This window comes from Manis pentadactyla, chromosome 13 (assembly GCF_030020395.1).
Source record: "Manis pentadactyla isolate mManPen7 chromosome 13, mManPen7.hap1, whole genome shotgun sequence".
NCBI lineage: Eukaryota > Metazoa > Chordata > Mammalia > Pholidota > Manidae > Manis > Manis pentadactyla.
Window position 1 is genome coordinate 92,294,132 of NC_080031.1, and position 71,917 is coordinate 92,366,048.

General features: G+C 45.3%; 1 protein-coding gene across 10 annotated transcripts; it reads left to right on the forward strand.

Annotated features, from left to right (window-relative positions):
• Positions 1 to 1,283: 1,283 nt before the first annotated feature.
• LOC130680390 (heterogeneous nuclear ribonucleoprotein A/B-like) lies at positions 1,284 to 37,958 on the forward strand. 10 transcript variants are annotated; one of them, XR_008993384.1, is made up of 5 exons: positions 1,428 to 1,787; positions 29,534 to 29,617; positions 35,825 to 36,082; positions 36,786 to 37,409; positions 37,505 to 37,958. XR_008993384.1 is itself a non-coding variant. In XM_057490783.1 (4 exons), the coding sequence occupies exons 1-4, from the start codon at positions 1,537 to 1,539 to the stop codon at positions 36,790 to 36,792; spliced, it is 600 nt and encodes a 199-aa protein (XP_057346766.1). In that variant the 5' UTR covers positions 1,428 to 1,536; the 3' UTR covers positions 36,793 to 37,958. The 10 variants fall into 10 exon arrangements, 8 of the variants coding, with proteins under 8 accessions (XP_057346764.1, XP_057346766.1, XP_057346765.1 ...); XR_008993385.1 differs by having other exon boundaries at positions 37,508 to 37,958; XM_057490783.1 differs by having other exon boundaries at positions 36,786 to 37,958.
• The last annotated feature ends 33,959 nt before the right edge of the window (positions 37,959 to 71,917 follow it).

Genomic DNA, 71,917 nt, shown 5'->3' on the forward strand with positions numbered 1-71,917 from the left:
GGTTGCTGCAGAGATATTCTAAAGCAACTAGTTTTAACAATCAAATGATCAAGAAAGAAAGTAACTGTGAAAATGTGGTACTATTCAATGCTATTATGACTTGAGGAAATGTCCTATTCCTGGTTTAGACATAGAGAAAGAGGAAGAATTGAACAATTCTGAAGTCATTTGCTCACATGCATAGTTTACTCCAATTCTGTTTGATTATTATTTCCCTGAAGTTAATGTTAGATCTTTGTGACATTAGTTCTCTGAAATCTAAATACTCTGTAACTTCCGGGGAAAATCCCAGGGCAAAATACCTGTAAAAGCGAAATCAGTCAAAGGGAGAAATAAAGTTAAGAAACCCATTTATTTCTTACAAGCAGTCGTCCAGTCAGCCTCTGGACCAGGCTGCAGCGGAAGAGAGCTCCACCCAACCTCTCTGGTCCAGATAAACCCTCCCACCCCTTGTAATTACCTATTGATATGCAGATGGACCAAAGCCAGGTGAGAGATTCTGGAAGTATTTCAATTTTACCCACAACTCTTTTACATTAAATCAGAAAAAGAATTGGAGAAGTAAATTTGGAGCTTTTCTATGGCTTAGGTAACTTCTGCTTTCTATATCCTGAAAGGATCAAGAGTTAACTGGAGGTGAAGATGACGTTGAAAATCTTTGTCATTTGGTGATTTCTTTTTCTATTTCCAGAATTTTGAATGTATGCAGGTTACCAGTTATTCCTTACCATCATTTTCTATAGCAGTTCTAAAGTCCAAAGACAAGGCATTAATTTATGGCTCTGCTCTTTCTTTATCTGCATGACTTGGGTCAAGTTTCTAATTGCTTTCAGGCTCTGTCATTGTGTTCAGATAATATGTACATATGGTTGTTGTGAGGATTAAACAAGATATCATGGAAAACACCTGGTTTGGGGACAGAAACACCTGAGTCTGGGATAGAGAGGGCATTCCAACAATACACTATTGTTCCTTATTCAATAATAAGAGCTCATAAGTAATGGACCAGACTCGGACCTAGCCGCCTTGGACCGAGGAAGTCTGACCGGCCCAAGATCACTGCAAGACTGGGGCTCGCGCGCGTTCTAAAACGAGGACAAAACCCGCCCGGGTCTGGCGTGCTCGCACCGCCATGGCCAATGGGACGCCGGCACGGGGTTGAGTGACGGGCAAGCGGAGCCAATGAGCATGAACGTTGTTGCGCGTTGGACCCCCCCCAGATCCGGCATTATAAAGAGCGCCACGAGTAGGCATTCTCAGGCGGCGGCACTGCGCGGGTGGTGCGTTCCTGTATGTTGGTGGGCTCCGTGCGGCTGCGGCCGAGAACGAGGTCGCGAGATCGGAGAGGCTCCGTAGGCTGCCGGAGACGAGGCCCGGCAGTGCGAGGGTGAGCGCCGCCGAGCATGTGACACCTTCCCGGTGGGCAGGGACGAGTGGGCCTCGCGGCGGCGGCGGCAGCAAGGCGAGCGGCCGGGCCTGCGGGCGGCGGGCGGGAGCCCCGGCGGGAGCCGCACCGTTCTGACGCGCTGGGGCTGCATGTGGGTTCTCTTTGCAGGAGCCGCCACGCCTTGGCCTAGCACGTCGGAAGCGAGTGAGGAGCAGCCCATGGAGACGACGGGCGCCACGGAGAACGGACATGAGGCCGCCCCCGAAGGGGAGTCGCCAGCCTCCACCGTCACAGGAGCCGCAGCGGGCGCCGGAGGCGGGAACGCGGCGCCTCCAGCCGGAAACCAGAATGGCACCGAGGGCGACCAGATAAACACCAGCAAGAACGAGGAGGATGCGGGGTAGCTTCAGCCGCGGGCCGACTGGGGCGCCGCCTTTGTTCCGGGGCCGCCTTTTGTTAGCGCCAAGCGGCGGGGGAAGGGGCAGCGGCGGCGGCCGGGGCCTGCTTGTGGCCCGGGGAGCAGCTCCTCCGCACCGATCCACGCCGCCGTTTGCAGGAGTTTGTTGGGTTGACTTTAGCGCTGCCCCAGTGTTGCTCGCGTGGGACGCGGAGCCGGGGTCGGGCGGCCCTTTAACGGAGTGCGCTTGGACCCTGGCTGGGCGGTGTGGGAGGAGTTGGTGCGCGGCGGGGCCTGCAGCCTTGGCCTCCTGCCCGGAACGAAGCCACGGTTGGAAGGCGGGCTCGGCCGCGGAAGCCCCGAGTTCCTTGAGAGCGAGGCCTCGGATGTGGTGAAGTTGTGCCCGCGCGGTTGCCTTTGGAAACATGGTGGTTAGACAGATCCCTTCAGTTGTGCGTGCTCAGGGCCCGTACCTCTGGCCAGGTTGTCCCTTAGCTTCGCCCAGCCTGGGGGTGCACTCTTTCTCCTGAAAGTATTAGTTAAGGCTAAGGTGGAGTTTGGGACGGTAGTGGAGTTAACATGTTTCCAAAAAGTAGGACCCGTATGGACTCCGAGGGTGGACCTTGTTCTGTCCTGGGTAGTGGTTTATGTGTAATCCTTTCAGTGAAAGCTGTGTCAGGGCCAGGTTAACAGTTTTCTTACAAGACTTGTCGTGTGTCTCTCAACCTACGATTTCAGAAAAATGTTCGTTGGTGGCCTGAGCTGGGATACCAGCAAAAAGGACCTAAAGGATTATTTTACCAAATTTGGAGAGGTCGTTGACTGTACAATAAAAATGGATCCCGGGGGAGGGGCGGAAGATGGCGGCATGAGTAGAGCAGCGGAAATCTCCTCCCAAAACAACATGTATCTATGAAAATATAACAAAGACAACCCTTCCTAGAATAAAGACCAGAGGACACAGGACAATATCCAGACCACATCCGCACCTGAGGGAACCCAGCGCCTCGCGAAGGGGGTAAGATACAAGCCCCGGCCCCGCGGGAGCCGAGCGCCCCTCCCCCCAGCTCCCGGCGGGAGAAGAGCAGGCAGAGCGGGAGGGAGACGGAGCCCAGGACTGCCGAGCACCCAGCCCAGCCATCCGGGCCAGAGTGCAGGGCGCTTGATACTAGGAAAACAGGGCAGCAAGAACAGTGAGCAGGCACTGGAGGCTGGGCGACAGAGGACATAAGAAAAGCGCATGACCATTTTTTTTTTTTTGCTTTTTTGCTGTTTTGTTTTGGAGAGCGCTTTTTAGAAGTCTTAAAGGGATAGGGACCCCAATACTAGGGAAACAGGGAAGAAAGACCGGTGAGCAGAGGCCTGAGGCTGGCACCGGAGAATAAAGAAAAACGAACGACCACCTTTTTTTTTTTTTTTTTTATTAAAAACTTTTTTTTTTTTTTTAATTAAAAAAAATTTTTTTTTTCTTTTTTTTTTTGGTGGTCGTTGTTTTGTTTTGGCGGGTGCTTTTTGGAAGTCTTAAAGGGGCAGGGCGGGTCACTTAATCCAGAGGTAGGGAATCTGGGATCTCTGGGCACCCTAACCCCTGGGCTGCAGGGAGCAGGGAGGCCCCTTACGGAGATAAATAGCCTCCCAGCAGCTCCTGCTCCAACGCGACTCCACCATTTTGGAGGAGCGGCCCGAGCCAGGCCACGCCCACAGCAACAGCGGAGATTAACTCCATAGGAGCCGGGCAGGAAGCACAAACCCTGCCTGCGCGCAGCTGCCCAGCACAAGCCACTAGAGGTCGCTGTTCTCCCAGGAGAGGAGGGCCACAAACCAACAAGAAAGGAAGTCCTTCCAGCCGTCACTCGTCCCAGTTCTGCAGACTATTCCTATCACCATGAAAAGGCAAAGCTACAGGCAGACAAAGATCACAGAGACAACACCAGAGGAGGAGACAGACCTAACCAGTCTTCCTGAAAAAGAATTCAAAATAAGAATCATAAACATGCTGACAGAGATGCAGAGAAATACGCAAGAGAGATGGGATGAAGTCCGGAAGGAGATCACAGATGCCAGAAAGGAGATCGCAGAAATGAAACAAACTCTGGAAGGGTTTGTAAGCAGAATGGATAGAATGCAAGAGGCCATTGATGGAATTGAAATCAGAGAACAGGAACGCATAGAAGCTGACATAGAGAGAGACAAAAGGATCTCCAGGAATGAAACAATATTAAGAGAACTGTGTGACCAATCCAAAAGGAACAATATCCGTATTATAGGGGTCACAGAAGAAGAAGAGAGAGGAAAAGAGATGGAAAGTATCTTAGAAGAAATAATTGCTGAAAACTTCCCCACAATGGGGGAGGAAGTAATCGAACAGACCACGGAAATACACAGAACCCCCAACAGAAAGGATCCAAGAAGGGCAACACCAAGACACATAATAATTAAAATGGCAAAGATCAAGGACAAGGAAAGAGTGTTAAAGGCAGCTAGAGAGAAAAAGGTCACCTATAAAGGGAAACCCATCAGGCTAACGTCAGATTTCTCAACAGAAACCCTACAGGCCAGAAGAGAATGGCATGATATATTTAATACAATGAAACAGAAGGGCCTTGAACCAAGGATACTGTATCCAGCACGACTATCATTCAAATATGACGGTGGGATTAAACAATTCCCAGACAAACAAAAGCTGAGGGAATTTGCTTTCCACAAACCACCTCTACAGAACATCTTACAGGGACTGCTCTAGATGGGAGCACTCCTAGAAAGAGCACAGCACAAAACACCCAACATATGAAGAATCGAGGAGGAGGAACAAGAAGGGAGAGAAGAAAAGAATCTCCAGACCGTGTATATAACAGCTCAATAAGTGAGCTAAGTTAGGCAGTAAGATACTAAAGAGGCTAACCTTGAACCTTTGGTAACCACGAATTTAAAGCCTGCAATGGCAATAAGTACATATCTTTCAATAGTCACCCTAAATGTTAATGGGTTGAATGCACCAATCAAAAGACACAGAGTAACAGAATGGATAAAAAAGCAAGACCCATCTATATGCTGCTTACAAGAAACTCACCTCAAACCCAAAGACATGTACAGACTAAAAGTCAAGGGATGGAAAAACATACTTCAAGCAAACAACAGTGAGAAGAAAGCAGGGGTTGCAGTACTAATATCAGACAAAATAGACTTCAAAACAAAGAAAGTAACAAGAGATAAAGAAGGACACTACATAATGATAAAGGGCTCAGTCAAACAAGAGGATATAACCATTCTAAATATATATGCACCCAACACAGGAGCACCAGCATATGTGAAACAAATACTAACAGAACTAAAGGGGGATATAGACTGCAATGCATTCATTCTAGGAGACTTCAACACACCACTCACCCCAAAGGATAGATCCACTGGGCAGAAAATAAGTAAGGACACGGAAGCACTGAACAACACAGTAGAGCAGATGGACCTAACAGATATCTATAGAACTCTACATCCAAAAGCAGCGGGATATACATTCTTCTCAAGTGCACATGGAACATTCTCCAGAATAGACCACATACTAGGCCACAAAAAGAGCCTCAGAAAATTCCAAAAGATTGAAATCCTACCAACCAACTTTTCAGACCACAAAGGCATAAAACTAGAAATAAACTGTACAAAGAAAGCAAAGAGGATCACAAACACATGGAGGCTTAACAACACGCTCCTAAATAATCAATGGATCAATGACCAAATCAAAATGGAGATCCAGCAATATATGGAAACAAATGACAACAACAACACTAAGCCCCAACTTCTGTGGGACACAGCAAAAGCAGTCTTAAGAGGAAAGTATATAGCAATCCAAGCATATTTAAAAAAGGAAGAGCAATCCCAAATGAATGGTCTAATGTCACAATTATCGAAATTGGAAAAAGAAGAACAGATGAGGCCTAAGGTCAGCAGAAGGAGGGACATAATAAAGATCAGAGAAGAAATAAATAAAATTGAGAAGAATAAAACAATAGCAAAAATCAATGAAACCAAGAGCTGGTTCTTCGAGAAAATAAACAAAATAGATAAGCCTCTAGCCAGACTTATTAAGAAGAAAAGAGAATCAACACAAATCAACAGTATCAGAAACGAGAAAGGAAAAATCACGACGGACCCCACGGAAATGCAAAGAATTATTGGAGAATACTATGAAAACCTATATGCTAACAAGCTGGGAAACCTAGGAGAAATGGACAACTTCCTAGAAAAATACAACCTTCCAAGATTGACCCAGGAAGAAACAGAAAATCTAAACAGACCAATTACCAGCAATGAAATTGAAGCGGTAATCAAAAAACTACCAAAGAACAAAACCCCCGGGCCAGATGGATTTACCTCGGAATTTTATCAGCCATACAGGGAAGACATAATACCCATTCTCCTTAGAGTTTTCCAAAAAATAGAGGAGGGGATACTCCCAAACTCATTCTATGAAGCTAACATCACCCTAATACCAAAACCAGGCAAAGACCCCACCAAAAAAGAAAACTACAGACCAATATCCCTGATGAATGTAGATGCAAAAATACTCAACAAAATATTAGCAAACCGAATTCAAAAATACATCAAAAGGATCATACACCATGACCAAGTGGGATTCATCCCAGGGATGCAAGGATGGTACAACATTCGAAAGTCCATCAACATCATCCACCACATCAACAAAAAGAAAGACAAAAACCACATGATCATCTCCATAGATGCTGAAAAAGCATTTGACAAAGTTCAACATCCATTCATGTTAAAAACTCTCAGCAAAATGGGAATAGAGGGCAAGTACCTCAACATAATAATGGCCATCTATGATAAACCCACAGCCAACATTATATTGAACAGCGAGAAGCTGAAAGCATTTCCTCTGAGATCGGGAACTAGACAGGGATGCCCACTCTCTCCACTGTTATTTAACATAGTACTGGAGGTCCTAGCCACGGCAATCAGACAAAACAAAGAAATACAAGGAATCTAGATTGGTAAAGAAGAAGTTAAACTGTCACTATTTGCAGATGACATGATACTGTACATAAAAAACCCTAAAGACTCCACCCCAAAACTACTAGAACTGATATCGGAATACAGCAAAGTTGCAGGATACAAAATCAACACACAGAAATCTGTGGCTTTCCTATATACTAACAATGAACCAACAGAAAGAGAAATCAGGAAAACAACTCCATTCACAATTGCATCAAAAAAAATAAAATACCTAGGAATAAACCTAACCAAAGAAGTGAAAGACTTATACTCTGAAAACTACAAGTCACTCTTAAGAGAAATTAAAGGGGACACTAACAGATGGAAACTCATCCCATGCTCGTGGCTAGGAAGAATTAACATCGTTAAAATGGCCATCCTGCCCAAAGCAATATACAGATTTGATGCAATCCCTATGAAACTACCAGCAACATTCTTCAATGAACTGGAACAAATAATTCAAAAATTCATATGGAAACACCAAAGACCCCGAATAGCCAAAGCAATCCTGAGAAAGAAGAATAAAGTAGGGGGGATCTCACTCCCCAACTTCAAGCTCTACTATAAAGCCATAGTAATCAAGACAATTTGGTACTGGCACAAGAGCAGAGCCACAGACCAATGGAACAGACTAGAGAATCCAGACATTAACCCAGACATATATGGTCAATTAATATTTGATAAAGGTGCCATGGACATACAATGGCGAAATGACAGTCTCTTCAACAGGTGGTGCTGGCAAAACTGGACAGCTACATGTAGGAGAATGAAACTGGACCATTGTCTAACCCCATATACAAAAGTAAACTCAAAATGGATCAAAGACCTGAATGTAAGCCATGAAACCATTAAACTCTTGGAAGAAAACATAGGCGAGAACCTCTTAGACATAGACATGAGTGACCTCTTCTTGAACATATCTCCCCAGGCAAGGAAAACAACAGCAAAAATGAGTCAGTGGGACTATATTAAGCTGAAAAGCTTCTGTACAGCAAAAGACACCATCAATAGAACAAGAAGGATCCCTACAGTATGGGAGAATATATTTGAAAATGACACATCCGATAAAGGCTTGACGTCCAGAATATATAAGGAGCTCATACGCCTCAACAAACAAAAAACAAATAACCCAATTAAAAATTGGGCAGAGGAACTGAACAGACAGTTCTCCAAAAAAGAAATACAGATGGCCAACAGACACATGAAAAGATGCTCCACATCGCTAATTATCAGAGAAATGGAAATTAAAACTACAATGAGGTATCACCTCACACCAGTAAGGATGGCTGCCATCCAAAAGACAAACAACAACAAATGTTGGCGAGGCTGTGGAGAAAGGGGAACCCTCCTACACTGCTGGTGGGAATGTAAACTAGTTCAACCATTGTGGAAAGCAGTATGGAGGTATATCAAAATGCTCAAAACAGACTTACCATTTGACCCAGGAATTGCACTCCTAGGAATTTACCCTAAGAACGCAGTAATCAAGTTTGAGAAAGACAGATGCACCCCTATGTTTATTGCAGCACTATTTACAATAGCCAAGAATTGGAAGCAACCTAAATGTCCATCAATAGATGAATGGATAAAGAAGATGTGGTACATATACACAATGGAATACTACTCAGCCATAAGAAAAGGGCAAATCCAATCATTTGCAGCAACATGGATGGAGCTGGAGGGTATTATGCTCAGTGAAACAAGCCAAGCAGAGAAAGAGAAATACCAAATGATTTCACTTATCTGTGGAATATAAGAACAAAGGAAAAACTGAAGGAAAAAAACAGCAGCAGAATCACAGAACTCAAGAATGGACTAACAGGTACCAAAGGGAAAGGGACTGGGGAGGATGGGTGGGTAGGGAGGGATAAGGGGGGGAGAAGTAGGGGGGTATTAAGATTAACATGCATGGGGGGGTAGGAGAAAAGGGAGGGCTGTACAACACAGAGAAGGCAAGTAGTGATTCTACAACATTTTGCTATGCTGATGGACAGTGACTCTAAAGGGGTTTATAGGGGAGACCTGGTAGAGGGGAGAGCCTAGTAAACATAATATTCGTCATGTAAGTGTTGATTAGTGATACCAAAAACAAAGCAAAAAAAAAAAAAAGGGCAGTTCCTGTGTGGTAACCTCCAACGAGTTCTACACAAGGGTATAAAGGGCATATAAAAGTGTAGGCAAAGGGTCTGTTTGTGTTTATACAGAGGATCAAAGCCTAATTGGGCTACCCCGAAAATGAACTAAGATACGATATGAAAAAGAACTTCCAACATCAGCACTCTCTGGAAGACTCATGCCAGAAGATGATCATCAAAAAACCCCAACAAAGATCCACGCACTGCTACAGCTGTAGATGCACTCATCCCACCAGTTCCTGGACTTGCCATGGGAATGAGGAAGGAGATATCTAAGCTGGCCTGTGCATACAGTAAAACAACAAATTTGACTGGATCTATACTGTTGGAACTCAACCAAGAATTTGGAGAAGTGCAAATTGTAGTGCTCCAAACTCTTACAACTACAGACTATTTACTGTTAAAAGAACATATGGCATGTGAACAGTCCCCAGTAATGGGTTGTTTTAATTTGTCTGATTTCTCTCAGACTGTTCAAGTTCAGTTGGACAATATCCACCATATCATAGATAAGTTTTCACAAATGCCTAAGGTGCCTTAATGGTTTTCTTGGTTTCACTGGAGATGGCTGGTAATTACAGATATGCTTTGGTTATGTAACTATACTCCTATTATGTTAATGTGTGTGCGCAATTTAAGTAGTAGCTTAAAACCTATATACGCTGAAGTTACTCTACAAGAAGATATGTCAAAGAAATAATCAATCTTCCCATGTTTTCTTCCGCCTGCTACTTCTATAGCTTTTCTTCTTCCTTCCTAATTACAACCCTTAAATAGAATTCGTGCCTCATATCAAATTTACCGAGTATCATAACTCCTCCAAGTGGTAAAGATACCTCAAGACCAATGCTGGGCATAGAAGCCACAGGGCATAAATATGCAAAGAAGTAAAAAGCTAACCTTTTCAAACAATAAGGCTTCCCTCTCACTTACCAACTTCACATTTCCCTGTATGGCCCCGGAAGATGACTGGTTAGCCAGAGACGGGTAAGATTCCTCAAGGGAGGAACAACCTAAGACAGGCACAGTCGCCCGGGGGCCATCAGGTGAGAAATTGGGGATCAACAGAAGCGAGGCTTAGAACCTCACCCCCCCTGTTCTGAGAGAAATCTTCTGCATACGTGGATGTTTTATTGCCCTGGTCTAGCTTGGATTAACACATAGTCTACAGGCACACACCTGATCATCTACATTTGCTCTCTTACAACACTAAACTATGTTTTCTACCTTTATCTTGTATCTACCTACCACTTCAGCATTTTATTAAAAATAATAATAATAAAGAGAGAAATGTGGTATCCACATATAAATCAAGTATAAAAACCAAATGAGTATTCATATTTGAACTGGCTGTTTAGAGTTCATAATGCATGAGCAAAACCGAAAGTCTCTGTGATGGCTGCCCTTGTACTGTTCACTATGTAACTTATTCATTATGTAAGAATTTGTTCTACATGTAAGAACTTGTTTGTTATGCCTCAGAAGATTGGAGACTGACGAAAATTAGGCTTGGGGTGGATTAATGATTGTGCATTGAGCATTGACTCCCCTATACAGAATTTTATTGTCGTTAACAACCATTTGATCAATAAATATGAGAGATGCTCTCACAAAAAAAAAAAAAAAAAAAAGGACAGACTTCCAATGGTAAAATAAATTAGTAACCGGGATGTAATGTATAGCATAAGGAATATAGTCAAGATATTGTAACAGCCTGGTAGGGTGATAGCTGGAACCTAGAATTATGTATATAAATGTTCTACCACTGTGTTGTACACTTGAAACTAATGTAATGTAATACTGTGCGTCAACTACCCTTCAATAAAAAATAATTATTAAAAAAAAAAAAATGGATCCCAACACTGGCCGGTCAAGAGGGTTTGGGTTTATTCTCTTGAAAGATGCAGCCAGTGTGGAAGGAAGGTAAGCTAGGTATTTGTATCAGCAAGTCTCTGTTTTCCAAGAGGACACCATTTTATAACATTGGTGTGTTTCCATCTGGTAAGTGCAGAGATACTGGAAAAAGTTGGGAAGACTTCGGAAAGTAGAGATTAGGAATTTATGTTCCTGTTTTTGAAGGGGTTGGACAGTTTAAGTTTGGGAGGGAGTAGTGGGCTGGTGGAGTGCTCCAGGAACATATAGTGGACATTTGTTTTTTGTGCCTATTCTGGATATTGTGCTAAAGCAAACATTTTTGGATGTTGGCAATCCTGACTGGTGTGAGGTGATACCTCATTGTGGTTTTAATTTGCATTTCTCTGATGATTAGGGATGTGGAGCATCTTTTCATGTGCCTGTTGGCCATCCTATTTGCTTCTTTGGAGGACTGTCTGTTCAGCAACTCTGCCCATTTTTAAATGGGATTATTTCCTTTTTGTTTGTTGAGGTGCTTGAGCTCTTCGTGTATTTTGGATGTCAACCCTTTATGGGGTCTGTCATTTATGAATATATTCTCCCGTACTGTAGGATGTCTTTTTGTTCTATTGGTGTTGTCCTTTGCTGTACAAAAGCTTTTCAGCTTGATATAGTCTCACCTGTTCATTTTTGCTTTTGTTTCCATTGCTCGGGGAGATATGTTCATGAAGAAGTCACTCATGTTTATGTCCATGAGACTTTTGCCTATGTTTTTTTTTAAATTTTTATTTTGGTATCGTTAATCTACTATTACATGAAGGACATTATGTTTACTAGGCTCCCCCTTCACCAAGTCCTCCCCACATCCCCGTTCACAGTCACTGTCCATCAACATAGTAAGATGCTGTAAAATCACTACTTGTCTTCTCTGTGTTGCACAGCCCTCCCCGTGCCCCCCACCACTGTACATGTTAATCGTAATGCCCCCTTTCTTTTTTTCCCGCCCTTGTCCCTCCCTTCCAACCCTTCCTCCCCAGTCCCTTTCCCTTTGGTAACTATTAGTCCATTCTTTGGTTCTGTGAGTCTGCTGCTGTTCTGTTCTTTCAGCTTTTTCGTTGTTCTTATACTCCACAGATGAGTGAAATCATTTGATACTTGTCTTTCTCCACCTGGATTATTTCACTGAGCATAATACCCTCCAGCTCCATCCATGTTGTTGCAAACAGTAGGATTTGTTTACTTCTTACAGCTGAATAATATAGCATTGTGTATATGTACCACATCTGTATCCATTCATCTACTGATGGACACTTAGGTTGTTTCCAATTCTTGGCTATTGTAGATAGTGCTGTGATAAACATAGGGGTGCATCCGTCTTTTTCAAAATGGACTGGTGCATTCTTAGGGTGAATTCCTAGGAGTGGGATTCCTGGGTCAAATGGTATTTCTATTTTGAGCTTTTTGAGGAACCTCCATACTGCCTTCCACAATGTTTGAACTAATTTACATTCCCACCAGCAGTGTAGGAGGGTTCCCCTTTCTCCACAACCTCACCAACATTTGTTATTTTTTGTCTTTTGGATGGTGGCGATCCTTACTGGTGTGAGGTGATATCTCATTGTGGTTTTTTAAATTTGCATTTCTCTGATGACTAGCGATGTGGAGCATCTTTTCATGTACCTGTTGGCCATCTGGATTTCTTCTTTAGAGAACTGTCTATTCAGCTCCTCTGCCCATTTTTCAATTAGACTATTTGCTTTTTGTTTGTTCAGATGTGTGAGCTCTTTATATATTTTGAATGTCAAGCCTTTATCGGATCTGTCATTTATGAATATATTCTCCCATACTGTTTGATGTCTTTTTGTTCTATTGCTGGTGTCCTTTGCTGTACAGAAGCTTTTGAGCTTGATATAGTTGCACTGTTCATTTTTGCTCTTGTTTCCCTTGCCTGGGAGATATGTTCATGAAAAAGTTGCTCATGTTTATGTCCAAGAGATTTTTGCCTGTTTTTTTGTAAGAGTTTTATGGTTTCATGACTTACATTCAGGTCTTTGATCCATTTCTTATTTACTTTTGTGTATGGGGTGAGACAATGATCCAGTTTCATTCTCTTAACATGTAGCTGTCCAGTTTTGCCAACACCACCTGTTGAAGAGGCTGTCATTTCCCCATTGTATATCCACAGCTCCATTATTGTATATTAATTGACCATATATGTTTGGGTTAATATCCAGACTCTCTATTCTGTTCCACTGGTCTGTGGCTCTGTTCTTGTGCCAGTACCAAATTGTCTTGATTACTGTGGCTTTGTAGTAGAGCTTGAAGTTGGGAGCAAGATCCCCCCTACTTTATTCTTCCTTCTCAGGATTGCTTTGGCTGTTCGGGGTCTTTGGTGGTTCCATATGAATTTTAGAACTATTTGTTCCAGTTCGTTGAAGAATGCTGTTGGTAATTTGATAGGGATTGCATGAAATCTGTATATTGCTTAGGGCAGGATGGCCATTTTGACAATATTCTTCCTAGCCAAGAGCATGGGATGAGTTTCCATTTGTTAGTGTCCTCTTTAATTTCTCTTGAGAGTGTCTTGTAGTTTTCAGGGTATAGGTCTTTCCCTTCTTTGGTTAGGTTTATTCCTAGGTATTTTATTCTTTTTGATGCAGTTGTGAATGGAATTGTTTTCCTGATTTCTCTTTCTATTGGTTCATTGTTACTGTATAGGAAAGCCACAAATTTCTGTGTGTTAATTTTCTATCCTGCAACTTTGCTGTGTTCTGTTATTAGTTCTAGTAGTTTTGGAGTAGAGTCTTTAGGGTTTTTTTATGTACAATATCATGTCATCTGCAAATAGTGAGAGTTTGACTTCTTTACCAATCTGGATGCCTTGTGTTTCTTTGTTTGTCTGACTGCCATGGCTAGGACCTCCAGTACTATGTTGAGTAACAGTGGGGGAGAGTGGGCATCTCTGTCTTGTTCCCAATCTTAGAGGAAAAGCTTTCAGCTTCTCACTGTTAAGTATGATGTTAGCTGTGGGCTTGTCATATATGGCCTTTATTATGTTGAGGTACTTGCCCTCTATACCCATTTTGTTGAGAGTTTTTATCATGAATGGATGTTGAATTTTGTCGAATGCCTCTTTTGGCATCTGTGGAGATGATCGTGTGGTTTTTGTCCTCCTTTTTGTTGATGTGGTGGATGATGTTGATGGATTTTCTAATACTGTACCATCCCTGCATCCCTGGAATAAATCCTACTTGATTATGATGGATGATCTTTTTGATGTATTTTTGAATTTGCTATGCTAATATTTTGTTGAGTATTTTTGCATCTATGTTTGTCAGTGATATTGGTCTGTAATTTCCATTTTTTTGTGGTGTCTTTGCCCGGTTTTGGTATTAAGGTGATGCTGGCCTCGTAGATTGAGTTTGGAAATATTCCTTCCTCTTCTGCTTTTTGGAGAAGTTTAAGGAGGATGAGTATTTGATCTTCACCAAGTGTTTGATTAAAGTCAGCAGTGAAGCCATCTGGCTCAGGTTTTTGGTTCTTAGGTAGTTTTTTGATTACCAGTTCAATTTTGTTGCTGGTAATTGGTCTGTTCAGATTTTGTTCCTTCTGGGTTAGCCTTGGAAGGTTGCATTTTTCTAGAAAGTTGTCCATTTCTTCTAGGTTATCCAGTTTGTTAGCATACAATTTTTCATCGTATTCTCTAATAATTCTTTGTATTTCTGTGATTTCTGTAGTGAATTTTCCTTTCTCATTTCTGATTCTGTTTATGTGTGTAGGCTCTCTTTTTTTCTTGGTTACTCTGGCTAGGGGTTTATCTATTTTGTTTATTTTCTCGAAGAACCAGCTCCTGCTCTCACTGATTCTTTGTATTGTTTTATTCTTCTCGATTTTATTTATTTCTGCTCTAATCTTTATTATGTTCCTCCTCCTGTTGACTTTGGGCCTCATTTGTTCTTCTTTTTCTAGTTGTGATAATTGTGAGTTTAGACTGTTCATACGGGATTGTCCTTCTTTCCTGAGGTAGGCCTGTATTGCAATATACTTCCCTCTTAGCACCGCATTGTCTGTGTCCCACAGATTTTGTGTCGCTGAATAATTGTTGTCACTTTTCTCCATATACTGTTTGACCTCTCTTTTTATTTGGTCATTGATCCATTGGTTATTTAAGAACATGTTGTTAAGCCTCCATGTGATGGTATGCTTTTTCGTTTTATTTGTGTCATTTATTTCTAGTTTCTACCATTGTGGTGTGAGAAGCTGCATCATTTTTGGGGGCCTGTCCAGGATAACTTCAGAGATGAGTATAGGCATCCGAGCCTGCCTTTTCTTTCACTGTCCTTATAGAAGGAAGCCGTCTGTGGCACACAGCATCGGGTGCTCGTCAGCCACTTAAATGGGACTAGCCTGGCTGCCGATCTTAAAGTCTCGAGTGACAGGTTCCCCTGCGTCTCCCTCAGAGGATCCCCCGTCTCCCTTGGGAGCCGGGAAAGTCACCTGAGTGGAGGCCAGGATTCCCTTTCAGAGGCATCTCCTTGGATGCGAGGAGCTGAGGGAGGCCTTGGGCACCTGCGAGAGCCTAGGCTGAGGCTGCGCTTCAGCGGCCTCTCAAAGGCCCCCGTGTTTGGAATCAGACCCCGACAGCCCGACTGGATATCCATGAGGAGTGTCCCTCTTTCTGTCTCTCTGACTTCCAGCCTGCTTCTTCAGGCCGCCCTGGCCTCTGAGTGAGGCAGGGGGTGTTCCTAACTCTCTTTTAACTTCATCAGCGTCACGGACCCCGATGCTCACCACCACAAGGTAGGAGACCTACACTTTTATTCCTGTCTAAATGGTGTTCTTTTTATCTAATAAAAATGTGTCTGTGCACCCGTTAGCCACCTAAAAGACCATTATCGTCGGCTACCAGTCTTAAGTCGTGTTGAAAGTTTCCCGGTGTGTGCCATCCATGATTCCCACCTCTGGATAGATGGGAATGTCAGGGAGTGTCTGCACGGAGCTCCTGCTTTCCTCTTGTAAGCTGCGGACTGGGAGGGCAGACCGGACTAGTAGACAGTGGTCCTTGGATCTCGGCTCTGGCCGATGGATCCGATGGCGCTGAGTGAACCTCCGGCTAGGTTGCTGCCTATGGGAGAGTCACAGATGACCCCTGACCTCTTGTCTCACAGGTCAGATTTCTTACAGTGGGTGACTAGCAGGGTGATTCCCAGGCAGTGGCAGAAACTGGTGTGTAAGTGTATAGACCCCCCGCTCCCCAATAAATGTCCGTGGCAGCCTCTGAATTTTATCTCTGGCTTTGGAAAAAGTTCCCCTGCTCCTCGTTCAAAGCCATCCTCTTAGGGCTGTGCCACTTTCTCCTGTATAATGTAAATGAAGTCTGTGCAGTAGTCAGGCTGAAACCTGAGTCCAACATGTAAATGGTTCTATGCTATTGACCTCCCTTCCTTAGAGGCAGCCATCCTGGGGCTATGGCATTTCCCTACCTGTAGCCCCAGGGAAGTGAAACAGGCTTGTGACTGACCAAGGCTCTGGCAGCGAGATGTCACACAGTCCCTGCACTTATCGGACAGGCAGGGGGCTCTCAAGGAATGATCCCGAGTGTACTATGCTAAACCTTGTGCAAAGAAAACTAGGGTCTAGATTACAACTCCCAAAAGGCATAAAGTAGGGGCACACTGGTAGGGTCACAGTAAAAATCCAGAGCTCTGAGGTGACTCTTGCTTAGTGGGAAGGCAAGAGGGAAATCAAGGCATGGTGCAGGCCACGGTGGTAAGCAGTGGTGAAACCCAGTAGGCCTGGCAGAGGAGGTGATTGACCACTGTCACCCAGGCTCCAAGGCGAGGAGACGCCCTCACGGAGAGAGAGGCTGACCAGGTGCTGGATGTGAGGCCCCACACAGGGAGCACCCTGGCTGGCCTGTGGGGGCCGAGGCAGGTGCAGGCCCCGTAGGTCTTTGTGCCTGTGTGTTGATGTCACCCCTGTGGTCCTGCCTGGTGGCCCATCTCCAGAGAGCATGGGAAGTCACAGGTAAGGGAGCCTCCTTTTGGGGATCCCCAGGGCTTGTGTTGGTTAGTGGCCCTTGGCTTGCTGAGGTGGCAGGCCAGCTAGCTTGCTGGGAAACTGCTCCCCTCTCTGCTATCATGGTGTGGACATGGTGTTTCACTGCATTTAGGCACTTAGATGTGAGTGAGGTCTATTTGAAATGGAATAGTAGCTTTTAGAGCTAGGTTTCTTTCTGTTGTATGAAAAAGGTGCTGAGCCTAGGGAGTTGAGTGAAAGTGGCAGGAATTCTAAGAATATTTATGTCCTTGCATTTCTGTTTAGGGAAGTGATTCTGAAGTAATTTTTTACTCATGTATGAAGGTGATGAGTAAAGTCACATTAATCATGTTGAGATGAAGTGATGATGTAGTAGAAATAAAGCCCCTACACCTTGGCCTGATACATAGGAGACACACCATTGGCGCTCTTTGCACTCCTGTCCTGGTTTATTACCTTAACTAACTTCATGGTTCAGAGTGGTCCCATCCACATTTCAAGCAAAGTCTTTCTAAAACTGCATAGAAACACTTGTCAGGATATCCCCAGAGGCTAGTGGAAAAATTACTCTTTGTGATCACCGTTTGTTTGCCAGTTGTTCTCTCTGTCCCACGTTCCTTTCCTATTTCTGCATTTCCTGTGATTGTAGACTGAGAGGGGTAGTGGTGCGCATCTCTGCTAGATGAGCCTTATGGGCTGTTCAGGGGCCGTGCTTCTGTGGTGATGGCAGTGCTCTTACCTTAAACATAGCTTGTCCTCTGAAGTATTCACGCGGGGTTACTTATCTTCATGCAATCAAAATTGTAGAAAAACCATTAGCTTTTTCTGTTCTCAGTTGTATTTCAGATCTAACCCGATTTCTTAGGCACATTATATGTTCCTTTTGAATTGTAAGCATAAAGCAACAGATTACTTTTTATGTTCACCTACATCATTAGCTATAAAGAATTAGATCAATGTGTAAGTTTTATCGAATTGTGGAGCATACTAATGTTCTAGCTTTGAATAATTCTGTGTGATCGCTTAAGAATCACCTACGTCTTAGCACACAGTTTACCAGCACCTACCGTCATTTGCAGGAATGTCTGCCAGTTCTAATTTGATTTTTTTTTCAGTTTGCTCACTTTCACCTAGGAACTGATGTTTAAATGTGTTTTAGACATTTTCTGATTAGAAAATATCGAGATGAAACATAGAACATAGAATCTCTTCATGGTCACACGTTCTGTTCTCATTATTGTAATGTGAGTATTTGAGTTACAGGCACTTGATTTTGTTTCATTACTGGTGAAATATAGAGATATTCTTGGAGTTTGTGAGCCAGTCACACTGGACCATTTTATTTTATGTTCTTTTAAGCAGTCTTTTGAATGTGTTCAGCCATGAAGTGAAATACACACCCATAGTATCTGAATCTCTACATATATTTATGATGACATTTTTTCAGAGGGACCCCATGATACAGCCATACCAGTGAAACAATGACTTAAAAAATACCCTGCCAAATAAGATTATGTATAATAAGTAAATAAAACACATGCATTCTTCATTAAATGTGGAAACTGTAACACAGTTTGGAAATGATGTATCTTCTGGGGTTAATTATTTCTCTGTGACATAAATAGTATCTTTAAAAAACATAACAGTAGAACTAGTTGACAGTCAAAATTAATAGTAGTTTCTAGCAGATAGTTTAAAGATAATAAGTGTTAAACTATGAGAAGTGTTTTAGGACGTTTTTATTTTAAGATAGTTTCAGATTTACAGAAAATTTGCAAAGACAGGGCAGGGTTTCCCAGTTTGCTCAGATCGCTTCCCCTCTTACTACCATTGTTACAGTTCGTTGTTACAGTTCCAGACAGTGATGCTGCACTGTCACCATCCGCCATCCATTCTTTCCCTCAGATTTCCATGGTTGGACCCTTTCTTGAAGATCCAGTTCAGGACACCTCAGTACATCCAGTGACCTCGTCTCCTTCGGACACTCTTTGTTGTTGGCGTTTCTGAGACATTCTTTGTTTTGGATGATCTTCTCCATTTTCAAGATTCTTTGCCATTAATATTGTAGAATTTTTCCCCAGTCGCACTTAAAGTGACATTTGTCTTGTGATTACTTGGAGTTGTGTTTTATGGGGAAGAAGGTCACAGAGGGCAAGTACAGTTCACAGTACCTCATGTCAAGGGCAAGTGCTCTGAAGGAGACTTACATTGCTGATGTTGTCTCAAATGGCAGGATTTTTTTTCTTTCTTAAAGCTGAGTAACATGCCACTGTGTGTGTGTGTGTGTGTGTGTTTCACACATTCATTCACATATCTACGGACATTTAGGCTGCTTCCTTATCTTGTCTATTGTTAATAATGCTGCAGTGAACATAGAGATGCATATGTCTTCTCAAATTAGTATTTTCATTTGGGGTAAATACATAAAGCAAAATTGCTGGGATATATGGGAGTTTTATTTTGGATTGTTTGAGAAGCCTCCATACTGTTCTTCACATTGGATACAACAATTCCCATTCCCAACAATCAAGGGTTCCTTTTTCTCCACATCTTTTTCTAGTTACTTTTTGTCTCCAATTCGAACTTCTATTCTAAAAGATTTGAATTAAGATCTCATTGTAGTTTTGATTTGTGTTTCCCTGATGGTTAGTGATACTGAGACTCTTTTCATGTGTCAGTTGGCCATCTACATGTCTTCCTTGGAAAAATGCCTATCTAGGTCCTCTGCCCAATTTTTAAAATTTGATTACCTTTTCAGTAGTAGTTGTAGGAGTACTTTGTATGTTTTATATGTTAACCCAAATTGAATATGTCACGTGCAAACATCTTCTTCCATTCAGTACATTATTCTTCTGTATGGTTGATGGTGTCCTTTGCAGTACAGAGCGTTTTAGTTGGATGTAGTCCCATTTGTTTATTTTAGCTTTTATTGTCATCGACACAGGAGAGAGATAAAAAAAAATGTTGCTAAGACCAGAGTCAAAGAGCTTGCTGCCCATATTTTCTTCCAGGAGTTTTGTGGTATCGGGTCTTACATTTAAGATGAATAAGAAGCAGGCTAAATATTCCTTTCCCTGGTTGTTGTTATCTGTAATAGTCAAAATGAAAATAAAAGAAAGTGCTGGGTCAGGGCTTGATGCGGAAGCAAGCTGGGATTTGGGTCACCCTGAGCCTCGGCCCTGAGCCTCAAAGCCGCCTAGAAAGGGAAAATGGTGTCAAGTAACACAAAGTACCTCTAAGACCTCTAGTCACCAAGAAAATAATGTAGGAGGAGGCAAAAGCCAGGAAATGTGTGAAACCAGGGAACATAGTGTAAGGGAACTGGCTCCCTGTGTGGACCAGTGTCCCCAGTTTCCTGAAGAACCTTTAGTAAAGTTCATCGTGAGGGCACCAGCCTGGGGGCTGTGTCTGGTCTTGAATGCCTCCGAGTGGCAGAGCGTGTTTGGGCTGATGCAGGACCCTCTCTCACTCTTGGGCAATCACAGGGGGCTGGGAGTGATCCAGACACACGGGAGTTTATTTCTGAGGGAACAGCCTGCCTGGCGGACTGTGTAAAAGCCACTGTGAGGTCTGTATGTCCTGAGAAGGGGAACTGCCCAACCACCCCTCTAAATGCAGATGGAACACCCCAGATGAAAGACCTGATAGTGCTTCCTAGGTAGGACTGGCTTTGCAGTGACCGAGGAAGGTGCCCACTGAATGTTCCTATTACCCAGGCCGTGGTGAGCGCTGAGGTTAAGGGCCCCTGTACATGGGCAGCCCATGTAACCCGACTGCTACAAAATCGAGCAGTTTGAGGAGGCTTCTCAGATTTCTTACCTCAGCTTCCCCTCGTGGGTCTTAACGATTCCAAGAACATGAGCGTAACTAGGAAGATGGGGAGAGACAAAGGGGAGAGTCAAGGGACTCGGCCCAGCTGAGTGGAAGTTTTCAGATGGTCATTGAAAAATTGTATGAATCAAGCAGACACTGCTGGGGTTGAAAAAAGGTATTAATGCAGCACTACCAGAAATTGGGTGAGCCGGTGGGAACCCCTGTTGTTGCTCCAACATTACAGCAGCCCAAAAACTCCACTCTTTGTACCCCAGTTCGGAGGAATTTTAAAAGCCTGAGGGCCATGATTACAATGAGAAACCTGACCAGGAATCCCTGGGAGTGGTTGTCAGGCAGGTTAATCAATTTAAAGATAGACAAAAGTGCCAGGGTCTTCTGTCCACACCCCAGCCGGGCCCTGAGACCATTCGCATATGTGTGAGAAAAATGGCCAGGGGGAGGAGGAAAATGGCCCTGGGGCTCCTTGGTACAGGAACCCAATGCACTATGATACCAAAACCTGTTGGTGAAGTCTTAGCAGGGGCTAAGGTTAGATTGGGAGGACAGGGAGATGCAGTGGCTGTGATGGTATTGAGGTGGAAGTTTGGATGAAAATTGGGTGTTTGAGCAGGTTTTGCTTGAGGTGGTTGCGTCCTTTACCTGAAAGGATTATTGGGATGGATACTGTGTCTGACTGGGGTTGGCTTCCCCTGCCTAATACAGTAACACAGAAGGCATGTAAGCCCGCCCTCAGGCCTGTTTAGTCGGACATGCTAAATTGGGAATAGCTGGAACTTGACAAACATATCACCATTCTTAGGAGTGACATGCTGGAAGCTGGAGCGCTGGTGTCCCCAGATTTGCTGTACAGTAGTCCTGTGTGGCCTGTGCAAAGGTGGATGGCACATAGAGACTATTCAAGCTTAGATGAAGTGGGTACTGCCCATAGTCCCAGCAGTTCCAGGCATGGTCTCAGCCGTACAGAAAGTACAGCAGGTTGGAGGAGGCTGGTACCCCTGGATGGACCTTGCAGATGCTTTCTTCTCCATCTCAGTTCCTGAAAAGAACCAAGCCCTGTTTGCCTTCAGGTGGGAAGGATCCCAGTCTGCCTCTGCTGTGCTAGGCGGGGATCTGTGCTCCCCAGCTTATTGTGACTGCGCGGTCAAGAGGGATTTGGACTTGGCGCAATGCTTGAGTGTAATAATACACGATGTTTGTGAACATTATGGTAATACCAGAAACAGAGGAGCTGGCTAGGACTCATTTGACTGCAACAAGGACATACGTGACCAACCAGGGCTGCTTAATAAATCCCGCGAAGGTCCAAGGTCCTGCTCAGTGAAATTCGTGGGAATAACGTGGGCAGGAGCCACCCAGTATATTCCAGAAGTGTGACTATCAATAAACTGCTGCCACTCCCCCACCAAGTCCAAACAAGAATCCCAGCACTTGCTTGGTTTATTTGGATTTTGGAGGACTCGTATTCCACACCGGGGACTATTTCTAGCTCCTGTGTGTAAGACTCCCTGAAAGAAAGCTGCATCTGAGTGGGGTCCTGAACAGAAGTGGGCCACGTCAGAACTACACATGGCAGCTGTGCACTTGACACCATCAGGCCCTTGTGACCCCCACTCAGACAGGATTGTGGAAGCGTCTGCCCCCCACACCCATGGAGACTGCAGCTTGTGGCAATAAAGAGAAAATGAGCACCTCCCAGCTGTGACCCTTGGGATTTTGGACCTGAAAATTCCCGCATGCTGCTGCCTGTTACACACCACTTGAGAGGCAATTATTAACATGCTACTGGGAATTAATCAAGACTGCTTAAGTGACCGAAGTACATAAAATAATTTTGAAATCTGAGATACCCATACGCGTGGGTGATGTCAGAGAAACACCCTAGTAGGAAAGGCAGAGCCCAGAAGAGTCCCATAATCAAATGGATATGGTTCCTGCAGGGGCAGGCTGCCGGGGGGATGCAAGGAGGCCCCCACGGATCCATGAGCAGGCAGCCTCATCTCCTCTGGGACCGACGCTGGAGCCCCTGGGGAGCTGCATGGACGGTGCCCTAGGAACAGCTCTCAGCTGAACAACAGAGAGCTGATTGGTTTACAGATGGCAGTTCCAGGAGGCATGGACAGTATCCTGGTTGGAGAGCTGCTGCAGTAAGACCAGAGGAAGGCAAGACTGGCTGGGAGGAAGGAGAAAAAAATGATCTCAGTGGGCTGAATTCCGTGCCCTTTTCTGGGCAGTGATGGGAGAATGGAGCAGTGAGGAAAGCCCCTCATGCTGGGGTTCTTACGACCCGGGGCTGTGGCCACTGGCCTGGCTGTGTGACCAGGTAGACGGGAAATGGGAAACTGGACTATGAAAGGAATTGCCCATGTGGGCGACGGCCATATGGATATTGCCCTGGGAATTTGAGGGGCACGTTAAAGCAGGCCATGTTGGTTTGCATCAGAAGAAGCCTTTCTAGGAGTGGGAGGTGATTGGAGCCACCAGGTGGGCCTGCTGGTGCTGTCCTTGGAGGCGGCAGCCGGGGTCCATACGAAGAGTGGCCATGGGGAGCTGCAGCGGCGCGCGCACAGGCTGAGTCTACACGTATTCCTCTTGCACCCTGTGAGGCACAGAATGCCAGCAAGACCTGTTCCGACTGTCAGCTAAAGAGACAGAGACTGCATTTGGCTATGGGGAAAGTTCCCCAGTGGGCACGCCCTGCACATAGCTGGCCAGTGGGTGACATTGGATCAGCACTGCCTCTTGGAGGCTGTAAGTGGGTCGTTAGCAGAGTAGACACTTACTCGGGACTACGCTTTGCATACCCAATGGTAGGTGAAATGCTGAAGATACCGTTTCAGGTTTGGAACTGAAAATTCTGTACCAGTTTGGACAACCAAGTTACATCTCCGACCAGGGGACACGCTTTACCGACCATGGTGTTCCACGGTGGGCCGAGAAACATCCCATCAGACGGATGTACAGTGTTGCATGTCACTCTCAGAGCAATGGTTTAATAGAAAATTGGAGCGGGCTGTGGGAACATTGGCTGTCTAAAATGGGAGATAAAGGCACGAGGGGCTGGCTTACATACCTTCAAGAGCAGGTGCTCACACTCAACATGAGGCCGGTAAGGGAGGGTATATTCCTCTGCTGCTCCAGGGGTCTGGGGAAGGGGGTCTGGGAGAGGTTGCTAGTGCACTGTTCTGTTCTTCCCCACACCACCACAACTTTGTTTTTTCCTAACCCATTCAATGGTTCCCGGAACACAGCTGCTTCTGAGGGTGCCAAAAGCAGTGAACTTCACTAATTAAGCAAGAAGATGTAGCCATACCCTTAAATCTTTATGCCATAATTCCTAAGCGCCTGCTGAGGTGAATGGTGCCTTGACCCCAGGGAGCCAGGTCAGAGCTGATAGCACAGCTGTGCTTCCTGGTGGCTGGGAAAGCCCCCCGGCTCTTCTGGGTACCCCTACCTTCCGTGGGTGGGAGGGGGCTGAGGGGAGGCACTTGTGAGACTGGTATTGCTGTCAGCCATCTGGACCAGCACAGTAGCCAGACCTGATATCCACTCCACAGGCAGAAAAGTCTGGGTAAAGATAAATGGCAAATGAAGAGAGGAAGAAATTACAGCTTAGGGTACAGGGATGGATAAGTGGGTTATGCCTGGAGAGAAATCCAACATTTTATTAATACCTCAATAGATAGAGCCTCAGACCAAGAAAATAGTACTTGTCAGCCGAAGCACAACAGACGCCCCGAAGGGTGAGGCTCTGTGTTTGCCAAGACCGCCACTGCGTTTGCAGCCTGGCAAGGTTGAATGGCAGCCTGCAAAACGGAGTTACATCACTCTGGGAGAAACTCTGGTCATGAGATAACGTTGACAGACTGAACCAATATAAAATGCTTGTAATGAGTTTATAGGTCAAGTGAGTTATCAGTGTAAATCTGCCCCCACCCCACACTGGCATCTCCAAATGTCGGGCCTGTTGGCACTGGTACTATTGTTCTTTCTGTCTGTTGTATGAATGCTATGCCACATGTAAGGGCTGCAACAGGCATGATCGCTTTGCCGTGAGGAATCCGTGTTTGAGACCAAGGAGCGCGCTGCACGAAAATGCACTCCTGTTACTCTGCTCTCTTCCTCACGTGCTGCCGTCTGCCCTGAATTCTTGCTTCCCTGGGATCGTCCTCACCACTGCAACAGCAGCGCAGAAGGTGTTTAGCTCCATCCTGCACCTGAGCTGAAAGGCAGGCGAAGGGGCAGAGGGAGCTGGCACTGCTGTGGGGCTGGGCAGCTGAGGACTGGTCCAGGGAGAGGCTGGCTCATCCTCTGAGGCCTGAAGGTGGGTCAGATTGAAAAGGAAGAGCAGGGGAGGGCCAGAGCCTGGAGGAGTCCCGTGTGACTGCTGCGGAGGGGGCTCGGGCAGTGACCAGCTTCACCTGCACCTGCGGCTGCGAGCACACCTCTGGGCCCCGTCATGTGGCCTCTCTGACAAGATGTTTTCAGAAGGCTTAAAAGAAAGAAAGAAAATGCTATTGTAATTCTCTTCCCGGTTTACTAAATAACTGGCATATAAACCATAGAGCATAACAAAGCAAACCCACTTCTCTCTCTCCCTTAATTGGGTGGGGACTTGGCCCACCCCCACTGCCGTGTAGTCACTGCTTGCCTTACGGCTCCCCCCATGCTCGGTGGGAGAGGTGGATTTCCGTCTAAGCTGTTCCCTGTCTCCAGCCTGGCTTCTGGGGGGCCTGTGTGGCTGCCCTTCTGATCACAGCTGGGTTGGGCTGGGGCTCCTGCATACAGGGACAGGGATGTCTGTCCCCAGCCCTGGCCAGGACCCAGGCTCGGCTCTCTTAACCTCACCTGCCAGGACTGCACAGCGCTGAGGTGACCCAGCTTCCAGTTCCACTGACCAGCTTGAGGTTTCCATATCCCATCTTCCTTTGCCCTCTACTTGTCTGCTGGAAACACTCCACTTAAAACTTCAGGGTATCTGAAAATACAGGATTAAATACATCCAGGTTATGGCAAAGGATGACTGGTATGTAATGATTGTGTGTGTGTGTGTGTGTGTGTGTGAGAGAGAGAGAGAGAGAGGCGGGGGTTGGAGGGGACAGGGCGAGCAGAGAGCATAAGCTAGCAGGAGAGCTCTTTAATGGGTTTATCCAGTTTTTGCAGCATAGTTTGTCAAAGATTCTATCCTTGCCCCGTTCCTATTCACATTTGGTTCCTTAGTGGTTGATTGTGTATGTTTATTTCTGGGCTCTCTGTCTTCTATTCTGTTGAATTACATGTGCATCATTATGCCAGGACCATACTGATTTAATTACTATAAGTTGTAATATAGTTTGCAGTCAGGAAGTGTGATTCCTCCCATTTTCTTCTTTCTCAAGATTGTTTAGTTCTTCTGGGTCTTTGGTTCCATCTGAATCTTAGTTTTTTAAAAAATATTTTTGTAAAATAATCATTGTGGTATTTATCGGGACAATATTGAATCTGCTGATCACTTCAGGTCAGATGCTCCAAAGCGCAAGTAACAAACAAGAGGGGCTGCATAAAACTAAAAAGCTCTGTACCGCAAAAGAAATAATCAAATGGAAAGGCAACCTATAGGTTGGGGAAAATACTTGAAAATCGTGTATCTGATAAGGGGTTAATATCCAAAATATGTAAGTAATTTCTACAACTCAGGAGGGAAAAGAATTGGAACATGAGCCAAGAACTTGAATAGATACTTCTTAAAGACAGAGAAATGGGAAAGATTCACATGAAGAGACGTTCAACATTACTGATAATCGGAGAACTGTAAATCAAAACCAAAATATAATCACTCCTCATGTTGAATGGCTATTATAAAAAGAAGTGTTGGCAGGGATAGAAAAATCGGAATCCTTGTACATCCTTGTACATCCTTGGGCTGTGTCTGCATCTGTCTGTGTCTCAACAATTGATGTGGGAGATTCTTCCTCTGTCAGTAATTATTTGTAAATTCTGATTGCTGTGTGGGGTTCCATGGGCTGCAGAGGGCGCTGTGTATATCCATTCCCTGTTCATGAGCATTTGGTTAGTTTCTAGAACAGTGATTTTGACTCTGGTTGTTGGGACCAAACAGGTGCACAATATTGGGGATATTTGTGTGCAGGGACCACTGTAGGCATGTATACAGCCTTAGTGAACACTGGCTGTTTTCCAAAGAGGTTCTACCAATTTAAATTCTCACTAGCCCTACATGAATGATCTGATTGTTCCAGAACCTGGGGAGCATGTGGTATCCCTGGTATTTTTTCATTCCTCTAACCTGATTTCTGTCTTAAAACAGCTCATTACAACTTTTATTAGCATTTCCCTGAAATTAAACAGGGTATAAAGCTTTTTAAAAACACTTCAGTTATTTGCTTATCCTCTTTTTATCTAATGTCTATTCTAGCTTTGGCCATATTTTTCTAGTGGGCTTTCAGTACTTTGTTTTATTGGATGAAATTATTTACCTAATTTGGCTTGATGTCCTTTACCAGATGCAGGTAATTTGAGTCTCTCCCACTCAGGCTTTCCACTGCTCTATCTTACTGGTGAACTTTGATAAAAATCAGCTCATAATATATCTTAGTGTGATCCAGGTTGTCATTTTCTCCTCTCTGTGTTTCTCTGAGGAAGGAAATTTTTTTCTCCTCATTGTGAAAGAGCTCTGCTGTATTCCAAATTAAGGCTATGTTTTGTGTTTATGTTAGAACTTAAATTAAGAAATTAAATTAAGAAGTGATGCTGGATTCCTGAATGGCAAGACAGTTGAAGAACAAGTATCTCAACAAAAGTGCAGTGTGAACAATACTGGAGATGTCAGGACAGAGTGGAAGGAGAAGTGGGATGTGATTGAAAGAGGAGCAGAGGGAGTGCGGGGTAAGGAATTGATACCACAGGTGAAAATACACAGAATGCAGCCCACTGATGAAGGACGGCAATCCACACATGCAGTTAACATTCCCTAAGCACAGTATTTACACTGTAAACCATAAGGGGTTACAGTCTGATTGAAAAACCAGAATTAACATAACAGACTTCACCGAAATCAGAGGCCAAATAAGCAGGAAAAAGGCTGACAGGTGATGTCTAAACATATATGCGTAAGGTATATCAAAAGAGCACCATTTTTAAAATGCTCAAAGAAATTTTCATGTCAAGCCGGAATTCTACACCCATCAGCAGTATTAACCACAAAGATGTGTTAAGAAAAAGTTAAAGTGAGACACTTCATAGTTGGCAGCCTTGAATTAGAAGAACTACTAGAGTGAGTTCTTAAGTCCAAAGGAAAGTAACCCCAAGTTGAAAACCGGCAATGCAGGGAGAAACGAAGAGGAAAGGACAAGGCAATTTATGAAAAGAGGTGAATGTCAGTCTGTGAGTTCTAGAGTGAGCTCTCGTGGAGATTAGACTGTGTGGAATTAAAGTGCCTGATAACCGTAATAAAAGTCAGGAAGGGTAGGAGAATTGAAAGTGTTCTAAGGTATTAATTAGCATTTGGGAAAGTGGTAAGAGTAATTATTTTATTAGACTATCTTTATTTTTTTAAGTTTATTATTTTTATTTTGGTATCGTTAATGTACAATTACTTGAACAACATTATGGTTACCAGACTCCCCCCATTATCAAGTCCCCCCCACATACCCCATTACAGTCACTGTCCATCAGCATAGTTAAGATGCCATAGAATCATTACTTGTCTTCTCTGTGTTATACTGCCTTTCCCTGGTCCCCCCACCCCCTGCTACATTGTGTGTGCTAATCATAATGCCCCTTTTCCCCTCTTATCCCTCCCTTTCCCCCCACCATCCCCAGTCCCTTTCCCTTTGGTAACTATCAGTCCATTCTTGGGTTCTGTGAGTCTGCCGCTGTTTTGGTCCTTCAGTTTTTGCTTTGTTCTTATACTCCACAGATGAGTGAAATCATTTGATACTTGTCTTTCTCTGCCTGGCTTATTTCAGTGAGCATAATACCCTCCAGCTCCATCCATGTTGTTGCAAATGGTTGGATTTGTTTTCTTCTTACGGCTGAAAAATATTCCATTGTGTATATGTACCACATCTTCTTTATCCATTCATCTACTGATGGACACTTAGGTTGCTTCCATTTCTTGGCTATTGTAAATAGTGTTGCGACAAACATAGGGGTGCATATGTCTTTCTCAAACTGGGCTGCTGCATTCTTAGGGTAAATTCCTAGGAGTGCAATTCCTGGGTCAAATGCTATTTCTATTTTTAGTTTTTTGAGGAACCTCCATAGTGCTTTCCAAAATGGTTGAACTAATTTACATTCCCACCAACAGTGTAGGAGGGTTTCCCTTTCTCCACAGCCTCACCAACATTTGTTGTTATTTGTCTTTTGGATATTAGCCATCCTAACTGGTGTGAGGTGATACCTCATTGTGGTTTTAATTGACAAAATTGCACTTCAAATTTCTTAGGAAAAAGAGACCTACGTGCATCTTAATAAACCTCGCAGTGTTTCCTTACGTAACTGCAGTAGAGCACTGTTTCCTCAGTTAAGTATCTGAGGAAGTAGCCGGTTTCCTCATCTTTAAACACCAAAATCACCCTTAGCCGGAGCCGCCCAAAGCATGAGGAAATGAGACTATTGACATAACCGCAGAGCCACATTTCCCATCTCATAGATGCTCACTGCAGAACATATGCTTGTCAGGAAACAATACTTCATGAATATTCTTACATTTCTGTATGGTCAAGACTTTCTGAGCAAACAGCTTTGGTATCTGGGTTAAATATGACTGCATAAGGATCCAAAAGACAGAGCCCACCAGACAGATAGAAAGTTTCCTCTCTCCCCAGAGCCTTATGTGTATACTCCAGGGTATTTAAGAAATATAGGAGACCTTTCCTTTTTTTCCAGAGTGAGGATCTGTTTACATTCCAGAGCAAACATCTCTATTTCCATCTCCAGAAATGCAGATGGACCAAAGTGCCAGCTATCAATGTAAGCTCCAAGTTGCATGATTTCAGAATTCCTTCCTGTGGTGCAAACCCCAGTGTGCACATAGGGTATTTTTGCCTCTCACTGCGTTACCCTGTGGAGATCTGAGACATAGGGAACCAACACCACTCACTCTCTGAGTAAATAAAAGGTATGATTTCAGATCCAAAAAAAAAATGAAAGAAAAGCTGGGACAGCCGCTGTGGCCATTTAGGGAGGTCTCCCCCTTACCCCGATATACTTTCTGGGAATGAAATGTACTTGTCCTAGAGACAGACCACCAGGGGTTCAAACCCAAGCCCCTCCACCAGTTGCTGGAGCCCACACAGCACACCTGCTGTGCCTCACCTCTCCTCCTCATCCAGGGGCTCGATGGCCTGGAAAAATGACATGAAGTTCTCATCGGGCTCCAGATCATACAGCGCAGCCAAGTGCTTTTGCATCCGGATCTAATGTAGGATGGAAGCCACAGTCATGCACTGTCATCTCCAAGATTCATCTGTTTTCTTGGTGGGCCAAATGAGTGATTTGAATAAGGGCATGTGGAAATCACAACACCTACATCTTTCAAATCCTTGGTGGGGACATCAGTCTGTAATCTCTTCTCCTGGAATATATACTTCAGAGGGAGTTCTAGAGGCTTGTACTTGACCTGCCACACAGCATGAATTCCTTGCTTCCCTATTCCCAGTCTGGGGCTTCCCCAGTCTGGGGCTCCATCTGCAGCATAAGACCTGGAGACTTGTCTCCAGCCTGGAGCCCCCCAAGGGGGTGATTGTGCTGATCCTGGAACTCCCCTCCAGGCCAGGCACCCCCTCCTGGGAGGGTGAACACATCCTGAGAGCCCTAGGGGAGTGTTATGGGGAGACCAGAGCCAAGTGCCTCTGCTCAGCCTCCCGAACCTTTTGTCACAGACGTCAGGCCGCTCAGCCAGGACCCAGGAGCGGGACACCAGGGGCCTCACACCAGCCTGGCCTGGGGATGGATGGCTGAGGGGCACCATGGGGGAGGACTGGGGACCTGGGAGCTTTGGGGGGTGCTCTGAGGTGTGAAGCGTGGAGAAATTGGGCTCACAGAAAGCCCCCCAATGGAAGGAGTGTACCTCTTGGAGGTGCTTTGAGAGACCAAGTTCAGCGTTTTTTGAAAAGGAATTTTCTGGAATGTGTGGAGCCGCTGTGTCTCATTAAATGGGACAGTGCTAGGCTGGTGCCCTGCAGCCGTGGGATCTATATGGGTACATCAGCAGTGGTGTTCAAGACGTGAAGAGTCACCCTGGGGCTTCTAATCAACAAGTTTCTGTGTCTGATCTTAATGTATAGGTGACAGGAAATAAGGTTCAGTTTCTGTTCAAACAGCCCTCCCCAGTGTAGCCAATATGTCTCAGCCTGGGGCTTAGAGCGCCCCGCTCTCCCTGAGCACCTTATGGGGGGAGGACAGAGGATGAAGGACAACCTGGTGGAGGTCAGGGCCACCCTGCGTCAGAGAGTTTAAGGGCTGGGGGTGGGGTGGGCTGGGGCACACGATGTCTGCAGGAGGGGCAGCACTTTGAGAAGAAAGAGCAGTGTGGTGGCAATCGTTCATCATTTATTACATTCTGCACAGGGATGACCCCAACCCCCAGGAACCATAAACCTCAGACACAACACCCAGACCACACTGCGCCTTGGGGAGGCTATTTCTGAGGGATGAGGGGAGGGAGTTCCTCCCCTGGAAGCAAGTCCCAGAACCCTGAGACGGCCGGCCACCCCTGCATCTTCGGATGCCTCCGCTGGGCACCCAGGGGGCCGTGGTCCCAGGCAGCACTGCGCCGTGTCCATTATCCCAGGAAAGGCCAGGCCTGGTGAGGACGGCCCCCATCTCTTCCTGGAACTCTGTGGCTATGACTTGGTGGCTGACGGCGCCCAGGCAGGAGTTGGCGTCACGGCGGGAGGCCACCTGCACGAAGGGGCACATCCTCCACACGGTGGGGTGGATCGCCTCTGTCGAGTGGGCCACGAGCAGAGGGAACGACACAGCACGAAGGTGGCCAGGTTGGCTGCAGCTGTGTACGGGTCCTTGACAAGACAGTGGCAGCCTGGGGAGCTGCCGGAGTTTGCCGACGGAGGAGGTGCCAGAGCGCCTGCCCCAGCAGAGGCTCGGGATGAGCAGCGGCAGGCTGGGGTCCTGGGGCGCCAGGTGCCGCCTGCCCGAAGGGGAAGAAGCTCTCCTCCGCATGCAGCCAGGACACCAGCCATGAAAGCAGCTACAGGGCCACGCGGGTGAGCAGAAGAGACAGGTTATCCCGGGTTCCCCCCATTATCCCGCTTTCACCCCGTCCCCACTGCCCTCTGGGCCCCGGGCCCTGTGTGGAGGGTCCTGTCAGTCACCAGCACCCAGGGAGTCCCTGTCACGGGAAGGCTCCTGAGCATCACTTACTTACAGCAGAGGATGCTGGGACCCAGAGGGGGAGGGGAACGACCCTGCAGTCTGACAGGACTGGTTGGCCGTGGAGCTGGGACCCCAGCCCCACCAGTCTTTAGGACACCCCCACACCCAACGTGGCCCGAAGCTTCCCGCCCCCTGCCGATCGCCCCAGCCCAGAAACTCACCTGGCCCTGGGCGGCCCATAAGTTTACGTCTTGTGGGGCCTGAAGAACTGCAACAGCCCCTTTCTGCCGGCCCTCTGGCCCTCTGGCTCCAGCTGGCAGGACAGGCTGTAGCTGCAGGCAGAGGGACGCCTGTGAGCCTCTGGAGCCACACGTCGGGGGGCCCTTCCCCCAGAGCCTAGCGGCAGCTGCAGCCCACACCTGACTCGGGTAGGCCTCACCTCTCCTCCTCATCCAGGGGCTCCACGGCCTGGAGAAATGACATGACGTGCTCCTCGGGCTCCAGGTCATACAGCCTGGCCACGTGCTTATGTATCATTAACTCATATAGGATGACAGTGATCTGGGGCAGAGGAAGGACAGGATGCAGACAAGAGGGGGTGAGGAGTGGGGCACTGGGATGGTCCTGGATCTTTGCTCACACGGGAACCCGCCTTCCCTTCAATGCCATCCAGCCCTGCCTGTTCCCACTGTTGGGTCTCCAGCTCCTCCAGGAAGGAGGCCTTGATGCCACCCCCCACCTGAGAAAACCTTTCGTATCCTCAGCTCTGTGTGTCTTAACTCTCTCAAGACCTGTTAGACCCAGGGGATGGGCCAGAAAGGGTCCTGCCCAGGAGGTCTTGACTCCATTCCTCACCTTCCCTGACTGGGCACTCAACTGTCTCTGTCTCATCCCGTCACCCTGGAAGGCAGGAAGGCAACCAAAGTGCATGAGAAATAGCCCCCTGAGCCCAGAACGAGGCTGGAACATCCCTACCCTTTCTCAAGTTGGAGGACCTCCAGGGCCCTCCAAGGGGCAGGCCTGCCCAGAAACAGCACCTGGGGCTGGCCTGGGATCGGGGCTACCAAGAAGCGGGGACTGCACTGGGGAGCTGAGGCCAAGCTTCCCACGCAACTGTGTGATGGCAGACAGGGAGACTGGGGCCTCAGGCGGGAAGGCACTGCCAGCCCCCTGATGTGCTTCCTGCCCTGAAGGAGTAACATCCCTCCCCCTGGAGCCCTCAGCCCCACCTGCACTGGGGCCAGGACCGGGGCTTAAGCCGGTCCTCCTGGCAGTCCTCTCCAAGAAGCCTAGCTCCTGGGGTGGAGGGTGGTACTCAGGAGGGGGGTCCTGGTGCTGAGAGGTCTGGGCTCACTGGGAGCTCTCTCCTCTCTAAACCTCACCATCCTGCCCCCCTGTGCCCTGCTGGGTCACTCACGTCGTTGTTTTCCGGGAGTTGGTCTACGGGCACGTCACGGAGAAACAGTCCAAGGAATGGGACCATGCCCTGTGCCATCGGGGTAGGGAGGTGATGAGTCCCTGCCTGCCTCAGGGGCACCCACAGAGCCTCCCCTGAACCCCACACCCGCAGCCCCCAGCTCCCTTGGACCACCCTGTGCTGCCTCCCTCCCGTCCCTTCATCCTGAGCTCCCCTTTCGGTCCCTCCCAGGGCTGGGTTTTGGCCAATCCCAGGACCTGTGGTCCCTGCACCTGTCCTCCAACTTCCCCCTGTACCCAGCTGCTCTTGCCTTCCTCCTGGTCACCCCAGTGCCAGCAGCTCAGGGCTGGTGGCACCAGGGGCAGGTACAGGGTCGCCCCCACCACCCGTGACCCGCGCCATGCCACTCTCACCTGCTTCTTCCTATTCTGGCATCCCGTGAGGGCACACAGCTGTTGCTTCACGATGGCACTCGCCTCCTGAAAGGACCCGGATACTCAGGTGCTCATGCTCCACTCCCACGTGGCCTCCCACAACCAGACCGTGGTTGATGGATGCCTTGCCCAAGCCCCCTGGCACCCATGCTGTCCCCACCTCCAGCAGGCTCTCAGCCTAGAGTGACCCCAGCTCCAGGACACACTCATACTCATGGGGGGTCTTGGGCCTTGGCCGCCGCCCTGAGAGTGTCAGGGGACGTCCCTCTGCCTCCCAGGGTGCCCTGAGGACTCACTGTCACCTGGCTATCAGCACAGCTCCCCTCACATGACCGTGAAGGAGGGGGAACAAAGCTGAAGCTCTTCTTGTGCTCCATGGACCCTGCTCACCAGGGATACCCATACCCCAGGGTGATGGCAACCCTCCATGTCCACATGAGGAGCCCGGGGTCACAGAGGGGCAGTGACAGGCTCAGGGGACCCAGGGGAGAAGCCGACCTTGCTCAGCCACGGGCCCCACCCCTGCTGCCAACCACATGCCAACCCCAGTCCTGACGAGCCTGTCCTCTGGGTCCTCACTGGATGCCAGGCCCCCAGTCAAGTGGAGCCAGGGAGGGAGACAGACGAGGCCTTTGGGGGCTTTGGGGACCCTACTTTCCCCATCAGCTCCCCCCTCAGCCCGCACACCTCGAGTCTACCCCAAGGCTGGGCCATAGCATGGCAGAGGACTTGCCCCAAAGACCCCTCCCTTCCAGACCTCTAGCCTCTGTTTACCTTGAGGAGCCACTCTCTGTTAGCCTCCTCGTCCCACTTTCTAAGTTTTTTGTAGGTCCTGGAGCTCTTCCTACGGGGAGGGGAGAGGATTAGGGAGAAACATGGCCAGCAGGTGGAGAGTTTGGGGGCAGACCCCTTTTCCTAGGGCACCCAAGAGATCCACTAGCCTGCATGAGGCTTTCCACCACAGCCCTGGGCCCTGGGGAATCCGTGGCCGGGGGAGGGCGTTGCATGTTTCCACCCAGGGCCTCCATTCCCAGTTCTCCCGGGGGTGAATCTGCTTTGGGGCAGAGACCTCCTGCTGCAGAACATAAGCTCAAGATCTCCAATGGGCTTCAACCCATACCTGACATTGAAGGAAACTGATTCCTGCAGGGGTACCCCTGGCCTAACCTACAGGGGCCCCAAGAGCCCGCCATCCCTGCCCCTAGGCTCTGCCGCCTCCCAGGAAGTTCCAGCCCACTGAGGGACACTGCAAGATGTAGGGGTGTCCCTGTCCACTCAGGTGCCCTGGTCCCAGGGACAGGACTACCCACCAGGAAACACGTCCCCAGGTGCTTTCCAGATGACCTATGGGACGGCTCCGCAGGGCCAAGAGAATGGCACGGAGGGCAGCGAAGTTCTTGAGGGCCAGACACTCCTGGGAGGGAAGACAGAGCTGAGAGCGTGGCCTGCTTCTCTGCTTCTGTCCCCCCACGAATTCCTGTCCTTGAGACAGACACCCAGGGAGCCCAGCACACCTGGTACCTGCTGAGCAGCCCTCCTGGGTGGAGGACTGTAGCTCAACCCAAGGAAGGGGCCAGGCATGGCTGTCCCACCCCTGGGGCCTGCGAGTCCACGTCCTCATGCCCCTGGCATGAGGGTCTCAGGGACCATGCAGGGCAGACCGCAGACAACCATCCTGAGATTTGGCAAAGCAGGGACCCCAGGGGCCATCCCATGACACACCTCGGCCACCCGGATCCAGAACTCCACCACTTGGGCCCTGTCCTGGGCCGTCATGGTCATGGTCCCGAGGCAGGAGGAGATGACCAAGCTAACCATGGCATCGAATTGCCTGATGACCATTTGGACATTGGGGGCCAGGAGCTCAAAGCCTTCCATCAGTGGCTGGCTCTCTAAGTAGGCCTTGAATTCGCCGTATTCAATCCTGCTGTACAGCTCCTGGGGATGACAAGGGGTGTCATCCAGCTCTGCCCCTGGTGCCCCTGTTCCCAGGCAGGGTCACCGGTCAGAGCTGGGGCCCAGGCAGCTGGGGACGTGCTGTGAGCCTTGTGGCCGTCCAGGCTTCAGACCGCATCCACTGAGGCACCCAGGACCGGACGCACAGGACCCCACAGTGGTGGGGAACGGAGGGGCTCTGCTCGCAGGCACCCTCACTCACCTCCTCTCTGCAGCACAAGGCAGCTCACACCTGCCCATCCTGGGGCATCTGCCTCCCATTCTGCCACCCCGTGGATCCCGCTCCCCACTCAGGTGCAGTTTCCCCAGAAACACCTCCACCCATGGCCTTTGTTGGTGTCTGTGTCTCCCACGCCATCAGGTCCATGGCAGGGGCCTCTGAAGTGCGGAGGCTGCGGAGCCAGCCAGGCCAATGGCCCAAGGACCTAAGGCCCTGGCAGCACCTCCCTGAGCACCCCTCTCCTGCCCTGCCCTGCCCTGCCCCTCCCAGCCCGGCTAGGCCCTGCCCACCTTCTCTCCGTTCCTCCTCATTGGTCTGCAAGGATCCCTAAGTGCCAACCCTACTGTCCTCCCCATGGTCAGGGAGGGCTTGGGGGTGAGGGGAGTCTCAGGGCACATGGTGAGTCCGTGGGGAAGCTGGGACTTGGGCCCAGATCACAGGAGTCCACGCCAGGGGACCGCAGGTCTGGGGCAGCCCGTGACACAGGGCAGGCCCACCCCCGACCCTGAGAGCCTGCTCAGCTCACCGCACAGATCAGGGTCAGCTGCTCGGCCACCAGGTGGGCGGGGAACTGCAGGATGGTTCGCTCCTCCGTCGGCATGTCCGGCGTGATAGCAACACAGGCGCTGGTCGGCTCCGGGTCTGCCTCTGGCTGTGCCAGGCCCGGTGCCATTCCTGCAGGTGCCACGGAACTCGGGCTCGAGGGCTCATGGGGCTCCAGCTCGGGGCCTTGCCTCGGAGCTGAGGCCTCTGCTGGGATGTCCTCCGGCACTGCAGGGGCTGAAGCAGGTGACACCGGCCGTAGCTCCAGCACATTGGTCTGAAGGACCTCCTGGACTCGCTATACCCACAAAGCCAGTCTTCTCTGTATCTCTGGGGAGTCTGGACGTGGCTCTGGCTCTGCAAGGCCTGGTACCTTTACGGCAGTTGCTCTGGGCCCCATGCCCCAGGGCTCATGGGGCTTCAGCTCGGGGCCTGGCACCGGGACTGAGACCACTCCTGGGATATCCCTGGGGCTCATGGGGTCTGGACGTGGCTCTGGCTCTGTAAGGCCTGGTACCATTATGGCAGCTACTCTGGGCCCCATGCCCGAGGGCTCATGGGGCTCCAGCTTGGGGCCTGGCACCGGGGCTGAGACCACTCCTGGGATGTCCCAGGGGCTCCTGGGGTCTGGACGTGGCTCTGGCTCTGTAAGGCCTGGTACCGTTACGGCAGCTGCTCCGGGCCCCTTGCGCGAGGGCTCATGGGGCTCCAGCTTGGGGACTTGCCCCAGAGCTGAGGCCTCTGGTGGGATGTCCTCCGGCTCTTCAGGGGCTGAAGCAGGTGACACCGGCCGTAGCTCTAGCACATTGGTCTGAAGGACCTCCTGGACTCGCTGTACCCACAAAGCCAGCCCTCTCTGTGAGTCTGGGGACAGCTGCATCTGCCGTGGTTCTGGAGCAGGACACAGAGAAAGGGTCACCCCGGGGTTGATTCCCCGCACCTTACAATGACAGAAGAGCCCTCACTGCCTTGAAGGGAAGCCCAGTCCGGGAAGCCCACCCTAGACGGTCCCCTGGCTGCAGCCCCTCACCTTCCAGCTCTGCCACCGTGGGCCCCAGGTGCTCCTCCTGGACCAAGTGGTGGAGGACTTGGCCCTCGAGGGTGGATGAAGGCTGGCTGCCATGGAGGACGCTGGGCACATGCTCGGGCTCCCAGGCAAGGCGCCTAGCCTTTCCCATCCAGGGGCTGGGGGAAGGCCTGGGGGTGACAGAGTAAGAAGCCTGGTCTTACCCGCCACACTGCCCTCCCTGCCCACCCTTGTGTGGGCCTGGCCGCTGTGCACTCCCCTGCCTGTCCAGGCACCTGCCCCTCCCCCTTCCTGACCCTGCGTGTCTGTCCTGGGACCCCATCCTCTCCCATCCTCCCGAAGAGGAAGTCTTCAGTCCTCAGCCCGCCCATGGGAATCCGAAGATGAGTGCCCTGCTGGACTCCCCCTGCCCCAAGCCCCAAACTCCCCCCCCATTCTGTGAGATGGGCAGTGCCCGCTCTGGACCCAGTGAACACTCACATTTTCAGTTCCTCCTCTGGTCCCTTGCCATGCCCCCTGTTGCTTGAAGAGGCCGTGAGGGCATCACTTGTGACACTCCCTGGCCTTGACCTGCGGATGATGCCTGAAGTGACTGCCCGAGTCCACCTGGGATGGGGTCCCAGTATTGTGTGTGCTTCCTTCACTCAGTTATGGTAAGTTTCCCCAAAGGGTCTGTGCAAACTGGGCACTGCATACCTATTGTAAGGAAGTCCTACCAGAACCTGTCCAGGTACCTCTCCTGTCCCCAGAGGTCCCTCATGTGGCCACAGTGAGGACAAGGACCTGGCCCAGCCGCAGGGAATCGTGAGCCTCTGTTCCAAAGGCTGCTTTCCATGTGCTTTCCCAAATGAGCCAGGCTCCAGGCCACTGACGGGTGAGACCAAAGGCTTTCATTGGGTACAGAGAAGTAAGCCCCGAAGCAGCCCAGCTTGGCCGGCAGTCCTCTCTGCACTGCCGGGCGCCAGGGGAGCCCCTCTAAGGCGCCTCCCATGTTCCCCATGGTTACCCTAACAGGCTGATCACCAGCCACCCTGCCTGTCAGAGGAGCTGTGGCTCAGACACATGTGGGGACATGCAAGACACACAGCGGGCTGTGGGCAGAGGCCCGACTGTGCCGAGGAGGGGGTGGGTGCTCACCGGGGGAGCAGCTGGCCCGTGGCCGGCTGGTCAGCATCCCTTGCAGGGAGTAGGGACCAAGAAATGTTCCGGCTGAAGGTTGTCGCTGAAGACAGCTTTCTTCCCCTGAACAGTCCCTGCTTCCCCTTCACAGCTGCCAGCTGGTTGGTGTCCTCGGGAGGGAGTGTGAGCTCAGGAGCGCTCCGGCTGGTGTTTGCAGCTGGTTCCACTCATACCGAGCACTTTCTCCCCTTCCTCCTCACTCCTGTCCGGGGAGCCCTGCACGTGGGGACCTCAGTCCCACGGACAGTTGGCTCAGGTTCACGCTGAGGGGGGCAGCAGGGATATAGTCAGTGGGAAACCCAGGACCCACCAGGACGAGGGAGGCTTGCAGCTCACCCGAGATCCCCCAGCCCCCTGGGATGCGAACAAGGAGAGGCACGGGGTGCCCCCGGGAACGAGGTTCCAGGCCCTCTGGAGTGGGACTGTCGGCCACTCTCGTGGGAGGGCCCTGGCAGATTGGCAGGTGTGGAACGGGGTCCTGGGGTGTAGACAGCCTGCCCCAGGTCAAGGAGATGGAGTAGGTGAATCCATCCACCAGCTCCTCCACGCTCTCCAGGTGGAGCTCTGCAAAGCCATCACCTGGTAGCTGGGGAGGAGGCACCCACCGTTGCATGGACCTCCCCGCAGAGGGCAGTGTGGGCCCCCAGCCCTGCCCCCGAGAACAGGCACACAGGGTGGCCTGCGTAGACATCCAGTCGCTCAGGGAAGGAAAGGTCACCCCCGGGCTCAGGGTTGACATGTCGGTGGAAGTACCTGGTCCCAACACCTCCACATCCTGAATGATGAGACCAGAGCGGTGTCACTAACTGCCCCCTCCTCTCCAGCCTTCCGTCCCACCCATGCCCCACGCCCACCGCACACAAGAAGGGCCAGCAGGAAGGTCAGCCCGGGATGGGTCACACTGGCCTGGCACTGGGGTGGCCCGCTCTGGGCTGCCCTGCGTTACCTCGGGGCTCCTCGGGAGACATGGACAGAGGCGGTGGAGGAGGTCACTGAGCCAACGCCCACGGTGAGCAGAAAGACTCTCCCTCTCGGCTTCCCTGACTCCTACGCCTTCAGAAGGATCCGCAGAACAAGAAGGTTCCGCAAAACAAGACCACATGTTGCTCTGTCGAGCGCCTCCGGTCAAGTGAGCTGGACTGGGGTCTGCAACCAGGAGCCGGGTCACAATTGAGGTTCTCCTGGGCGTGTCATCAGTGACATCACTTCTTCAATGGTCCATTTCCTGGGCCCGTCCCTGCATTCAGACACGCCCACATGCCTCTCTGGGCTGCTGACTGCCCACCGTCCTGGCCCTTGCCATGCACGACTACACAGATCTCCGCCAGAGCCCTCCCCTCACTCTTTGGCAATGTCTCTAGGGTCCCTCCTAATTTGATGCAGATATGTTTTGTTGACGTGTGCACCCTGAATGTGGAAGATGAAAACTCCAAGGTCGGTATTCTTTGCTCCCCTGAGCTGGGCTGGGTGGGACACTGCCGGAGGGCAATCAGGGACAGCATGAGAAAGGGCAAGGCGGTGGCAGAGGGTGGACAGGTGCAGGGGACTCAGGCGGAGAGCCGTCATTCTCATGAGCCCGGGATCCCTGATTCAGAATCTGCTGTCACTCTTGAGACAAAGTCTCGTTTTAGAAGCCACTGAGGGTGCTGGCAGGGCCAAAAGAATTAAAGCATGGAGGATACCATGCTGGGAAAGTGAAGGACAAACCTAACCCTGTCCAAAAGTTTGCTGAGTAATGGAATATGGTTCCTGAGACCGAGGACTTCGGGAATACCTTGCGGGGGAGGCAGGGGAAGAGGGGAGGAGGAGGGGAGTCATTCGGAAGGGAACTTTATCTCCTTCCAACACTACTGTGCTCGACAATCCAACGTCTCCTTTATAAAGAAAAGGAATAATAGGAGACATAACATTCATGCTTTGAAGTGGTTAGAGGCAGGGGGTGGGGGTAGCTTGTAGAAGTCTCAAAAAGCAGCTGTTCAGAAGAATCACACCCTTCACTCCACAGGATGCTGCTGGTTGCAGTTTGGAAGGTGACTTAAACCTGGAATATCCAGAAGAAAAAGAAATTATTGTAATCAAGGACACTGAGAAGCAAGACAGGTCTAAGGTATATTTAGCCTCTGAGTCCATCCTTTCTAATTTTCGGAGCCCAATGCTGAGTCTGAGGATTCTGGTTCAGAGATAGTAAAAGAACTATTGTCAAAACAGGCCCATAAATTTGGATATTACGACATTCTTGAGAATACAGGCCTAAGTTCAGAGTCACGGTAAGTTTAATGCCCTGGTTTCTAGCAATAGCACCAGTCGTAGAGGTTCAGAATGTACTTTACTGATTTCAGGTACCTACTCCAAACAGAATCTTGCAATTCTTATCTTAAGAGAGATAAGAGCTTATAAGCAAGATCCTTTGCAATGTCCTTATCTGGCTGGTAATTGACTTGTGTGCTCCACGTGCCCAGCACCCAGCAAAGAAGAATGAGGATACGCATCAGAGAGAATCCACAGGGACTGGTAACTGCAGCGGCCTGGCCCCCACCCAGCTGTCTGGGAGGCCTTCCGGGCTCTGCGGCAGCATAAAGAGAGGGGCAGTCAGGCTCGCGCACCAGTGTCACACAGAATCCTTTTGTTTTTGTGTAAATATCCTAAAGTATACCTGTTAGGCTCTGGTTTGGTTGGGTATTGGAGCCCATGACAAGTTACCCCCACAGTCCTACGAGCCTGGAGACTTCTGGGTGCAGATGTGATTCTAACACAACCTACCTCCGCAAGAATAAAGCTTGGTATGAGCCCTTTTGTACCTGCTGTGTTCTGTTGTCATTATTCAGTCTCAGGGAATCCAGAGTAAACTTGCCTGGAACTGAAACCCCCTTCGGCCTGGAGCTACACCATGGGATCCTGAGAAACAGTCACTCACTGTTGTATTGCAGCCACTCAGTTTGGGGTGATTTGTTACAGAGCAATAGATAACCAGAACACCAGGTCCTAGAGGATTTTTCTGGGCATAGGAAAATGTGAGAAACTGAAAGAAAACAAGAAAAGGAAACCACAAAATCCTCATCCTCAAGAGTTTGATTCATATTGTCAAGGTTTTGTGAAAGTTCCCATTCCTGAAGCATCCCTGTTACATTGTGTCTAGAAAAAGATTTCCTGGTCAGATATTCCAGTCTGGGAAACTGCCAAAACTGGGAAATCTCATACTGTGAATTCAAGAAGTTGAATTCACCGTGAGCAAAATGATCTCAACAATAGAGAACTTTTCTGTGATGGCTTATGAGTTGCTGGGCTCCTGTTCTTAGAAGAGCCCTACAAGGTCTGTACAATTTTATCCCATTTCACAGTGAAGCACGGGCCTCAGAGGAGCTGATTTGAACAGCCAAGTCACCCAGCCAATGACGTGCTGAGATGCAGAGCCAATTGCAACTTTACCAGGGCTTTCATTTATCCCAGCACTTCCAAAATACATCATCCTTGACATTTTGAGCCAGGTCATTGTGGTGGGGGCTGTCTTTTGCATTACAGGACATTTAGCAGCAGCACCCCTGGCCTGAACCCATTCGATGCCAGTGGCACCCCTTCCCTGAGTTGTGATAATTAAAAATGTCTCCAGATAGATGGCTGGTAATTACAGGTATGCTTTGGTTATGTAACTATACTCCTATTATGTTAATGTGTGTGCGCAATTTAAGTAGTAGCTTAAAATCTATACATGCTGAAGTTACTCTACAAGAAGATATGTCAAAGAAATAATCAATCTTCCCATGTTTTCTCCCGCCTGCTACTTCTATAGCTTTTCTTCTTCCTTCCTAATTACAACGAATTCTTAAATAGAATTCGTGCCTCATATCAAATTTACCGAGTATCATAACTCCTCCAAGTGGTAAAGATACCTCAAGACAAATGCTGGGCATAGAAGCTACAGGGCATAAATATGCAAAGAAATAAAAAGCTAACCATTTCAAACAATAAGGCTTCTCTCTCACTTACCAACTTCACATTTCCCTGTATGGCCCCGGAAGATGACTGGTTAGCCAGAGACGGGTAAGATTCCTCAAGGGAGGAACAACCTAAGACAGGCACAGTCGCAGGGGGGTCATCAGGTGAGAAATTGGGGATCAACAGAGGTGAGGCTTAGAACCTCACCCTCCCTGTTCTGAGAGAAATCTTCTGCATATGTGGATGTTTTATTGCCCTTGTCTAGCTTGGATTAACACATAGTCTACAGGCACATACCTGATCATCTACATTTGCTCTCTTACAACACTAAACTATGTTTTCTACCTTTATGTTGTATCTACCTACCACTTCAGCATTTTATTAAAAATAATAAAGAGAGAAATGTGGTATCCACATATAAATCAAGTATAAAAACCAAATGAGTATTCATATTTGAACTGACTGTTTATAGTTCATAATGCATGAGCAAAACCAAAAGTTTCTGTGATGACTGCCCTTGTACTGTTCACCATGTAACTTATTCACTATGTAAGAATTTGTTCTCCATGTAAGAACTTGTTCGTTATGCTTCAGAAGATTGGAGACTGACGAAAATTAGGCTTGGGGTGGATTAATGATTGTGCATTGAGCATTGACTCCCGTATACAGAATTTTATTGTTGTTAACAACCATTTGATCAATAAATATGAGAGATGCCCTAACAACAACAACCAAAAAAAAGTACACACTTCCAATTGTAAAATAAATAAGTAACCGGGATGTAATGTATAGCATAAGGAATATAGTCAAAATATTGTAACAACTTGGTATGGTGATAGCTGGTACCTAGAATTATCATGTATATAAATGTTGAATCACTGTGTTGTACACCTGAAACTAATGTAATGTAATACTGTGTGTCAACTACCCTTCAATAAAAAATAATTATCTAAAAAAAAAAAAAAAAAAAAATGTCTCCAGATGTCACTAAGTGTCCCCAGAGGGCAGTTGAGAACTACTGTTCTAAACCTTTATTCTGTTGTATTGGGTTGAATGGTGCTCACCATCCCCCAGCCTGAGACTAACCATATTTGGAAAAAGGGTTTTTGCAGGTATAATTAAGGGTCTCAAGATGAGATCATCCTGGATTAACTAGGTAGGTTCTAAATCCAATGACAGGTGTTAAATTTTAGGAGACAGGAGAGGAGAAGAGAGACACACAGGAGAAGGCCATGTGAAGACAAATTCTTGGAACTTTAGCAGAAAGTGGAGTGATGAAGTGATGTGGCCACAAGCCAAGCAATGTCCAGAGCCACCAGGAGCTGGAAGAGGCAAAGAAGGATCCTCTTCTAGAACTCCAGAGGGAGTTCCAGAGGCTATTGACACATTGATTTCAGAAATGGGGGTGTGGAATTGGGAGTCAGAGAAGGCATCCAGGAAATGAACAGGTTTTCCATTGTGTTGACCAGGTACATCGACAGGAAACACTGAAAAGGAAGGATTTCATTTCTGGGTCTTGTCACTTCCATGGGAAGGAAACCTGAAACGTGTGTTTGTCAGCGAGGTGGCTCACCTGGTGCTTCCTGACTGGGAAGGGCTGTTGGGTGAGGTGGTCACAGACACACTATTTGCAGTCTCTGCATCCCAGGGGGCCCGATATCCAAAGCTCCTCCTTAAACAGACTTTCATTATTATTCAGGTCCCAGGAGAGTGCAAACCCTTGAAGACCGAGACTCTAGAAGGGAGACATTCACGATGGCTTATTCCCTACCCTGCAAGTTCAGGTGTTCACCATCCATTTCTCCCCATTTCACGCAAGTTGTAAACACACTAGCTTTCTCTAATTGGACCCAGTCTGCATATTTTTGGTAGAAGGTATGGCATCTAATGTAATAAGAGATATCAGGAAAATGATTCTGATTTTCAGTGTGAAAACATAGCTAATATTTTCTGTAAAAAATACATTTGTAAGTACTGCTAAATAAAAGTAAAATGCAAACACTCTGGTGTTTCATTCAAGATCCCCTGAATATTCTTGTATCTTAATCTTCATTCTATTTCATGCTGCAGGTTCTGATCTATAATTTTTAAACATTTCTTACCATCATCAATACAGACATATTTGAGATTTTCAGACACTTTTCCTATTTCATCTCAATAGATTCAGGGTACATTTTTTATGCTTTATGAGATCATGAGTTAAAATTTTTGCACTTCAATTTAATATAGTAATGAGAAATTATGATTTCACAGGCAAAGCACTTGTATGCTGGTGAATCCATACTGTCAGTGGAATGAAAGATCTCAACCTTAATTCCTAATTGAACATGTTAGTCCATTTTATTCATCAGTACAAACTGTTCTCTTTTTAAAAAATTTTTATTAGAATATCATTGATATACAACCTTGTGATGGTTTCATACAAACAACACGGGTTTTAACATTCACCCATATTATGAAGTCCTCATCCCCTCTATTATGGTCACTGTCAGCATAGTAAGATGTTATAGAGTCATTAATTGTATTTTCCATGCTGTACTGCCTTCCCTGTGACTTACTTATGTTGTGACTGTGAATTATAGTGCCCCTTAATCTAAGCACTTCTCCATCCCCACTCACCCTGCCCAACACCTCCCCACTGGTAACCACTAATCACTTCTCAGTGTCTGTGAATCTACTGCTCTTCTGATCCTTCAGTTTTTCTTTTATTTTTACACTCTACAAATGGGTGAAATCATTTGGTATTTATCTTTCTTTGCCTGGCTAATTTCACTAAATATAATACCCTGTAGCTCCAACCATGTTGCTGTAAATGGCAGGATTTCTTTTTATGCTCAATGATCTCACATTTTGTCTATGTACCACATCTTCATTATCCAGTCATCTATTGATGGACACTTAGGTCAATTCCGTATCTTGGCTATTGTAAATAGTGCAGCAATAACCACAGTGCTGCATATATCTTTTCGAATGATGGATCTTGTTTTCTTCATGTCAATTCCTAGGACTGAAATTCCTGGGTCAAATGGAATTTCTATTTTTAGTTTTTTGAGGAATCTCCATACTGCTTTTCACAATGGTTGTATCAATTTACATCCCACCAACAGTGTAGGAGGGTTCCCCTTTCTCTGCATCCTCACTGGTATTTGTTGTTACTTGTCTTTTGAATGTTGGCCGTCCTAACTGATGTGAGGTGGTATTAATTTGCATTTCCCTGATGATTAACGATATGGAGCATCTTTTAGTGGGCCAGTTGACCATCCAAATTTCTTCTTAGGAGAAGTGGCAGTTCAGAACCTCTGCCCATTTTTTAATCAGGTTATTTGTTTTTTGGATGTTGAGGCATGTGAATTCTTTATGTATTTTGGATGCTAACCCCTTATTAGATAAATTATTTGTGAATATATTCTACCATACTGTAGGGTGCCTTTTTGTTCTTCTGATGGTGTCCTTTGCTGTACAGAAGTTTTTCAGTTTGATGTAGTCCCACTTGTTCAATTTTGATTTTGTATCGCTTGCCTGAGGAGATGTGTTCAGGAAAATCTTGCACATGTTTATATTCAAGAGAATATAATTTTTGCCTAGGTTTTCTTCTAAAAGTTTTATGGTATCATGACATACATTTGGGCCTTTGATCCATTTCTAGTTTATTTTGGGGTTAGACAGTAATCCAATTCATTCTCGTACATGTAGTTGTCCCGATTTCCCTGCACCAGTTATTTGAAGAGGTTGTCTTTTCCCCATTTTATATTCATGGATCCTTTATTGAATATTATTTGAACATATATGTGTGGGTTTATATCGGGGCCCTCTATTCGTTCCATTGATCTGTGGCTCTGTTCTTGTGCCCGTACCAAATTGTCTTGATTACTGTGGTTTTGTAGTAGAGCTTGATGTCGGAGAGTGTAATCTCCCCAGCTTTATGCTTCCTTCTCAGGATTGCTTTGGCTATTTGGGGTCCTTTGTACTTCCATATGAATTTTAGAACTATTTGCTCTAGTTCGTTGACAAATGCTGTTGGTATTTTCATAGGGATTGCATTGAATCTGTAGATTGCTTTAGGCAGGATGGCCATTATGACAATATTACTTCTTCCTATCCATGAGCACGGGATGTGTTTCCATTTATTGGTATCTAATTTCTCTCATTAGTGTCTTGTAGTTTTCAGAGTATAGGTCTTTCACTTCCTTCGTTAGGTTTATTCCTATGTATTTATTCTTTTTGATGCAAGTGTAAATGGAGTTGTTTACCTGATTTCTCTTTCTGTTAGTTCATGATTAGTATATAGGAAAGCAACAGATTTCTGTGTGTTAATTTTGTATCCTGCAACTTTGCTGAATTAAGTTATTAGTTCTGATAGTTCTTTGGTGGACTCTTTAAGGCTTCTATATATAATAAATAACATGTCCTTTGCAAACAGTGTCAGTTTAACTTTTTCCTTGCCAATTTGGACGCCTTTTATTTCTTGGTGTTGTCTGATTGCCTGTCTAGAACCTTCATTATTGTATTGAATAAAACTATTGAGCATGGGCATCCTTGTCTTGTTCCCTGATCTTACAGGAAAAGCTTTCATCTTCTCACTGTTAAGTATGATGTTGGCTATAGGTTTGTCATATATGGACTTTGTCATGCTGAGGTACTTACCTCTATACCCATTTTGTTGACAGTTTTTATCATGAATGGATGTTGAAATTTTTCCAGGATTTATTAAGGTGATCATGTGATATTTGTCCTTCTGTTTGTTGATGTGGTGTATGATTTTGATTGATTTACAAATATTGTACCATCATTGTATCCCTGGAATAAATACCACTTGGTTATGATAGATGACCTTTTTGATGTGTTTTTTGGATTTGGTTTGCTAATATTTTGCTGAGTATTTTTGCATCTGTGTTCATTACAGATTTTTGCTTGTAATTTTCTTTTACTGTGGTGTCTTTGTCTGGTTTTCATACTAGAGTGATGCTGGCCTCATAGAAAGAGTTTGGCAGTATTCCCTCTTCTACTTTTTGGAGCACTTTAAGAAGGAGGACTCTTCTTTAAGTGTATGATAAAATTAATCAGAGAAGCCATCTGGTGTGGAGTTTTATTCTTAGGTAGTTTTTTGATTACCAATTGAACTTCATTGCTGGTAATATGTCTGTTCAGATTTTCTGTTTTTTCCTGGATCAGCCTTGCAAGGTTGTATTTTTCTAGAAAACTGTCCTTTTCCTCTAGGTTGTGCAATTCATTGGCATATAATTTTTTTTCACTTTGTTTTGGTATCATTAATCTTCAGTTACATGAGCAACACTGTGGTTACTAGACTCCCCCCATTATCACGTACCCACCATGTACCCCATTACAGTCACTGTCCATCAGCACAGTAAGATGCTATAGAATCACTACTTGCCTTCTCTGTGTTGTATAATCTTCCCCATGCCCCCCCTATGTTATGTGTGCTAATCATAATGCCTCTTTTCCCTCCTTAACCCTCACTTCCTCCCCAATCCCTTTCCCTTTAGTAACTATTAGTCCATTCTTGGGTTCTGTGAGGCTGCTGCTGTTTTGTTCCTTCAGCTTTCTCTTTGTTCTTATACTCGACAGATAAGTGAAATCATTTGATACTTGTCTTTCTCCACCTGGATTATTTCACTGAGCATAATACCCTCCAGCTCCATCCATGTTGTTGCAAATAGTAGGATTTGTTTACTTCTTACAGCTGAATAATATTCTATTGTGTATATGTACCACATCTTCTTTATCCATTCGTTTACTGATGGACACTTGGTTGCTTCCATTTCTTGGCTATTGTAAGTAGTGCTGCAATAAATATAGGGGTGCATATGTCTTTTTCAAACTGGGCTGCTTTATTCTTAGGGTAAATTCCTAGGAATGGAATTCCTGGGTCAAATGGTATTTCTATTTTGAGCATTCTGAGGAACCTCCATACTGCTTTCCACAATGGTTGAACTAATTTACATTCCCACCATCAGTGTAGGAGGGTTCCCCTTTCTCCAAATCCTCGCCAACATTTGTTGTTATTTGTCTTTTGGATGTTGGCCATCCTAACTGGTGAGAGGTGATATCTAATTGTGGTTTTAATTTACATTTATTTGATTAGTGATGTGGAGCATCTTTTCATGTGCCTTTTGGCCATCTGAATTTCTTCTTTGGAGAAGTGTTCTGTTCAGATCCTCTGCCCATTTTTTAAATTGGATTATTTGCTTTTTGTTTGTTGAGATGTATGAGCTCTTTATATATAATTTTGGATGTCAAGCGTTTATCGGATCTGTCATTTATGAATATATTCTCCCATACTGTTTGATGTCTTTTTGTTCCATTGATGGTGTCCTTTGCTGTACAGAAGCTTTTGAGCTTGATATAGTTGCAGTGTTCATTTTTGTTTTTGTTTCCCTTGCCCGGGGAGATATGATCATGAAGAAGTTGCTAATGTTTATGTCCAAGAGATTTTTGCCTATGTTTTTTTCTAAGAGTTTTATGGTTTAATGACTTACATTCAGGTCTTTGATTTATTTCTAATTTACTTCTATGTATGGGGTTAGACAGTGATCCAGTTTCATTCTCTTACATGTAGCTGTCCAGTTTTGCCAACACCACCTGTTGAAGAGGCTGTCATTTCCCCATTGTATATCCACAGCTCCATTATTGTATATTAATTGACCATATATGTTTGGGTTAATGTCTAGAGTCTCTGTTCTGTTCCACTGGTCTGTGGCTCTGTTCTTGTGCCAGTACCAAATTGTCTTGATTACTGTGGCTTTGTAGTAGAGCTTGAAGTTGGGAAGTGAAATCCCCTCTGCTTTATTCTTCCTTCTCATGATTGCTTTGGCTATTCATGGGCTTTTGTGTGGTTCCATATGAATTTTAGAACTATTTGTTCCAGTTCATTGAAGAATGCTGTTGGTATTTTGATAGCGATTGCCTTGAATCTGTAGATTGCGTTAGGCAGGATGGCCATTTTGACAGTATTAATTCTTCCTACCCAAGAGCATGGGATAAATTTCCATTTGTTAGTATTCTCTTTAATTTCTCTTAGGAGTGAGTGTCTTATAGTTTTCAGGGTATAGGTCTTTCACTTCCTTGGTTCGGTTTATTCCTAGGTATTTTATTCTTTTTGATGCAATTCTGAATGGAGTTGTTTACGTGATTTCTCTTTCTGCTAGTTCATCGTTAGTGTACAGGAAAGCAACAGATTTCTGTGTATTCATTTTGTATGCTGCAACTTTGCTGAATTCAGATATTAGTTCTAGTAGTTTTGGAGTGGATTCTTTATGATTTTTTATGTACAATACATGTCATCTGCAAATAGTGACCATTTGACTTCTTCTTTACCAATCTGGATGCCTTGTATTTCTTTGTGATGTCTGATTGCTGTGGCTAGGACCTCCAGTACTATGTTGAGTAGAAGTGGGGAGAGTGGGCATCCCTGTCTTGTTCCCAATCTTAGGTGAAAAGCTTTCAAATTCTCGCTGTTAAGTATGATGTTAGCTGTGGGCTTGTCATATGTGGCCTTTATTATGTTGAGGTACTTGCCCTCTATACCCATTTTGTTGAGAGTTTTTTTCATGAATCAATGTTGAATTTTGTCGAATGATTTTCCTGCATCTGTGGAGATGACATACGATTTTTCATAGTATTCTCTAATAAGTCTTTGTATTTCTGTGGTGTCTATTGTAATTTTTCCTTTTCGTTTCTGATTCTGTTTATTTGTGCATACTCTCTTTTTTTCTTGTTAAGTGTGGCAAAAAGTTTATTTTGTTTATTTTCACAAAGAACCAGCTCCTGGTTTCATTGGTTCTTCCTATTGTTGTATTCCTCTTAATTTTATTTATTTCTGCTCTAATCTTATTATGTCCCTCCTTCTACTGACTTTGGGCCTGATCTGTTCTTCTTTTTCTAGTTTCATTAATTGTGAGCTTAGACTCTTCATTTAGGATTGTTCTTATTTCTTGAGATATGCCTGTTGTGCTATCTACTTGCCTCTTATAACTGCCTTTGCTTTATCCTACAGGTTTTGGGCTGTTGAGTTGTTTTCATTTGTCTCCACATATTGCTTGATCTCTTTTTATTTGGTCGTTGATCCATTGCCTATTCAGAGGCATCTTTATTCCATGGGAAAACATTCATTACAAACTTTTCATTAGTGAACTTAATGTGTCCATGCATTGATCAATTAATTTTTCTGTATTAACTTTTTATATGACCTTATATGCTAAAAATACGACGTTTTCTGAGAATTTAAACATAGAATCATCATATGATCAAGTTATTCCACTTTCAGATGTATTCACAAAAGAAACGAAAGCAGGGACTTGAGCAGGTGTTTGTCAATCCATGTTCATAGCAGCATTATTCAAAGTGGCCACAAATTAGAAGCAGGCCAGCTGACAACCAGCTGATGAATGGATGAATAAAATGTGGTATACATACAGGGATTCTGCAAAAAAATGGTGGTATAAGAAAGCAAGACGGAAACCTCCGCCCCAAATCACATAGAACACAAAAGTACAGCAAATACAACTAAACCTAAAAATGACCTGAAGGCTGTAGAACATACTGTCTACACATAGGGTAGAAGAGAAGACCTCACAGAAAAGGGTAATGTGGCAAAGCCAGGGTCTGCTGGGGCCCAAACCCTCCCCTCCTCCCAGCCCACAGATGGAGGAAGCAGAGCAGAGCAGGGAGGGAGCAGAAGCTCAGAACCCCTGTACATCTGGCCCTAGAGATCTGCTCCAGGAACCCAAACTCCCATGACATGGTGCTCTGGAGATTAGTGGGGCTAGAAAGCAAAAATGGACAGCAATCAGAGAGGCGGGGTTCCAGTGACTTGTGGAGAATGGGTATGCACTACCAGACCTCTGAGACAAAAGCAAAGCAAGCAGTTTGAAGGACTTCCCAGCCATGAGAGGAGTGCTAGAGGGCAAAAGATTACACAGAGTTCTCTTCTCAGGATAGAGGGCAGGTGGACAATACCTCCCTGGCCCGCCCTCATCCCAAAAGGTCGGAAACTCTCAGGAGCTGCAGATGCTCCATCCCCCTTACTGGCAATGCAGCCCTGAGGCTACCCCCTGCAGTGCACAGTGCACATCCTGCCACTCCTTCTTCCCAGCAGGTGCTGGTCTGCTCACATGCCTCCCCTGCCATTGCAGCAGGCTGGCCGGAGGGTGGTTCTGCCCTCAGAAGCTCCTGCAGCACAGCACTGTGGCTCCTCCCAACACATGAGGCCCACTTGACCTGGCAGTGGAGGCAGGTGCTATAGCTGAGAGGGCAGGAAATCCTTCCAGCTGAGCTCTGTCCACCTGGCAGGTGCTGGTCCTGCTTGCCTGTGACCCCTGCCATTGCAGCAGCCTGGGTGGAGGGCGGTTCCACCCATGGCAGCTCCAGCAGCACATCTCTGAGTATTCTCCCTGTTGACGGGATCAGCTGATGGCCCACAGAGCCCACCTGAAGTCAGATCTCTGCAAGTGAGACAGAAGGGTGCTATACCCACAGCACACCAACAGCTGTGGCTCCTACACATGTAACTGAGCTTCTAGACACTAGAGGGTGCCTCCTACACAAAAGTATTATTCCATTGGAAACAAACAAAATGAGAGCACAGGAATTTGGTCCTAACAAATCTACAAGGGAAAATACCAGAAAGAGGGCTTAGTGAAATTGAAATCACCAATCTTCTTGATAAGGACTTCAAAGTAAAAGTCATAAGCATACTCACGGATCTACAGAAAAATATTCCAGAGCTCAGGAAGGACCTCAACAAAAAGATAGAAGACCTCCAGAAAAGTGACTCAGAACTGACAAATACAGTATTTTAAATGAAAAATACAACAGAGGGAATTAACAGCAGGCTTATACAGGTTGAAAAAGTTGTAGGGTATCTCGAAATTAGGGAGCATGGAAAAAAAGAAGCCAAAAAACAGAGAAAAAAACAATTTCTTGTGTGACAAATATTAATGGAACAATATTCACATTATAGGTGTACAAGAAGAAGAGAGACAAAGGGATAGAAAGTCTCTTTGAGGAAATAATTGTTGAAAACATCCCCAATCTGGGGAAGGAAATAGACATTCAAGTCATAGAAGCACAAAGATCCACCAACAAAAAGATCCCTAGGAAGAAAACACCGAGATATATAATAATTGAAATGGCAAAGATCAAGAACAGGGAGAGAGTGCTGAGAGCAGACAGAGAGGAAAAAGATCACTTATAAAGGAAACCCCATCAGGCTATCAGCAGACTTCTCAGCAGAAACCTTACAGGTCAGAAAGGAGTGGCATGATATATTCAATGCAATGAAACAGAAGGGCCTCAAACCAAGAATACTTTATCTGGCAAAATTATCATTTAAATTTGAAGGAGGGAGTAAACAATTTCCAGATAAGCACCACCAACAAACCATCTCTATAGGGTATCTTACAAGGACTGCTCTAGAGGGGAGTGCTCCTATGGCTAAATAGCTGCCACCAGAGAACATAAACCCACAGTAAAAGTAGTAGACCGATTAATTACTAAAGAAATACAAAATTAGATCAACTACTCACACAGTCAGTCAAGGGATACACAGAGTGAAGAATATGATACCGTATATATAATGCGAGGGGGAGGAGGAATGGGAGGGAAAAAAGTACCTTAAAAAAAAAAAAGACTAATTAGCAATTTAAGATGGAAGCTTTGACCCTTTGGTAACCATGAATCCAAAGCCTGCAATGGCAGTAAGTACATAACTTTCGATAATCACCCTAAATGTTAATGGTCTGAATGCACCAATCAAAAGACACAGAGTCACTGAATGGATAAAGAAGACCCATCTATATGCTGCCTACAAGAGACTCACTTCAAACCTAAAGACACACACAGACTGAAAGTGAAGGGATGGAAAAAGATATTTCATGCGACTAATAGGAGGAAAAAGCAGGAGTAGCAGTACTTGTATCAGGCATAGATTTCAAAACAAAGAAAGTCACAAGAGACAAAGAAGGACATTATATAATGGTATAATGTTCACTAGGCATTTGGGATGGCTGCTTCCCTATGCTGTGAGGCCAGGTGTTTACCATCCTTTTCTCTCTGCATTGCACCCACGTTGCACGTGTGCAAACATCAGCTTTCTCTATTTGGCCATAACCACCATAAATATCTATGTTCCCAATATAGAAGCACCTAAATATGTAAAACAAGTACTAACGGAACTAAAGGGGGAAACAGAATGCAACACATAGATAGCCAATTAATATTCAATAAAGAAGTCATGAATACACAATGCAGAAGACACTCTCTTCAACAACTGGTACTGGGAAAAGTGGAAAACTACATGTAAGAGAATGAAACTGGATTATTATTTTTTTTTTATTTTGTTATCATTAATCTACAATTACATGAAGAACATTATGTTTACTAGGCTCTCCCCTTCACCAAACCCCCCCCACAAACCCCATTACAGTCACTGTTGAAACTGGATTATTGCCTAACTCCATACATAAAAGTAAACTCAAAATGAATCAAAGACCTGAATGTAAGTCGTGATACCATAAAACTCTTAGAAGAAAACATAGGCAAAAATCTATTGAATATAAATATGAGAAACTGTTTCCTGAACACATCTCCTCGGGCAAGGGAAACAAAATAAAAAATGACAAGCAGGACTACATCAAATTAAAGAGCTTCTGTTCAGCAAAGGACACCATCAGCAAAACAAAATGTCTTCTACAGTATGGGAGAATGTATTTGTAATTGACTTATCTGATAAGGGGTTAACATCCAAAATATATAATTTAGAACTGGTTTCCTGATATCACTAACTGGATTGGATGCCACAGCTTCTACCGAAAACATGCAGAGTGGGTCCAAATAGAGAAAGCTGATGTTTGCACACATGCAAGGTGTGTGCAATGCAGAGAGAGAAAGGGATGGTAAACACCTGGCCTCACAGCACAGGGAAGCAGCCATCCCAAATGCCTTCCTTCTAGAGTCTTGCTCTTTAAGGGTTTGCACTGTCCTGGGACCTGACTAATAATGAAAGTCTGTTTCATGAGGAGCTTTGGATGTTGAGCCCCCAGGGATGCAGAGACTGCAAATAGTGTGTCTGTGACAACCTCACTCAACAGCCCTGCCCAGCCAGGAAGCAGCAACTGAGCCATCTCCCTGCCGTGGTCCCTGCTGACCAGAAGCCTGGGATTTCACTGTGTCTGTCTGCCCTTCACAGAGGCAGACCTTCTGTCTCCATTGTTCAGTTTCCAGGAAAATATCAAGCATCATCCCGCAGTGATGCCAACCAGGTAATATAATGTCCACTAGACAATGCTCTGACATGAGGTCAGCATTTAGGAGACACGCATCAAGACAAGTTGCTAGGAGTGCCCCTCCCTACAGGGATCAGCTTCACCTGAAGCCACATACGTGCACCCATAGAAGAGCCTTGGTGTCATGTTGGCTGCCTGACTGTGAGGACTGAGGAGGAGGAAATGCAGACCCAAACCCACAGAGCAGGCTGCCTCCTTTGTCTACTTGTCCCTCTTTCTAAAATGATCAAATATTTTGAATTATAAGATAGCACAATCAATTTGAAATGTCACCATTAACCCCTTTCCTGAATTAGCAAACACTGACATTCTACTATATCAGCTTGATGCCTGTTTTTTTACTTCCCCTTCATTCCTGACTCCCTCCACAGAGGCAGCACCAATGTGACGGTGTTCCCCAGCATGCGATCGTATTGGGTGATGGATTGGAAGATGCGATTCTGTGGGTTCATGACAGTAACTTTACCTCAAGGGTAATTAAAATTCTAACTGGAGTTGATCTCAGTTAACCAAATCTCAGTGAAGAAGAATTGCATGACAAATAAAATTTGGGTCTTACCCTTCAAGATTATAAGCCTTAGTCATTTCTTAGATTGTGATAGTCTGAACCACTAATGAGAGGAATTTAGTCTACGTGGGTAGCCACCTGAGTTCTCCAGCCGCCTAAAGCAGCTTCCCTTTAAAACAACTTCTGAGAATCCGCTTTAGCTGGGTGGGCTGGTCTGGTGCAGTCCCTCTAATGTGCTCTTTGGAGAGCTTGCCTTGGAGACGGTGAGTTGTTGCTTCTGCAGAAGGATCAAGTGACTAACCTTCCATTCGTATCTCACTGCCACAAGCAAAAAAAATCTCTCGACCTCCTTAGAAGCTGGAAGAAAGATGATGTCCTCCAGTACATTGGACAGTTCAGCCCGCAAGAATGTAATTAATCATTACCTTCTGGGTCAGCTCCTGAAACAACTCCTTTATCATCATCCATCTTTTCCTAGAAGGGATCTTTAAATTCTACTTTTGTTAAAGAAAGAATAATATAGCTGCTTTTTGGGGGGAAGGATATGAGTTTTGGGAGAGCATCTTTTTTCTTTTGAGAGAGAGATTTTAAAATACCCACAAGTATATTTGTACAAATCCTAAGGTGTTTGAGGATTCCCGTGTCTTCAGAGAATTATCACTGGTATAAACAATAATGGACACTTGCTGCCAACAACTACTGTTTCTTTATTTCTTCCTACAACCCCAGTTTTCCATGTGGGAATTTATGTTTCTTGGCAAGCTGGTTCCATGCCTGGCTTCGGAGCTGGAGCCTGAGAGTGTAGTAAGACAGTCAGTGGGTTTAATTCCACTGGTCTCAGTTCAGCTATGGGCAGGTAACCAAAACCATTATAATTTCAGACTGAATTTGTGGGAATGTAGGGACAATTATATTTTCTTTTCTGCAACATGGAGATGGAAAAACATAGCCTGTGGAGCTGCTGACAGCTCTACTCTCAAGACCAAAGGGGCCAATGCCAGATAAAGCAGGCCGTGCTGAAGGCAGTGGTGAGACAGAAAGGTCATTTCTGAGGGGGCATCAGTGAGCTGCTGGATCAAGCTTTTCCTGAGCAAGTTTTAAGTTATATGAATCCCCAAAATTACCTTTTCATTTAATCTGTTTTGATGGGCTATTGTGTTATTTGTAACTTAGAACAACCTCACTAATGTATAAGTGGCCTCAAAGAGCACATGAAATACTGGATTTGTAAGATCTCTTGAAAACTACAGGGTGGGGGACATACTTTGTTGAGGATGATGATGCAGTTGTTCCTCTCTTACAGCCTAAAGGAGAGGAACTTTGTCTACCCTGCTGTTCCCAGAAGAGCCTCGTGGAGGAAGAATGCCATTTAATGGTGCAGAACCGTCAAATGATGATAAACATGCAAACATGGAGGTATGGTCCCTTAGGGAGTGAGTGATGTGGACCGTTTTCTCTCTGGTACCAGTGTACTGTGGCATTCCTTTTCCATGCAGTCATTTGTGTAAAAATTAATTTAACAGACATTTATCAAGCCCCTGCTTCAGCTGCTTGGAATATGGAGAATAGCAATAATCACCATCCTTATACTCAACAACTCAAAAATCAGTGAGAAGAGGGTAGGAGAGCTCCAGGAAAACAATTACAACTCAATGTAGCAAATCTGTATACAGAGGACAATTAATGGAACAACTCCATTTATAGTCTAGGACAGTGGTTTCCAAGTCCATGGCTGTTTATTTTTCCTGCAGCAAAATGAGAAAATTAAGGATAACCAAATGAGTGAAATTTTCAGGAAGCTCAATTAATGAAACTGAAAAGCTGCCATTAATCCTGGGATTTATTTTTTTGTTCTAATTTGTCCTCTGTGTTATGATAGGTATATGTATGTGTGTGACCTTACTTGCCAAAGTAAAAATGGACAATCTTATATTAGGACTCCCTTATTTTTTTTAATTTTTATTGAGGAGTAGTTGACACACAGTATTACATTAGTTTCAGGTGTACAACACAGTGATTCAACATTTATATACAAGATAATTGTAGGTACCAGCTATCACCATACCAAGTTGTTACAATATTTTGACTATGTTCCTTATGCTATATATTACATCCCGGTTACTTATTTATTTTACAATTGCAAGTGCGTATATATATATATATATATATTTTTTTTTTTTTGTGAGGACATCTCATATTTATTGATCAAACGGTTGTTGACAACAATAAAATTCTGTATAGGGGGGTCAATGCTCGATGTACAATCATTAATCCACCCCAAGCCTAATTTTCGTCAGTCTCCAATCTTTTGAAGCTTAACGAACAAGTTCTTCCATGGAGAACAAATTCTTACATAGTGAATAAGTTACATGGTGAACATTAAAGGGGCAGTCATCACAGAAGCTTTCAGTTTTGCTCATGCATTATGAACTATAAACAGTTCAAATATGAATATTCATTTGATTTTTATACTTGATTTATATGTGGATACCACATTTCTCTCTTTACTATTATTATTTTTAATAAAATGCTGAAGTGGTAGGTAGATACAAGATAAAGGTAGAAAACATAGTTTAGTGTTGTAAGAGAGCAAATGTAGATGATCAGGTGTGTGCCTGTAGACTATGTGTTAATCCAAGCTAGACAAGGGCAATAAAAAATCCACGGATGCAGAAGATTTCTCTCAGAACAGGGGGGGTGAGGTTCTAAGCCTCACCTCTGTTGATCCCCAATTTCTCACCTGATGGCCCCCCTGCGACTGTGCCTGTCTTAGGTTGTTCCTCCCTTGAGGAATCTTACCCGTCTCTGGCTAACCAGTCATCTTCCGGGGCCATACAGGGAAATGTTAAGTTGGTAACTGAGAGAGAAGCCTTATTGTTTGAAAAGGTTAGCTTTTTACTTCTTTGCATATTTATGCCCTGTGGCTTCTATGCCCAGCATTTGTCTTGAGGTATCTTTACCACTTGGAAGAATTATGATACTCGGTAAATTCGACATGTGGCACGAGTTCTATTTAAAGGTTGTAATTAGGTAGGAAGAAGAAAAGCTATAGAAGTAGCAGGTGGAAGAAAACCTGGGAAGATTGATTATTTCTTTGACATATCTTCTTGTAGAGTAACTTCAACATGTATAGGTTTTAAACTACTAATTCAATTGTGCGCACACATTAACATAATAGGAGTATAGTTATAGAACCAAAGTATACCTGTAATTACCAGCCATCTCCAGTGAAACCAAGAAAACCAGTTAGGCACCTTAGGCATTTGTGAATACTTATCTATGATATGGTGAATAATGTCCAACTGAACTTGAACAGTCTGAGAGAATTCAGATAAATTAAAACAACCCATTCCTGGGGACTGTTCACATCCCATATGTTCTTTTAACAGTAAATAGTCTGTGGTTGTAAGATTTTGGAGTGCTACAATTTGCACTTCTCCTAATTCTTGGTTGAGTTCCAACAGTATAGATCCAGTCAAATTTGTTGTTTTGCTCTATGCATAGGCCAGCTTAGATATCTCCTTCTTTCCCATGGCAAGTCCAGGAACTGGTGGGATGAGTGCATCTACACCTGTGGCAGTGCATGGATCTTTGTTGGGGTTTTTTTTCTTTTTGCTGATCATCTTCTGTCATGAGTCTTCCCGAGAGTGCTGATGTTGGAAGTTCTTTTTCATATCGTATCTTAGTTCATTTTCGGGGTAGCCAAATTAGGCTTTGATCCTCTGTATAAACACAAACAGACCCTTTGCCTACACTTTTATATGCCCTTTATATCATTGTGTAGAACTCATTGGAGGTCACCACACAGGAACTGCTTTTTTTTTTTCTTTTTTATCATTAATCTACACTTACATGACGAATACTTTGTTTACTAGGCTCTCCCCTATACCAGGTCCCCCCTATATACTCCTTTACAGTCACTGTCCATCAGCGTAACAAAATGTAGAATCACCACTTCTCTTCTCTGTGTTGTACAGCCCTCCTCTTTCTCCCACCCCCCTATGGATGCTAATCTTAATACCCCTCTTTTTCTACCCCCCCTTATCCCTCCCTACCCACCCATCCTCCCCAGTCCCTTTCCCTTTGGTACCTGTTAGTCCATTCCTGAGTTCTGTGATTCTGCTGCTGTTTTGTTCCTTCAGATTTCCTTTGTTCTTATACTCCACAGATAAGTGAAATCATTGGTATTTCTCTTTCTCTGCTTGGCTTGTTTCACTGAGCTTAATACCCTCCAGCTCCATCCATGTTGCTGCAAATGGTAGGATTTGCCCTTTTCTTATGGCTGAGTAGTATTCCATTGTGTACATGCACCACATCTTCTTTATCCATTCATCTATAGATGGACATTTAGGTTGCTTCCAATTCTTGGCTATTGTAAATAGTGCTGCGATAAACATAGGGGTACATTGGTCTTTCTCATACTTGATTGCTGCATTCTTAGGGTAAATTCCTAGGAGTGCAATTCCTGGGTCAAATGGTAAGTCTGTTTTGAGCATTTTGATGTACCTCCATACTGCTTTCCACAATGGTTGAACTAACTTACATTCCCACCAGCAGTGTAGGAGGGTTCCCCTTTCTCCACAGCCTCGCCAACATTTGTTGTTGTTTGTCTTTTGGATGGCAGCCATCCTTACTGGTGTGAGGTGATACCTCATTGTAGTTTTAATTTGCATTTCTCTGATAATTAGCGATGTGGAGCATCTTTTCATGTGTCTGTTGGCTATCTGTATTTCTTTTTTGGAGAACCATCTGTTCAGTTCCTCTGCCCATTTTTTAATTGGGTTATTTGTTTTTTGTTTGTTGAGGCGTGTGAGCTCTTTATATATTCTGGACGTCAAGCCTTTATCGGATCTGTCATTTTCAAATATATTCTCCCATACTGTATGGTTCCTTTTTGTTCTATTGATGGTGTCTTTTGCTGTACAGAAGCTCTTCAGCTTAATATAGTCCCACTTGTTCATTTTTGCTGTTGTTTTCCTTGCCTGGGGAGATATGTTCAAGAAGAGGTCACTCATGTTTATGTCTAAGATGTTTTTGCCTATGTTTTCTTCCAAGAGTTTAATGGTTTCATGGCTTACATTCAGGTCTTTGATCCATTTTGAGTTTACTTTTGTATATGGGGTTAGACAATGGTCCAGTTTCATTCTCCTACATGTAGCTGTCCAGTTTTGCCAGCACCACCTGTTGAAGAGACTGTCATTTCGCCATTGTATGTCCATGGCTCCTTTGTCAAATATTAATGACCATATATGTCTGGGTTAATGTCTGGATTCTCTAGTCTGTTCCATTGGTCTGTGGCTCTGTTCTTGTGCCAGTACCAAATTGTCTTGATTACTATGGCTTTATAATAGAGCTTGAAGTTGGGGAGTGAGATCCCCCCTACTTTATTCTTCTTTCTCAGGATTGCTCTGGCTATTCGGGGTCTTTGGTGTTTCCATATGAATTTTTGAATTATTTGTTCCAGTTCATTGAAGAATGTTGCTGGTAGTTTCATAGGGATTGCATCAAATCTGTATATTGCTTTGGGCAGAATGGCCATTTTGATGATATTAATTCTTCCTAGCCACGAGCATGGGATGAGTTTCCATCTGTTAGTGTCCCCTTTAATTTCTCTTAAGAGTGACTTGTAGTTTTCAGAGTATAAGTCTTTCACTTCTTTGGTTAGATTTATTCCTAGGTATTTAATTTTTTTGATGCAATTGTGAATGGAGTTGTTTTCCTGATTTCTCTTTCTGTTGGTTCATTGTTAGTGTATAGGAAAGCCACAGATTTCTGTGTGTTGATTTTGTATCCTGCAACTTTGCTGTATTCCGCTATCAGTTCTAGTAGTTTTTGGGTGGAGTCTTTAGGCTTTTTTATGTACAGTATCATGTCATCTGCAAATAGTGACAGTTTAACTTCTTCTTTACCAATCTGGATTCCTTGTATTTTTTTGTTTTGTCTGATTGCCGTGGCTAGGACCTCCAGTACTATGTTGAATAACATTGGGGAGAGTGGGCATCCCTGTCTAGTTCCCGATCTCAGAGGAAAAGCTTTCAGCTTCTCGCTGTTCAATATAATGTTGGCTGTGGGTTTTTCATAGATGGCCTTTATTATGTTGAGGTACTTGCCCTCTATTCCCATTTTGCTGAGAGTTTTTATCATGAATGGATGTTGAACTTTGTCAAATGCTTTTTCAGCATCTATGGAGATGATCATGTGGTTTTTGTCTTTCTTTTTATTGATGTGGTGGACGATGTTGGACCTTCGAATGTTGTGCCATTCTTGCATCCCTGGGATGAATCCCACTTGGTCATGGTGTACAATCTTTTTGATGTATTTTTGAATTCAGTTTGCTAAAATTTTGTTGAGTATTTTTGCATCTACGTTCATCAGGGATATTGGTCTGTAGTTTTCTTTTTTGGTGGGGTCTTTGCCTGGTTTTGGTATTAGGGCGATGTTAGCTTCATAGAATGAGTTTGGGAGTATCCCCTCCTCTTCTCTTTTTTGGAAAACTTTAAGGAGAGTGGGTATTATGTCTTCTCTGTATGTCTGATAAAATTCCAAGGTAAATCCATCTGGCCCGGGGGTTTTGTTCTTTGGTAGTTTTTTGATTACCGCTTCAATTTCTTTGCTGGTAATTGGTCTGTTTAGATTTTCTGTTTCTTTCTGGGTCAGTCTTGGAAGGTTGTATTTTTCTAGGAAGTTGTCCATTTCTCCCAGGTTTCCCAGCTTGTTAGCATATAGGTTTTCATAGTAGTCTCTAATAATTCTTTGTATTTCTGCGGGGTCCGTCGTGATTTTTCCTTTCTCGTTTCTGATACTGTTGATTTGTGTTGACTCTCTTTTCCTCTTCATAAGTCTGGCTAGATGCTTATCTATTTTGTTTATTTTCTTGAAGAACCAGCACTTGGTTTCATTGATTTTTGCAATTGTTTTATTCTTCTCAATTTTACTTATTTCTTCTCTGATCTTTTTTATGTCCCTCCTTCTGCTGACCTTAGGCCTCATTCGTTCTTCTTTTTCCATTTTCGATAATTGTGACATTAGACTATTCATTTGGGCTTGTTCTTCCTTTTTTAAATATGCTTGGATTGCTATATACTTTCCTCTTAAGACTGCTTTTGCTGTGTCCCACAGAAGTTGGGGATTAGTTTTGTCATTGTCATTTGTTTCCATATATTGCTGGATCTCCATTTTGACTTGGTCATTGATCCATTGATTATTTAGGAGCGTGTTGTTAAGCCTCCATGTGTTTGTGATCCTCTTTGCTTTCTTTGTACAGTTTATTTCTAGTTTTATGCCTTTGTGGTCTGAAAAGTTGGTTGGTAGGATTTCAATCTTTTGGAATTTAGTGAGGCTCTTTTTGTGGCCTAGTATGTGGTCTATTCTGGAGAATGTTCCATGTGCACTTGAGAAGAATGTGTATCCTGTTGCTTTTGGATGTAGAGTTCTGTAGATGTCTATTAGGTCCATCTGTTCTAATGTGTTGTTCAGTGCTTCCGTGTCCTTACTTATTTTCTGTCTGGTGGATCAGTCCTTTGGCGTGAGTGGTGTGTTGAAGTCTCCTAGACTGAATGCATTGCATTCTATTTCCTCCTTTAGTTCTGTTAGAATTTGTTTCACATATGTCGGTGCTCCTGTATTGGGTGCATATATATTTATAATGGTTATATCCTCTTGATGGACTGAGCCCTTTATCATTATGTTATGTCCTTCTTTGTCTTTTGTTACTTTCTTTATTTTGAAGTCTGTTTTGTCTGATACCAGAATTGCAACACCTGCTTTCTTCTCTTTGTTGTTTGCATGAAACATGTTTTTCCATCCCTTGACTTTAAGTCTGTGCATGTCTTTGGGTTTGAGGTGAGTCTCTTGTAAGCAGCATATGGATGGATCTTGCTTTTTTATCCATTCTATTACTCTGTGTCTTTTGATTGGTGCATTCATTCCATTTACATTTAAGGTGATTATTGAAAGGTATGAATTTATTGCCATTGCAGGCTTTAAGTTTGTGGTTACCAAAGGTTTAGGGTTAGCTTCTTTACTGTCTTACTGTCTAACTTAACTCGCTTGTTGAGCTATTATAAACGCGGTCTGATGATTCTTTATTTCTCTCCCTTCTTATTCCTCCTCCTCCCTTCTTCATATGTTGGGTGTTTTGTTCTGTGCTCTTTTTAGGAGTGCTCCCATCTAGAGCAGTCCCTGTAGGATGCCCTGTAGAGGTGGTTTGTGGGAGGCAAATTACCTCAATTTTTGTTTGTCTGGAAATTGTTTAATCCCTCCTTCATATTTAAATGATATTCGTGCTGGATACAGTAGTCTTGGTTTGAGGCCCTTCTGTTTCATTGCATTAAGTATATCATGCCATTCTCTTCTGGCCTGTAGGGTTTCTGTTGAGAAGTCTGATGGTAGCCTGATGGGTTTTCCTTTGTAGGTGACCTTTTGTTTCTCTCTGGCTGCCTTTAATATTTTTTCCTTGTCTTTGCCATTTTAATTATTATGTGTCTTGGTGTTGCCCTCCTTGGATCCCTTGTCATCGGAGCTCTGTGTACTTCTGTGGTCTGAGAAGCCATTTCTTCCCCTAGTTTGGGGAAGTTTTCGGCAATTATTTCTTCAAAGACATTTTCTATCCCTTTTTCCGTCTCTTCTCCTTCTGCTATTCCGATGATGCGTATATTATTCCTTTTTGATTGGTCACTCAGCTCTCTTAAAATTCTTTCATTCCTGGAGATCCTTTTATCTCTCTCTGCATCAGCTTCTCTGCGTTCCTGTTCTCTGTTTTCTAGTCCATTAATGGTCTCTTGCATCTCGTCCATTCTGTTTTGAAGTCCTTCCAGAGCTTGTTTTATTTCTGAATTCTCCTTCCTTAGTTCTTGCATATTTCTCTGCAAGTCCATGAGCATGGTTATGACTTTTGTTTTGAATTCTTTTTCAGGAAGACTGGCTAAATCTATCTCCCCAGGTTCCTTCTCAGGGGAAGATGTAGCAGATGCCGAAGCTGTCTGGGTTAGTCTTGTCTGGATCATATTTTTTTGCCCTTTCATGTTGACAGGTGCTATTGACTGTCGGCTGGGAGGGCCAAGCTTTTCACTTGCTACTGGCCTTTCTTTACTGGGACAACTGCGACCTCTAGTTTCTTGTGTTGGGTAATTGCGTGTAGACTGGGTCTTTGTGTCTTGCCTGGCCGATATGGATGGATCTCCCTTTCTGTGGGCGGGCTTTGCCGTAAGCTGTTTCTCTGCTTTCGCTGCGCCTGGAGGGGTAATGGACGGGTGGGGGGCGGTGGAGGGTGGGGGGGGGATCTGTTTAGTTGTTTACCTCCGTGAGGGGTCTCAGAGCTGTTGCCCAGGGGGTTAGTGCGCCCGGTTTTCCCTGTAATTTCCTGCCACTGGGCTGTGACCTATGCTGTTTCCATCCAGCTGTTAAATCCCTGTCCCTTTAAGACTTTCAAAAAGCCTCCGCTTTTCTTTGTCACAGGGGCATCAGCTTCGGCACCCGCTCAGAGGTCTTGCTGCCCTACTTCATTAGTTACCATCCCTCTATACGCATGCACTGTGCCTGCGCTCTGGTGCGGGTGGCTGGGGCTGGGTGTTCGGCAGCCCTGGGCTCCGTCTCCCTCCCGCTCTGCCTGCTCTTCTCCCGCCGGGAGCTGGGGGGAGGGGCGCTCGGGTCCCGCCCGGCCGGGGCTTGTATCTTACCCCTTTCACCAGGCGCTGGGTTCTCGCTGGTGTAGTTGTATTCTGTCTGTTGTCCTGTGTCTTCTGGTCTCTCTTTTAGGATTAGTTGTATTTGTTGTATTTTCAAAAATATGTATGTTTTTGGGAGGAGATTCCCACTATCCTACTCACACCGCCATGTGGGCTCCGCCCCTCCCTTATTTTTTTTATGATAATAATGTCAGTGTTTCAAAACTTTGGTTTTCACTTGTCTAGGCTGTAGTTGGAGAAGACTTTAGGGTAAAGGTTATTTTGAAATGGATCTGGGAGAATGAATACAATTTCAACAGGCATAGTGAAAAGACAGGGATCACAGTCTCTGCAGACACACAAATATGAAATGTAGGGCCAATTTGCAGAATGTCGCGTATTTTGGCATATGTTAAGAGGACAGTACATGGAGAGAATGGAAGGCAGTGGAGTTGAAATAATTGGTTTGATTCAAATATTAAAAGGCCTTGAATGTCACACTAAAACATTCAGATCTGATGTAATAGGCAGTTGGAGCCACAGAAGCATTTTAAAGTAGGGGAGTAACCCAGATCAGATATGTGATTTTGAGACATAGTAAAGTGTCTGTTCCCTTGATAGTTACACTTTCAGTGGAAACTACTGTTTATATTTGAAGAATAAAACTCCTAAGAGGGCTCTGATAGTTTTCTGCAGAAGGAATTGATCAGTGATTCATGCAAAAATATGAATAACAAACTTGGCTTTCGTTGGTTATTTTCAGTCAAGGAAACCATCCTCCTTCCCCCTCCCCCATCGCCCAAACATACACAGGCTCCTGAGCACCAGGTAGCAGTTTCTCGTCTGATTTGTTGCTTTGAAAGAATATCCATTGGTTATCCCAGTAGCCAAACTCTGTTTCCAAAGGAGCACCCCGGGAACATCTGGAAGCCATCTTATTGCTCGAACTAGGAGCCTGGCAAACACAAGCTTGTGGAGTCTGGGCCTCTTGAAGGACACACTCTGTTTGGGTTAGGAGGCAGTGTTTCGTTTCATTTTCCCATTCCAAATGGAAACAAAATCAAAGAGCAACTAAACTGCCATTTTCACTCACATATCAACACTGGATTACATTAGGGCATAATCTACTGGAAAGAAAATATTTTGTGGTTAGAAAGAATTTTGTTGGAGTTCTAGGGCCTTGCTTATTAGCTATGTGATCTTGGCCAGGCTTCTTAACCTCTTCGGCCCTCCATTTGTTCATGTGTCCACTCAATCTCTTAAAATTGCCAGGAGGTTTAAGTCAGTGACGTGAGTGAAGGATAACTCCTGGCTCATCGTGGCTGCTTGCAGGCTGGCAGTTGACTTCCCATAGGCTGACTCAGAGAAGACAGAGATTGCCTTAATGCCAGACTTCGTGAGGATGGTCAGCTCCCGCTGGAGCCTCTTGCTCATGGCCCTGCATGGCATCCCCTTATGGGCACCAGATGGGGCGTGGTGCCAGGAGGCCGTCTGGGAGACTGAGGGAGACAAGATTTTGGGAACATGATTACAGCTCTTCATTGTGTCATTTCTAATACCACCTAATGTTATTTTGCCCCAAATAATAGGGATTCAGACGCCAATAGCAGATAGGTGGGAGCCTCCATCAAAGAGATGGGTCTTAAAGGGTAACAAGAATTTGGCTTGGTCTGTATTTCAGATTCTTAAATAACATTTAGTAGAGTCATTGCCTGTGTGCTTTAAGGAAGGTGTGGCCAAAATTCATTAGTTAAAAAGCTCTCCAGGACACTTGGGAGGAAGCCAGGAAACCAGATTAAAGCAACTGTGACTCAACTCAAAAACCCATCTTCTCCTAGTCAGCCACACTGGAATCTCCTTATTCTGATTTCCTGTTTTACTCAGGGCAGGCCCCACAGTTAAATCCTTAAGTGACTTCTCATTGTCTTAATTATGTTAGGGTTTCTCAGAGCTTTTTGAAGTTAGGGAATATATCCTCACTTCTGTTTTGTTCAGGATACAGAATCAGAACCTGTGAGGTCAGAATGTTGTGTTTCAGAAGGGAGCTGTGAAATGAGATTGTATATAAGACCTTTCTTCTTTAGCCCCGAGGAGAAATCAGTTATGGGTACCAAAAGGAAGCAATCCAGGTGTGTTTTCAATTACCTGTCTGAGCACTTTGATAAGAATGGGGAAGTTTGAAGAGTGTCTTTGACTTAATGAGTTAACTCCAGAATCGTATTAATTGATTCATTAGACTGGAGTGGTCTTAGATCAGATTAAATCTGTCTCTTATCTTCAGTTAGAGACTTTTTCTGTGGTGTTTTCCTGACATTCACAGCAAAGAAATAAAGATTCTTAAGGTCAAGTTGTTTTATTGCGACAACAAAGTCTTTCTTAACTGGAGAATGTAGCCTCTTGACCCCAAAGTTTATAGAATATGTTATACTTACTTGGAATAATAATATGTGTTTATTATAAGGAACAGTAAAATTTCATAAAACACAGATGCCATATAATATGCAAGCTGTAAGTGACCTCTTTCACTAGCTTTTTCTCTTTCTCTTCTCTGTTCTCCTAATACATAACTATATTCCATTAAACTCTGGGAGGAGAGAAGTCAGTTCTGCTCTTCTCCCCTGCAGCTGCTGGTATTGGAATAATGGTGCCCCTGGCTGTTTCTGATTCAAATCCAGCTCGAAGCTTTGTTTGTTCCAAAATCCTCATGTTAGACACATGGCAGGTGTTTGATTCATACCTGTTGAATGACTGAATTAAAATTGATTAACTCTCTTTAATAAGGAAACTGGAAAGCTGCAGGCATTTTCCTCTGGTGTTTTCCATGAGAATATGTCTGGCCCTGCATTTGGAGTAATCATCTCTGCTGGACACAAACTCTGAGGCATGTGGTGAAGATATAATTTATTGTCCCCCAAAGTATACTGGATACGGTTCCATGGTTCTAATTAAACTCTCTTTTCTGAGTTCAAATTAAAGTGAATTAAACACAGACAGTAAAAAAAAAAAAAAAATCAAAGAGTTATTACCTTACAGGCTGTTTTTTTAAGCTGATGTTTTTAGCCAATAATTTTATGCACAGGGATGTCACTGAAATAGAGGCTGCTGCCATGTCTGCTCTCCAAATCCGTGTTTGTTCCCTTAGGAGTGACATTTGGTGTGGCCCAGAGTGGCTGTTGACAGCAGGATCCTTCAGGGCAGCAGGGTATTGTCTGACTTGTTTTTTTCCACAAGCTATTCTTTCTGTCCAAAGAGTGACAGCAAAGAGACTTCTAGTTGAATAACGTGGGGGCCGAGTGACAGGCTGACATTCTTCAGAATGTCAATCTGCTGTATGTTGGGCCCCGCTCACACTGCAGTGAAACATTTAGGAAGATGACAGAAACCCGGGTCCCTGTCCAAAAGGAGCAGAAAAGCTTGATTTAAGGACTGGCAAGCAGTTAAAAAATTATCCCCCAAAGAAGTGCTTTTGTGAAGTAAGTGTGTAGGCAACAGCAGCTGGTGTCCATTACTGCCGTGGAAATGTGAAAAGATCAGTTTGTCTCTGTTTAGAAAACACTTCCACTTTAGATTTTTTTAAAAAATTAATCCTGGGAAATAAAAAGCACTTACATTTTTCAAGAGCTACATGTGTCAGAGTGTTAGGTTGTAAACCCAAGGAGAGAGAATTCATTGATCTGGATGGACTTAAATAGGATTTATTTGAAACTAATGAGATGTGAATTACTTGAAATCATACATATGGCTCGGACGGAGGGGAGAGAGAGAAGGACGTCACCAGCTAAAGACAGAGCGCCGCTGGCCGGGGCGAAGGGGCAGCTGGGGACGAGGGCCGCCTGTCTTACGCTGCGGAGTAGGAGGACTGGCCGTGGGAAGGCGGGTGGCTAGCGTGTCTCACTTCCATTTCCTGATGTCCTTGGTGAATGCTGGGTGGAGAGACTCCATGGAGCAAGAAGTTCTGGGAGTCAGACTCTTGGCAGGCTGATGATGACTGAAGGAGGCCCAGGGAATGCCTGACGTGGGAAAGAAACGGGAAACACTTGCTAATACCATGTATCCAGCAGAACATCTTCAGCGGTGATGATTTTCCTTCCTGCCTCCCTCCCTCCCTCCTTTCCTTCTTCCTTCCCTCCCTCCCTCCCTCCTTTCCTTCTTCCTTCCCTCCCTCCCTCCCTCCCTCCCTCCCTTCCTTTTTTTCTTTTCTGCAAAAAGGATTCATTTAAGCAATATAGCAGAGAGAAAGCATAAAGTTAAGACTCTCTTTTAAAAGTGTCATCACGCAGATAAAAGCACTGTTGTCCTCTTCTAAGGACAGGAGCTATTACAGCATGTTTATACGCAGGGGTGGATCCAGTATAGAGAGTCACATCGACAGTGTCACAGAGAGAGGGGCAATCTTCGGAGCTTTGTCCTTAAGCAGGCGGGAGAAGATGGGTGGATCTAGCTCGAGGAGCAGCCTTAGATCGGAGTGTGGACGGTTCATCCACAGACGCAGGGCTGTACTAGCAGAACATTTGTTGGAGGCTGTGAAGTAACCGCATGTGTCACGGTCCAGAGCAGGTCAGGCCTCTCTCTGAGGCTATACCCTGTCAGTGGTGATTCTAGATGATTCGAGACCTGGAATACTGTCCATGGTGTGGTTCTGCTATGCTGGGATCCTTCCCTTCGAGCCAGACGAAGGGGGTAGAGTATGAGCCAAGAATAAGGGAGATTTTAGGGCCCAGGTATGGAAATGGCTTATGTGTCCTTTATATTAACCTTTATAATATATATTATATTCCTTTGGCTACCATTCCTGTCCTAACCCAGTGACAGGGAAGGCTGGAACATGCAGTCTTCCTGTGTTTTCAGGAATGAATGAAAGAGAGACTGAATGGACTTCTAGCCAATCTCTGCTGTAGGATGGAAGGCAGGACATACAGATGCAAGTGACTTTTTGTTAGTAAAGGTAATTGTGGGAATATGTGGAAGTTCTTTCCACTTCTCAGAGAATAGGAAATAAGGGAGCAGAAAGGCAGAAAAGTTAGAAGTTGGAGGAAAGAGGGAATAGTGTAAAATGGTCCTCTAACTAATGAATTATATTAGTTTAATTAATCAGTCCCTTGTTGGAAGACAGGTTGATAAGGCAGGTTTGGTGGAAATCACAGAAGGCTCTCAATTGGAATTTTTGAAGTAAAACCAATATGATATGTCTTTCTCAATATAATCTCAGATTCTTTAATCTTTGCAAATACACCTTGGGCTACTCCCTAGCCATAGAGTACTGTTTAGGGGCTACCTGTAGGCTAGAGGCTAGGGGTTGGTATGATGTGGGATCTACTCACCATAAGCTCTTTATCAAATGCTGGACAAGGCAGAGGAGATGGGACAATTTAGCCATATGGTCAAAGGTCCGTGAAACTTAACCTTGGTGTGTTCTGATTTACAAACCCTCAGATGCCTACGTGGCCTCATTCCTGCAAATGTTCTTTATCCCTCTGCTAATAGGATATAAGAGGAACAAGGCAATAAAAGATAAACTTTATGGTCTAGGTGTTTTCTAAGAACCATTTGGAGCCCAACAGTTAAGTTGGGGAAGTGATCATATGAGGAACTCAATGAGGAAATACACACAATGCTCTGAATTCAGGTTTGGGCAAGTGCAGCATCTCTTTGTTATGTATGAAAATATCATGGGCACCCACCAAAAATCAAGAATTCATAGCATATCCAAACCCCCTAGTCCTCACTGCAGACCAATTAAGTCAAGCCTCTGGGAAGGGAGCCCGGACATTGATCTTGGAGAAATCTGAATAAAGTGAGCATAGAAGTTGACACTCATGGATGCATTTCTTCAATTCCCATCTGTGCTTTGAGTCTGGGGGCCTGCCACTGTGTGAGGCAGGGGGAGCTGTTTAAATGCATATTTGCTAGGAATCAGCTACCAGTTGGGACCCTCTGGCATCCACAGGAGGCAAAGCAGGAGCCTCGTCGGCTGAATTGTGAGCAGATGCCCACCATGTGGCATGTCCCGGGGCTCACGGCTGCGGCCACCACTCACTTCGGCTTTGACCGTTTGGTCTTGGCCTCTACATCTAATTAGACCCGTACTTTCTACTATTACAGATGACGGCTGGGCCTTCAATTTGCAAAAATGTCCAGCCAAAAATGCCCTTACATGGAAAGAGCTGACTTTCTCCACAGAAGCCACTGAGAAACCTTGTGATCATTTTCTAATAAATGTACAGAAATATGAATATTGTATGTTCCTCATGCAGTTCTCGTAGGGTTTTAACAAATTTAAAAATACATAATCAGAGAGACTTTTTAATCCTTTTGTACTCAATGTAAAACTTAAAACTTAAGTGGAAGGAGGGCTTCTTGAAGAAAAAGGTGATGGAATCTTGCTACTGATGTCACTGCAAAACCAGCAGTGTTCATTCCTTGAGTGGATGTTTACTAGCCACTACCATGTCCCAGGTACTGGCTGGTGGTGTTCCAGGTACTGGTGCAGCAGCTAATGGGGAAAAGTCTCTGTCTTCTCTTCTGGAAGAGACAGATATTAGCAAAATGTTGTATAAGCCTGGTGGTGAGCAGTGATGACAGAGAGAGCTGTAGCAGCTTATAGGGTTGGGACTGGGGATGGGATCAGTCAGGGCAGACCTCACTGAAAAGGCAACACTTCGGCAGAGATTTGAATCAAGCAAAGGAGGGAGCCATGAAAAGATGGGGGCAGAAAGAATTAAGTTCCGGACAAAGAGAGTGACATGTTCAAA

Excerpts from the sequence above, each read along its gene's own strand:
- LOC130680390 (XM_057490780.1), top strand. The coding sequence starts at position 1,537 with ATGTGGGTTCTCTTTGCAGGAGCCGCCACGCCTTGGCCTAGCACGTCG. Across the intron at positions 1,788-32,437 it reads AAGAACGAGGAGGATGCGGG|GGGCTCCACGGCCTGGAGAA; the intron begins GTAGCTTCAGCC and ends CTCCTCATCCAG.